General features: G+C 40.4%; 2 protein-coding genes and 1 pseudogene across 3 annotated transcripts; 1 reads left to right on the top strand and 2 right to left on the bottom strand.

The window, feature by feature from the left end:
• Nucleotides 1-27,924: 27,924 nt before the first annotated feature.
• LOC147440723 (uncharacterized) lies at nucleotides 27,925-29,018 on the bottom strand. The gene is made up of 3 exons (XM_086482566.1): nucleotides 28,823-29,018; nucleotides 28,735-28,744; nucleotides 27,925-28,664 (listed from the first exon to the last, which is right to left on the bottom strand). Exons 1-3 carry the CDS (start codon nucleotides 28,950-28,952, stop codon nucleotides 28,511-28,513), a joined length of 294 nt encoding a protein of 97 aa, XP_086338692.1. The 5' UTR covers nucleotides 28,953-29,018; the 3' UTR covers nucleotides 27,925-28,510.
• A 556-nt stretch (nucleotides 29,019-29,574) lies between these two features.
• Nucleotides 29,575-31,802, bottom strand: LOC147440722 (hypothetical protein At1g04090-like). 2 transcript variants are annotated; one of them, XM_086482564.1, is made up of 3 exons: nucleotides 31,617-31,802; nucleotides 31,074-31,123; nucleotides 29,575-30,781 (listed from the first exon to the last, which is right to left on the bottom strand). In XM_086482564.1, exons 1-3 carry the CDS (start codon nucleotides 31,715-31,717, stop codon nucleotides 29,634-29,636), a joined length of 1,299 nt encoding a protein of 432 aa, XP_086338690.1. In that variant the 5' UTR covers nucleotides 31,718-31,802; the 3' UTR covers nucleotides 29,575-29,633. The 2 variants fall into 2 exon arrangements, with proteins under 2 accessions (XP_086338690.1, XP_086338691.1); XM_086482565.1 differs by lacking the exon at nucleotides 31,617-31,802 and adding an exon at nucleotides 31,337-31,446.
• Nucleotides 31,803-64,053: 32,251 nt separating this feature from the next.
• On the top strand, nucleotides 64,054-69,710 carry LOC147440721 (uncharacterized; annotated as a pseudogene).
• Nucleotides 69,711-72,089: the final 2,379 nt, after the last annotated feature.

Below are 72,089 nucleotides of genomic sequence, written 5' to 3'. Positions count from 1 at the left end.
CTTTGATATAACGCGCATGATATGGTAGACATTTTGAAAAGTAGCCACCCTGGACATCGATTCTATGGTTTGTCACACAAGAGGATCACATTGAAGATTGATGCTAGACCCATCAAAATGCGTGGGTATCATATAAATCTTAACTATGCAATGGAGGTGAAAAAGGAGATTGATAGTTTGCTCAAGGCATGGTTTATAGCATTAGCGATTGCGTATTTTCCATTGTGGTGGTTCCCAAAAAGAATGGGAAGTTGATATGTTTTCTGGATGTGGTGGCTTGGGCAATGTTTGCGTTGAGTTGTCTAGACACTGTCTCTGTATAGATAGTTATCCAGAGGTCTTCCATCAACATCTTTCACGCTTCAAGGCTCCATGTGTACGTGCTATTTCAGTAGTTGATGAAGATAGCGATGAGGAGACTGATTGGCAACAATATGAGCCCGGATCACATTGCCCTTGATTGACATCAATATTGGTACTATCTATCGATTTTTCTAGTTTGTGATTTTTATGGAACGACGTGTGACCATGGTGTTTGGGTGCCACTTTTTTGGAATTACTGAAGACATGTTGTTGGTGTTGATCGTCCTTATCAATTCCGCCATGATTTCATATTTATTATGCTGGATAGAAGTTAGTTGAGAGCTTTGGATTTACCAAAGTAATATACCAACACATGCTTTTTTGCGTATGTAATTTCTTCTTCCCGTGAGCATTCGCTGCTGCAAGCAAGAATGGAATGGGGATTTTTTTTGTTTGAATTTTCATGCCGTTATGCTGCTGAAATTTTGATTGCTTGTCAATATAATCATGCTTTTTGTTCATGTTTGAAAACAAAATCATGGTTTCATTTATACAGAAAAGTTAGTCAAGCTTCATAGAAGCAAGTATGGAATGGAAAATTTTTTTGTTTGAATTTTCCCGTCGTTATGCTGCCGAAATTTTGATTGCTTGTGAATATAATCATGCTTTTTTTTCATGTTTAGAAACATAATCATGGTTCCATGTATACACAAAAGTTAGGCAAGCTTCACGGAAGCAAGTATAGAATGGGAAAGCTTAACGAAAGTTAGGCAAGCTTTCACAGAAGCAAGTATGGAATGGGTTTTTTTGTATTTTTCACGTTGTTATGCTGTCAAAATTTTGATTGCTTGTCAGTATTTCTTTACACTGTCGGTCTAAGAATATATATAGTTTTATATATAATATTTATATTATATATATATATAATATCTTTTTATTTATTTATTTATATGTGTGTGTTTATGTACGTAAGCAGTTCTTCAACTCAGTAAAGTGTTTTTAAGTACTTGTTTATACAATATATATAGTTATTTATATGTGTGTGTTTATGTACGTATGCAGTTCTTCAACTCAGTGAAGTGTTCTTAATTACTATTTTATATGCAAGAGTCTATGCGTGTATCATTACTTTGAGGTCTCTGCCCAAACAAGTACAACCATCAATATTTTTTAGATTCCTAGTTTCAAATTGGCTTATTAGGCATTCATCCTTGTTTGCAACAACACCTACATGGATAGGAAACAACATTCTACTAAAAGTAGGGTAAATACTAAAGACATGCTCATCTTTTTCTTGCATTATATAAAAAACTCACATATATTTTCTTTACGTTTGGCTTTCAAACAGCTTGTAGTTACATTTGGCGGTTCAGTTTAGCTACAAGATATCAACAATACCCTAAATTATGACAGATCTTGAAGATGTGTTAGTAGACGAGGCCGATTAAAAGTATCACAGCTACTTCAATAATAATAAGTCAGACAAAGACATATGAATTATTCTCGCCAAGGCACTAAAGAGTGGAACACCATCATATAGTTAAAATAAGAATCATCTAATTAAAATAAGTTGTTTACATGATTAGGTAGGGAATCAAACCTGCACACACACACACACACACACACACACACACACACAATACAACTTGCATCACACTAGTACAATTTATCATGTGCTAGTGCATATTTATTTAACTATATATATTTAGTTCATAATTATTTAAATCTTGCCTCAATATTATACCACATTAGAGCCAGAGATGTCGACCAGATTGATTGTGCGTTTGCAGACAAGAAAATGGTCAATCTCCGCCTATAAAGCGGCCCTTCGAGAGCTGTCTATGTACCCCCATGTCTCCCACTTGCCCAGAGCTTCTTGCATTGTCTCAAAGCAATCATTGAGTTCCTAGTCTCCGGTGTTGCGAGCGCGATTAAGGTGGTTGAACATCCGGATTGCCTTGTTTGTGTCACGCTCTCTCTGTGTAAACATCTTCTTTTCTTCACGGGGTGCGTTGGGGGGGATTTTGTGAAGCTCTTCATGGATTTTTGCAACAACTCATTACCAGTAGTTGCATATCCTATAGGCATTGTATAAGTACAGGAAAAATGAAAAAATCTCTCTTGATTAGCACCTCCGATTCACTTGTGCAACATATGCTACTTGCCTTGTAACATTTATATACGCTAAAGCAGCATGCTCTCAAAAAGCATTGATAGTGATGGAAGAGTGGCATGTGTTAGTGACATGAGGGGTCCCACATAGCATATGCTAACTGCTAAATTGGAGCGTGCAACAATATATGCATGATTTGTCAATATGAATATTATGCCCCTATGAATATTATAATCGTCTACTAGTCCACCACTAACTTTTAAAGTGGGGCGTGCAATAAAATATGCATGATTTGTCACTACGGTTATTATTCCCCTATAAAATTTATAAGCATCTAATAGTGCAATGAGTAGACACCACTAACTGTCTCTAAGGGCTCGGGAAACACTATGATTATTATTCCCCTATGAATACTATAAGCATATAATAGTGCAATGAGTAATCACCAGTAACTGCCTCTCTAAGGGCTCGGAAAACATTATTTGTGGACCCGGCTTTGGAACCTTTTCACACGCATATGAACAGACAAACTCTCTCTCTCTCTCTCTCTCTCTCTCTCTCTCTCACTCACACACACACACACACACACACACACACACACACACACACACACACACACACACACACACACACACACACACGTGAGTAGAAAATGTGCACACAACCTCCTTCTTCACAACAAAACTCCACTTTCATCTCAATTAGAATGTGGGATATTTATAAAATATATACATTAAACCAACACATAAACAATTCTATACCAAGTTACTAAATGAAATAATTTGAACCGGCTTGAGAACCTTCTTGCCCAAACTTTTTTCATTTTGAACCCATCTTTCCTCTCTCCCCCCCTCATCTCCCACTCTCAGACTCTCTCTCTCTCTCTCTCTCTCTCTCTCTCTCTCTCTCTCTCTCTCTCTCTCTCTCTCTCTCTCCCCCGTTGTCGGTACTCTCATACCCCGATCCTATCTCTATTTCACAAGTATGTTTTTCTCTCTCTGTCTAATCCTTCTTCTCTCTCCTTCCCTCGATACTTATTTAACATACCACAACGCCACCTTAGAGAGCATACATATGAGTGAAATACATTCTTCTATAAACTCGAAAAAGCATCACCTTTAGCAAAAAAACACGAATTGATTAACTCACAAATAAAATTAATCTCTTGGAGAAGACGAAGGAGCTCAAGCCACACAATAGAGAGTGTGTTACTTAGTGTGCAATGGAAAGATAGATAGCCCTAGAGTGATGGGCGTATATACAATGCACGGGGGAAAAAACCTCCTAAACAGGGAAAAAATGCCCCGACGGTCCTAGTGTGTTCACACACATCACTACCACATGTATATGGTAACAAATCCCCTTGGAGTGATGCGGTGAACGAGAGTTGGCACATGAGTAAAGGGAAGTGCCATGCCCTGAGGACATGATCAGTCCACAAAGGGGAGTAAGCCCAAAGATTTGCGGAAAGCTTCAAGCTTCTCATGAGACAATGCCTTTGTGAAAAGATCTGCAAGGTTGTCCTGTGTTGGCACATAAGCCAAGCTGATGTCTCTTGCTGAGAGCCTCTCCCTGACATAGTGGTAATGCACCTCAATGTGCTTTGTGCAGGCATGGAAAATTGGGTTCCTCGCAACTACCAATGCGCTCTGACTGTCAGTGTAGATAGTGCTCACAGTGTCCTGTCCAACACCCAAATCATCCATAAGGCGTCTGAGCCATACACACTCAACCGTAGCTGTGAAGACTGCCCTGTACTCAGCCTCACAACTCGAAGTGGCCACAGTAGGTTGCTTCTTTCTCAACCATGATATACATGAACTGCCAAGAATGAAACAAAAACCACTTTTGGACACTCGCGTGTCAAAACAACCAGTCCACTTGACAGCTTGCCAATGCTTAGACCCTGGGCTATGCATAAATCTACTGACTTGTGAGACTGCAAACTGAATATCCAGCCTCGTGTTGCATACATAAATGAGGCACCCAATAGCGGTTTGATAAAGAGTGACATCAGTAGAATCGCCAGCATCATGTAGACTCAACTTCAAACCTGTTTCCATGGGAGTGGCAATAGGTTTGCAATCCTCAAGTCCAAACTTACATAGCAATGTCTCTATGTAACTTTTATGACACAAGGCAATACCACCATCACACTGCTTAAATTGTATGCCCAAGTAATGATGCAACAGCCCCAAATCTTTCATCTTGAAAGTAGAATTCAAATCAGCCTTAAATTCAGCAATATATCTCTCATTTGGTATAGTGATCAGCAAATCATCGACATAAAGAACCACAATGAGAAGTACATCACCCTCACGCTTTACATACAATGTGCTTTCTGTTGGACTGTTACAAAAGCCTTGCTTAACCAAATGAGTGTCAGCTTTCTCATACCAAGCACGAGGAGATTGCTTCAACCCATACAAAGCCTTCTTACATTTGCACACTTTGTCCTCTTGTCCTTTTATGACAAAACCGCGAGGTTGCGTTACATAAACTTCCTCAAATATGTCACTATTCAACAAAGCAGTAACAATGTCTGATTGATGTACATCCCAACCAAAATGAGATCCCAATGCACATGGAAAACGCACAGTAGTCATACAATAAGTGGGAGCAAAAGTCTCTTCATAATCCTTGCCTTTTTGCTGTGCATAACCCTTTGCAACAAGTCGAGCCTTATGGCGATCAATCTCACCATCCGGCTTGCGTTTCAACTTGTAAACCCACTTCGTACCAATGGCCTTTTTGCCAGGAGGAAAATCACATAAAGTCCATGTGTCATTTTCTATGAGTGCAACATATTCTGATTGCATGGTAGCCATCCAATTTTCTGAATTCTGTGCTTCATCAAAAGACAGCGGCTCCTGAACATCATGTAAGCTAGACATAGCCAAAGCATAATAATCTAATGCATAAGATGCACGGCGAGAGCCTGAACAAGTACGACTAGACAAAGGTGCATCCAATTTACTGTCACGCAAAGTGTGCACCAACCATTTTGGCATACCTCTAGCCTGATCATTTTCAGCCCTTTCCTCATCAAGTACATCATGTACATCTACATCAGTAATAGGCTGATCTAGAACATTTTCAGAAACCCCCATAGGCTGTACATTTTCCTCATTGGAACTTACATTCGTATTTCCACCACTGAAAATAAGCAACAACGTGTCATAAATGTCTTGTGAGCTCACATTACTGTCTCTAGTACATGACAGCAAGGGCTGAACAGAATCTTCCACAAACACTACATCCCGAGAAACTAGAATACGTTTTGTTTGCGGATGATACAACCTGTAATCTTTGCTTTCAACACTATAATCAACAAAAATACATTTGATAGCCTTATCATCCAATTTATCTGCGCTGCACTTGTGGCACCAAAGCATATGCCAAACAACCAAAAATACGCATGTGCTCAATAGAAGGCTTTCTATCATGCCATGCTTCATATGGAGTAATAGACTGCAAACATTTCGTAGGACACATGTTAAGTACATAAGTGGCACACATGATGGCCTCAAACCAAAAAGAATGTGGCAAAGCTTGACTTTTGACCATACATCGTGCCATTTCCGTCAGTGACCTATTTTTCCTCTCAGCAACACCATTTTGCTGAGGTGTATAAGGCACTGTACATTGGTGTTTTATCCCACGACTAGCCAGGAATGCATTAAATTCATGAGACATATACTCCCCCCCTCAATCGGAACGGAGAGTGCCCATAGTACATTTCGAGACATTTTCATCCATAGCCAGAAATTGTTTGAAGCACATAAAAACTTCGGACTTCGCTTTAAGGGGAAATACCCATGCATGCCTGGAGTAATCATTTTCAAAAGGCCAAAATGACCCATGCGACCAAACTGATACATTCTTGGTGGATCTAATACAATGCCTGGGTACAAAATAAAATGAGAGAGAGAGAGAGAGAGAGAAGGGGGGAGAGGGGTCCACAAGGGAAGGAAAGGGTTCGGCAGGTGAGGGGGGGGGGGGGGGATTGTGACAGGGGGAGAGTGGAGTGTAGTTTCTTTTTTCTTTTTTAAAGGGAAAGAAAGAAAGTGCAAGGGGTGCTTTGGCCAAAAAAAAAAAAGGTTATCCAAAGCAATAGCGATATCGCTATTGCTTTGGATGAGTTTTTTTTTTTGGCCTAAGCACCTTTGCACTCCCTTTCATTCCCTTTATTAAAAAAAAAAAGAAACTACACTCCACCCTGCCCCTCTCACAGTCTCTCCCCCCTTCCACGCCCCCCTCCCCCCCCCCCCCCCCCCCCCCCCCCCTCTCTCTCTCTCTCTCTCTCTCTCTCTCTCTCTCTCTCTCTCTCTCTCACTGCAAGTTCGCGAGTCAGAGTACCACACACTTCTAGAGTGCTCAGCTTTTGGTCACAATGCAAACTTACTTCCTTCACATTTTCAGCCATGACCTAGACCTACACTCTTTCCTCTCCCATCCATAGTGTGGGCTCTCCATTGCGACTCTCATCACCACAATTTTGGACCATCAAGAATCACTCATCGGCGACAGAAATACTGCATCACATGTAACTTTGGTCCCATATGTCATATTTGGACCATCAAGAATCACTCATCGGCGACACAAATACTACATCACATGTAACTTTGGTCCCATATGTCATATTTGACGTCCAAGGGCGATAATAAAATCTATCTATCTACCTCTCCCTCCCCCGTTGGCCCCTCCCTTCCCTCTCTCTCTCTCTCTCTCTCTCTCTCTCTCTCTCTCTCTCCCCTCTTTCTCTCTCTTTCTCTCTCATTTTCCTTTGTACCCATGCATTGTATCAGATAAACCAAGACTGTATCAGTTTGGTCTCATAGGTCATTTTTGCCTATTGAAAATTCTTAATCTAGCATTTCATTCCATTTTAGTTAATATAACAATTTATTCCATTTCGTTTCATTTCTCTCTAGGGTTGGAGGGACTGGAGGGGTGGTGTGGTGGGATTAAAGAGAGAGAAAGGGAATAGGGGGTGGGGAGAGGGGTGGCAAGTGGAGAGAGAGAGAGAGAGAGAGAGAGAGAGAGAGAGAGGGAGAGCAAGATAGGAGGACATATATATATGTATATATATATACACACACACACACACAGAGGGGGGGGGATCGGAGCTTTGGAAGAGGGAGGGGTGGACATAGAGCAAGAGGTGGGCTGGAGAGAGGGAGAGAGAGAGAGAGAGAGAGAGAGAGAGAGAGAGAGCAGGGGGCAAGAGAGGGAATGGGTTTGAGGGATCATGAGAGGGAGAGAAGGGGAGCGGTGAGAGGGTCTGATTTTAAAAAAAAACACAAAGGCACTAGCAAAATCGCTAATATTGTAGGTTTTTTAGAGAGACAAAGAGAAAGAGAGGAGAATTTTAACGTCATAGAAAAGTAGAGAGAGAGAGAGAGAGAGAGAGAGAGAGAGAGAGAGAGAGAGAGAGAGAGAGAGGGAGGAGGTCCTTGGCTACTCCACTGGAGGGAGGGGCCACAATGGGGAGTGGTGGTAGGAGTAGGAGCGGCACATGGTGGTAGTAAGTTAGCACCACTAACCACCACTGGCAGGCTAGGGTGGTGGGTGGTGATGGTTGCTAAGGGGTGGCAATGGGAGGTAGTGGTGGTGGGATTTTTTTTTAAAAAAAGATCGCTTCGTTGAGATCACTCCTTAATCGTCCCCCTAGGATTTTTGGGTCATATTAAATGCTTTTGTGATCTATTTTATTGCCTTTTGAATATTGTTAACACTAGGTTGGTAACCTAACATGACATAAAAGTGTCCTTTCAGGGTTTTGAAAAAAACCTCCAAAACCATAGTAGATCCACTCATTTTGTAAAATCCTTTCATGAGGTTATAGTTCAAGGACTACTACACATGGAAAAAATAAGAAACTTGTAAAATTTCTCATCTTTTGGTCACACCAAGCCTCCAAAGTTGATGAACCAGTACATTTTCATCAAAACAATCATTTCTTACGTTTTGTTGCATAAAAATAAGATTAGGGATTTTTGTAGGACTTGAGATAAATTCCCTCGTTAACTTCAATGGGTTGGTGATCAGAACATATGATTGCTTCTCGCTCACTATTTTTTGTTTTGCCAAAAGAAATAGGTACAAAAAACTTGAATTTTTACCATTCTGCAAACCTATCATCAAAGTTTCTATAGCCATGCTCAATACAAATAATATATGCATCTTTTCTTAGTTCCGTATTGTCCTTTAGGCTCATAAGGAGCCATGGAGCATGTCAAAAGAATAATACATCTCTTACCAAGGGGAATCTTGGGGACAAAGATGAAGTGCTAAATACAGCAAACATGAAAAAATTGGGTTCAACATTATGAGTTGTAGAATCACATAGAAACTAATCACATAGAAACTATTCAATATCTAGCCAAATTTGATCATTATGACTAGATATGGTTACTACCTACAAAATGTATGTAGTTGTCACAAGAAACTAACAATATTGAAAAAGCTATACTTGATATACTAGAATGTTTCGTTTTCTTCTATAATTGAAAAAATCAACCATCGTTGTCTACTATGCAAAATAGGGTATTAGGTGCCCTAAAACTCAAGGAATATTAGCTTTATGTTACAATATGCGACATAGAAAATCAACAGTGCATTTGGATATCATGAAAGCCACCAAAAAAATCATAGAAGAGCTAAAATTGGCTAAAAAACAGGATTTGACAATTTTTGTAATTTGGTCATAACTTACAACTTTAACATTTGTTTCTCCCTAGAAGCATCAGGACATGTTGAGGACTACTAAAGATAGTTCTCTAGCATTATAGACCTCACAGACATGAATTCTAGAGTGGTATAGTTGCAAAAAGTTGAAAAAGCCAAAAATAGGACCCGTTTTTTCACACATTTTAGGTTGTGAAATGTTGTGCAGGACAAGGTTAAAGATGGAATTGATATTCCAAAAAAATGTCGAGTTTTTTTCAGCTCATGAGACAAATTTCTAGACAGATAGCACCTCAAAATCCATTTTGAAACTCTTGACATAATTCAAGGAAAATGGTCACTTAACAGGACATAAAAGTGTCCAAGGACATAAAAGTGTCCCATTACCAACCTAGTGTTAACAATGAGGCTTTGAATGGCAGTAAGGAAATTCTAGACTTTTCCAAAAAAATCTAAAAGCACTTTTGCATGTTGATGGGACTATTTTGGACTCTATGATACTGACTATATTGGAATCCTATTAATCTAGTTGTGATGAACACACAACTACGTGTCTTGCTACTTTTGATTTACTTGGAGATTTTTTCTTTCATTGATTTTTATTTACTTGGAGATATTTCTTCTCTTTGAACTCAAAAATTCCTCCTAGCTTGACTCTCACGTATGGACAATGGCAAGGTTTGTGGAGTGTTTACCTACTGATGCTTTTGAAATATGTGTGACAAGTTTTAGACTGCTTGCATTGTTGGATGCAACCTGATAGCTTTTCCCTTGTGCCATATAGGTATTATGGAGCCTTTGAGAGTTGCATATTCTGTCCATCCTATGGATCTTGGTTGTATTTCTTCAACTTTTTTCTACATACGGTGCCTTCAAGCGTAGATTTTTGATAGTAATAACATGTCGGTTCACAAAATTGAATGGTTTATGATGAGCGGGTCTTTATCTTGAGATTGTTTTGCAAATGGTCAATCTGACTTAAGGCATAGATTCTGATAGTAATAACATGCCGGTTCACAGAATTGAATGCTTATCATGAGTCAATCCTTATCTTGATTTTTTTTAATTGTCTAGCATGACCTTTTGACCTTGCACATGTGTTGATTGTTTGATTGGCTTGGAGTGTATCCTCGACCTGGCCTCGTGGTCTTGATACCATAATCACTATATCTAGTTTCTATCTTTGCATGTGATTGCTTGGGAATGGTTCTTTCCCTTGATTTTAATGGTTGCTAAATCTGGTTAATTCCTACTTTTGAGCTTGAATAAAATTGCTACACTGGGCTTATTTGTCAACACTCACTTTTGAAGAAAAAAAAAAGGTTTCTCATGGAATACCTAAAAGAACTCTTGCTTTTTTTCCCTCATGTTGACTGAACCATATGATCAGTGATTTCTAAGATTTTCATATTTGATTGTGTTGATACAGTTGGCAATTTTTTCTATTGTGTGAGATACTACTCAGAGGATTTTTGAAACCTAATCAATGATTAGATTCACTATTATCACGCAGTTAGAAAAAGATTCAAACAAAACTTTGCTTTTAAAGTGAAATGTATATCTCCTAGCAATTGTTTTTTTGAAAGAGGGGGAGCAGGTAAAAACCCTCTAGATGAATCAAAACCACTTCTTACACTATTACTTCAATTACTTTTGCACATATAGGACAATAGCTAATCTACTAGTTTTTAAGTAAAACATGGATAACACCTACTATATGTAGCTCAAGCTAACAATTTTTTTGGTTTTTTATATATGGATGCAGGTCAGAATCCTATCTTTTCTTTAGGAGTTTTAGCTTAGCTGCAATCCGACTTTGGATATGAAGTCTTATTTCATCCATGTAAATTGATGTAGTCATGATGTATAGGATAACCAAAATTTTATTTCATTATGATCATATTATACAAAAGTGAGTCGAATAAAGAATCATTTTTTTTGCAAACCACCTTCCTAATTTCTAAAGCCAGTTGTCTTTTGAACAAAGTGTTCTTTTGCGTATAAAGATAATCTTAATGCATCACAACACACACACACAAATAGATTAGAGTTTGGTAAATGAGAAATCATTATCATAGTAGAAAACACCCACCCTCTCATAATAAGCTTTTTGATTACTAATACATTGAATACATTATGCCTTTCAGCAACACATTGTTCATAAGGTGCTCATCAACTTTCCCGTCACTTCTTTTCTCAAGTGGTAAGACTTTGTTGTATCGTTGATAATTGCTCTACCAACACCCTTCAAAATCCATAAGAAAATTGTTGCTTACAACTTATTCGATTGTTTATTCGAATAATGTAAGAAATCGCTAATCATTGTGGCTTTTAAAACTTTTATGTGAATTATGGCCATGTCATTACTCACAAATGTGCCACTAAAGATATCATTGTTTTATGTACACTTCATTGTGTTGTGCAATGTAGTACATTTTCAACTGCACCCCTATTGCTATATTCATCACCTTTAGCCATGATGTTCCATGCAAAATTTGTAGCTTTTCTCAAATTTCATGAAGGAATTTCCTCATTATATGAGTCAAGAACACCATCAATAGCAAACCATTATTTCCTCTTTCGTTGATAGTGTAGTCACCACCACCATCGTAAATTTAAGCCTTCATTTACAAGTTCCTCTACAACTGCTATCAACATGAAACTCTACTACTCTATGGAACCCATGCCATTATCCACATCACCATAATTGGTCTAGAGTCTACTTGGAAGAATGCCTATCAAAGCAAGGTTTGATTTCCCTCCAAAACTTGGGGCATTCACTCCATGTAATACTACTATATTGTGTGCATTCAAGGGGCATTATTAAAATCTATCATTGTGAGTTTTCCATAATTACAACACACCCTTTCCCTATTCAATCTTTTTTTTTGAAGTTCCTTAGATGATACCCCTCTGTGAATAAAAATGATAATTTTTGAATTCAAAATATCCTTTTATTGAACCCACATGATAGGTACATATATCATAGGTGACCTTGAAATCCCCCTGCAAAATCCACCATCTTAAGAAACCTTGGATAGTTGCATGCTTGCCCTATTCATTTGGGTTAGTAAGGGAGTGAAGGAAGCCATATGCATACATCACAAAACACACACACACACACACACACAACAAGAAGTTTTCTAGTTGGGACCTCTCTCTCTTGGCAATGAGTCGTATATATGGAAGCGAGTATAAAAGAGATATATGAGTATCCCTAAGTAAAGTAAAGCACCACACATAGAAAAAATATCTAGCCAGCACTAGAGTAAAAGTGCCTATGTATAGAGAAATCAAAATTATCCAACATGCATGCAAGCCTATAGCAAACTCTCCTATAGTGAATCATGTAAACATGTACAAGGAGGTGATGGATCATCCCCCAAAAGGTAGCCTTGCAAAAATCATGTAATTGTCCCATTGAGAGAGCTTTTGTGAACAAGTTTGCTAGAGTGGCCTACATTGGCACATACACCACATCAATACCTCTTGTATGCAATTACTCACCTTAATATTGTTTGTGCTAGTATAAAATAAATTTTTTCTAACAATTTCCAATGGTGATTGTATCTGTCAATGGAAACAATTGTTGACATCAAGCTACATGCATAAACCTATCAATAGGCATCCGAGCCACACACACAGTATATTGTAACTATGAACAATGCATTGTACTTAGCTTCACAATTGCTTATGTCCACCGTCAATATTGCTTCTTACTCAATAATGAGTCAGGGCATGCATGATTCACCAAGAAGAAAGAAACTATTGTAAGTGGACAATTGTATGTTGTAGCAACCAGCTCAATCATTTTCAGTATGATGGCTAAGAATGTTTACTTTAAAAGAGACCCAAATGCATGTGCCTTTGAGGTATCTAAATGCACACTTCACTGCTTTTCAATGCTTAGCACCAAGGCCATGTAGTAAACCTTCTCAACTAAGAAACAACATACGAAATTTTTGGTTGACTATTGCATGCATACATTACACATCCCAAAGTTTTCTAATAAATAGAAGTGTCAAATGCATCACGAGCATTCTCACGCAAGAGAGAAAATTGTGTCTTCACTAAGGTTGAAATTGACTTGCAACAAACAAGCCAAAACAATGAAGAAATTTCTCAATGCACCTCACTTGATGCTAGCAAGACACCTCTTAATGAATACAAACTGTATACCAAGGTAAGAAATCAAAGAAAAATGATCTATGAAATCAAAAGCTTGTTGAAAATCAACTTGTAGTGTATAAATATTCAACTCACATGACCCAGTCAAAATCATATCATCAACAAAAAGAACAAGCATAGTCAAAACATCCCCATCTTTGCGTACATAAAGTGTATTATCAACTTCATTACATTGAAAACAAAGAGAGAAAAAGTGCTGATAAGTATTTTTATACCATGCATAAGGTGTTTGCTTAAGTCCATACAAAGCCTTCCACATTTGACGTGTGTTATACTCTTCACCTTTAATGGAAAGACTAGCTTGTTTTTCATAAAGCTTTTCATGCAAGTTATCATTCAAAAAGGTTGCTTTTTCATGCAAGTTATCATTCAAAAAGGCAATTATAACATCCAATTGATACACTTTCTGTCATAATAATCAATATCTAATTCTCCTAAATGATTTTATCATGCTAAACTGATCATTTAATATGGGGAAGTGCCAAGGGAGAAAAAGCTAGAATATTGGTTAAGCTAGCAGACCGGCCACATTAGGGATCCAAAGGAGGGAAAATAGGGATCCAAAGGGGGGGCCATCTGCAAAAGAGCCATGTGCAACAATGGGCAAAAAAGACCCTAAGGTTCATCCCATTAAGACTTCCAAAATGCTAAGGTTCCAAAATTCAAAGGTTGTGTCCAAAGGTCAACCATGGGGGGAATTGGATGCTTTGTGTGTGACCCAAAAAGTCTTTACAACTCCCTACATAGGAGGGGGCAAGCCTTGGGAGTAGGGGATGAGAGAGAAAGTCACACACACACACAAGCTCCCTTTACACAAAGGGAATGAGGGACACATGTCAGCTCCCTAGCCCAGATGCCCACAAGGTGTACCCAATTCCTATTGGATGTCCTTGGAGGTGGACCAATGAGAATTAGACTAGAGTAAATCTAGTTTAATTAATTTAAAAACACTTAATAAAAGAACCAATGAGAATTAAGTCCTCTAGAAGACTATTGGACAGTCTCCCAAGGGGTCCAATGAGCATTCAGCAGCCCAATGGCTTGCCTGATTCCTATTGGCCAGGAGGCAAAGGGGTCCAATGAGAGTTTAGTTGAATTATTAAATTACCTAAATCTCTCACAAAAGGGGAAAGGGGGACACATGTCAGAAGGCTATCACTTATGCTGCTTAATTGTCATTGGCTAGCTCTAGGGAGGTCCAATGGGAGGAGAGCAAATAGCAAGGGGGCTCGCCCAAGAGAGAGAGGGGGCTGATTTTTGCAAGGCATTATCACACACACACTCTCACACAGTCCATGTGAGAAGCAAGAAAAAGACTATCTCCTCCCAAGCGTTAATGGAGAGCTCATCACCTACTCCAAGCTTGTGAGATAGAAGCCTAAATCAACACTCTCTTGGCATGTGGATGCAAATCCAACCAAGAGCCAAGCTTCAATGCATGCTCATCTTCTCTACCAAGGTAATTACTAAGCTAAGCTATGTTAATATGAGTGATTATGTGAGGAGATGTACATCTTTCTCGTAAGATACTCCTTCTTCCTCTCAATCTACTCTCATACCCTGCTAGCTCTCACCATCTTCGAAGGTGTGTGAGGTCTTGGGTCTGAGAACGGGGATAATTAATGTTGTGTTTGATTAAGTGTTTTGCTTAGTGCATGAAGCTTCCATCTTCATTGCACTAGCTAGTCTTGAAGGAACACAAAGAATTGTATTGTACAATGTCTCTCTTGATGGGAGAAACCATAATACAAAGCCTTTTGGAGGGGGGACCGGCTCCATGCAAATCCGGTCCTCAACTGTTGTCAATAGCTTAATTTCTCTCTCTTTTGAAAGTATTGTTCATGCTATCTAACTAGGTGTTATGCTTTTTGTTGCTCTCTCCACCCAAGCACTCTTGTAATTCTCATTAGGAATCTATTCTAATGAAATGCCCACTATGTTCATGCTAATTTCCGCTACACACAAGTTTTTAGTCCATTAAATGTTACATTGGTATCAGAGCACAAGGTTTATCTTTTCTTGCTCAAGAAGGGAGGTCCTCAAGTTAGCTATAAATGGTTGGTATTATTAATTGCCCGTGAGTAATTAGAATAGGGATTTTTCAGCCTTGCAGTGCACCTGCCTTCTTGCAGTTAACGGAGCATCACCGTCGAGAGATATGGTCTTAATAGTGGAGTCCTACGGGGATTGCCTATGGCTTAACCTGAGCTATTAGAAGCTTGACAGGATCCGGTGTTGTTTTGGTGTTGAAAGATCCTCTCTTCTATTCCTTGCAATTAATGGTATTCGAGCCACGGGTACAGTAGCTTGAGTGCTTTTTCTAAAGGGGTAAAGAGGAGTAGCAACTAGGGCTTGAAGTGCCAAAGTACACCTAAAAGTTGTTAGAATGGCTGACAATAGTAAAGAGAGTGAAATTAATGTTGATAACTTTGATTTTGATAATGAGCAAGCTACTAATGATGCTCCGATGCTTGTTAACTATCTTGTTTCTAGGCTTCAACAAGCCATGGGCAATCCATCTCTCCAAAGTGAAGTGCAATGGCAGCTCCATGCTCACGGGATTCTCCAAGCTCATCACCATGATGAGAGAACACCTAGGAATCATCCTTGTGAGACTCCCAAAAGAGGTCTCTCTCCGATTCGGGAAGAAGAAGAGAATCCATACGAAGGGCTCAAGAATTTACTTCTTGATGATGCATCTCCTTCCCAAAGGAGAACTCAAGAGCCTCCACCAAAGGAACGAGAAAGAAGTGAGTCTCCCGCCACCTCGGTGGAGATGGTTCCACAAAGACGGCGGGCTAAACGTTCTCCATCACCACCAAAGCGGAGAAGACCATCGCACCCTTCTCCACACCATAATTCAAAGAGGGATGATAAAAAAGCAAGAGAAGGAAAAGGCGAGAAAGAGGACACCCTCTTCTCCATTTTCTTCATCCTCTTCCTCTTATGAAAGTGATGGTGAAGACGACAAAGATCAAGACAAGAAAAAGGTGAGAAAGAGGTCACCCTCTTCTCAACCTTCCTCAAATTCTTCACCTTCTGAAGAAAGTGATGGTGCAACCTTTGAACCATCGAAAAGAAGAGGCCATAGGAAATCATATGCCGCATGGAAGAGGTCATCCAAGCTGAAGAAGTTCAAAGAGGGAGGGACGAGCATCTCTTTCCTTACCTATGATGGCACCTTTGGTGCTACAGACAAAGTCTTGGCCTTTATCCAACAATTTGATGTGGCGTTTGTAGATGAGGACTTCACGAAGTCCTCTAAGCTACGCCATGTAGCTATGCACTTTCAAAAGTCCGCCAGACAATGGTGGTCTAGCCTATGAGCCAACGGTGAAGCTCCACGAACATGGAAATCTTTAAGAGCTTCCATTATGAAGCAATTTTTGGCCACCGATGCCAAAGACAAAGTACTCACCGAATGGTGAAGCTTAAAGCTCTCTCCCTATGAATCCATCCACAAATATGTAGACAAGTTTTGGGACATACAACTCAAAGAAACTGTCTTCAAAAAGTTGGATTTTGGAGAGCAAAAACAACAATTTTGTGCGGGCTTAACCGAAGAAATGGTGGAGTATGTCAACTCCCAAAGGCCACGTACCATATCGGCGGTAATACACTATACTATGGTGGCCTCTCGAATCAATTTCCAAACGGGGGCTAAAAGAAACAATAAGCCCACGGAAAACAAGGGTTCCAACGAGCCTAAGGGGGAGGACAATGTCCAAAAGTCTCCTAAGGGCAACTCCAACAAAGGTTTTACAAAGGTAAAAACAAACTCTCTCCTGAAGAGCTTGAGCGTTATCGCAAGGATAACTGGTGTTTCAAGTGCGGCGAACAAGGGCATGCGTACCACTCTTGTCCCCAAAAGAACAACCGCCAAGATCCTCCTAGAGCTTCCTTGGTTGAAATCCAAGAGGAGAAGACTCACCAAACACACCACAAAAGATCTCCTCTATGTCATGCTTGGTGAAAGGTAAGAGAACATGATGCTTTTATTCTCTTTGACCCTGGTTCTACTCACAATTTTATATCTATAGAGCTGGCCACCAAGCTAGGCATACAAGCCTATGAGATGGGAGATGTCCTACCTGCAGACAGTGCCTTCAAGGGGCAAGAAGCTTCAGTCACTCCCTTAATCGGGAAATTGAGGCTTCATGTCCAAGGCTATGTGGACAAAGAGGACTTCTTTATCTCTCCTCTCAAGCATGAGGATGTAATCCTAGGGGCACCATGGTTTGACCGCCTGGCTGCCAATGTTAAATTTCCTAAAAGGAAAATCTCCTTTAAGTTCAGGGAAAAAGACATGTATATAGATTCTAAGGAAATGGGTAACACTATCCCCATTGTACATACACCAGCTTTCAACAAGTCAATAAAGAGCTCTATTTCCGTGTACATGATTTTTGTTAAAGATTCTCAAAATGAACCTAATGCTTTTAGCAAAAGAAAATAAAAGCAACCAAAAGGAATTAGAGTTATCCAATTTTCTCAAGGGGTTTCAAGATGTTTTTATTGACGACATCCCTTATGAGCTACCTCCTAAACGAGGTAATGATGACCATGCAATTGAACTTCTTCCAGGAAGTTCACCGCCTAACAAACCTCCTTATAGAGTTTCTCAAGCTCAACAAGAGGAGATTATGCGGCAAGTGCATGAGTTAGTTGAGAAGGGCATGGTTAGGCCTAGCTCATCTCCATTTTGCTCACCTGTGCTATTAGTGCAAAAGAAAGACGGCACATATCGTATGTGTGTTGACTATAGAGCACTAAATAGGATCACTATCAAGAATAGGTTTCCCGTTCCACGGGTAAAAGACCTATTTGATAAGCTACAAGGATCGACCTACTTCAGTAGGATTGACCTAAAAAGTGGCTGTCATCAAATAAGGATAGTTGATCAAGACATTGTAAAGACCACATTTCGCACCACATTTGGTCTTTACGAATACATTGTCATGACTTTTGGCTTGACCAATGCACCAGCCACATTCAACCTCTTGATGGAGAAGCTGTTCAGGCCTCATCGAACCTTCACTGGAGTGTTCTTTGATGATTTTATCATATACTCTAATTCATTAGATGAACACAAGCAATACCTCTAGGTAATATTTCAAGTTTTAAGAGAGAATAAACTTTATGTTAATCGAAAGAAAAGGTGACTTTTTCTTGCAAGAGATTTAGTATTTAGGTCACATTATCTCTCAAGATGGCATCCAAATGGATCCATCAATGTTGGAGGTAATAAAAGGATGGCCTAAACCAAAGAATCTTCATGAACTAAGAAGCTTTATAGGTATGTGTGCATACTATAGACGCTTCATAGAAAAGTTCTCACTAATTGCGGGACCATTACATGACCTAACAAAGAAAGGCGTTAGGTATACATGGTCTACTAAGGAGAACAATGCTTTCGAAAAGCTTATCTCTCAACCTGTGCTTACACTACCGGATCTCTCAAAACCATTTGAGGTCCAATGTGATGCTTGTGGTGATTGCCTTGGAGCTGTTTTGCTTCAAGAAGGGAACGCCATAGGCTATGAAAGTCAAAGGCTCGACCCTGGTGAGCAAGCTCTAGGCATATATGAAAAGGAACTCCTTGCAGCTCTACATGCCTTAGACTCATGGAAGCACTATTTATTGGGGACTCCTTTCATTCTGCGAACGGATCACCAAAGTCTTAAGTAATTCATGACGCAGACCAAGCTCTCCGACAAACAAATAAGGTGGGAAAATTTCCTTTCGCAATTTCATTTTCATATTGCTCACATTGTTGGCAAGCATAATCAAGTAGCTGATGCACTCTCAAGACGGCCGAGAGTGAATGTGGTTTCCATAGCAACTCACAATGAGCTATATTCAATGATAGATGAGTATGCTATTGATCCCGATTTTAGAGATGTGATTTCAGCCCTTGCATAAGGGAAGAAAGAAGAACCATCTACTTTACAAGATGGTTATCTTCTCTATGGCAATAGACTATGTGTTACTAACTCACTACGTGAGAAAGTAATGTATGAATCTCATGCTCCACCTTATGCGGGGCATAGAGGGATTCAGTCTACCTTAAAGGGAATTGAAACATATTTCTATTGGCCTACCATGAAAGTGAACATACAAGAGTATGTTTCTAAATGTGTGGTATGCCAAAAGACAAAATTTGATAGAGGGAAGCAACTTGGATTGCTTCAACCCTTGCCAATCCCTAATTCACCATGGGAGAGCATATCCATGGATTTTATCTTTGGATTGCCTAAGTCTATCCATATGGGAATACGGGAATATGGATGATAGTAGACAGATTCAGTAAACAAGTTCATTTTAAACCTGTCAAAAAGACTATCAAAGCCCATCAAATGGCAACCCTCTTCATTTAACAAATTTTCAAGTACCATGGCTTGCCAATGTCCATAGTGTCGGATAGAGATCCTAGAATGACTAGTAATTTCTGGAAGGGTCTCTTTGAGAATTTAGGGACAAGGCTAAACTTCTCTTTGGCCTATCATCCACAAACGGATGGCCAAAGTGAAATAGCTAACCTAACCATTCTCGATCTACTAAAAGCCTATGTAACGGAAGTAGATCAAAGATCCCAATGGGAGAAGTACTTACCCTTAGTGGAGTATGCTTACAATAACACTGTACATACTTCCACGGGAAAAGCACCTTTCGAGGTAATTGAGGGAAGATAAAAAAGTCCCTTGCTACTTAAGGTACGTGGGAAGATCTTCGCTGCAGATGAGTATAGCCGAGACCTACAAGAATCTTTTCAAAAGATTAAGGATGCTATCTCTATCTCACAGCAAAGGCAAAAGGCTGCTGCTGACAAGCACAGAAGATCCAAGCCTTTAAAGAAAATGATTGGGTCTTATGAAAGTTTCCCAAGGCTCGATTAAGGCACACGACGGGCAAGAATCCTATGGGCCCCAAAAGTACTATGCTAAACTAGCAAAAAGGTACTATGGTCCCTTCCAGATTCTTAGGCCAATCAATGAGATGGCCTATCAACTCAAGTTGCCCAATCATTGGCTCATACACAATGCTTTCCATGTGAGCCTATTAAAGCCTTACAAAGGAGAGCCACCTCAAGAACCAACTACTGAAGACCCACCGGAGATCGAGGACCAAGAGGAGGTGCTGCAGCCCGAGTCCATTCTCCAACATGAAGACAAGGTACTAAGAGGCGGTAATACTATCCGACGATATCTTATTAAGTTTAAGAATTGTCCTTTTGAAGATGCTAGATGGATGCAAGGCATACAATTAAAGGATAACCTAAACCTTGTCAATTCTTACAATGCTTCCCAAGAGTAAGCAAATGTACAAAATGTTAAAAATGAACAAAGTCTTTGTCTTATAAGACTCTTTTTTCTTTATTGTGCACAAAAATGAAGTAGTATGCATGCTTAGATCAAGTTTGCGGAGACGACGTCTCCCAAACACCAAGTAGAGCTTGTCACTCTACTATGGAAGACTCATAGGACTAAAGTGCAGACATGCTTGCAGCAGCCTCATGCTCTCAAGCGCCAAATGGACTAGTCATCCATTGTGGAATGATGTCGTAGAGTAACATAGGGATCCTCTACCCGCTAAGAAAAGGACTCATGAATATGCTTTATTATCTTCTCTACACCATAGTCGAGGACGACTATGATTTCAAGAGAGAGGTAATGTCATAATAATCAATATCTAATTCTCCTAAATGATTTTCTTATGTTAAAATGATCATTTAATATGGGGAAGTGCCAAGGGAGAAAAAGCTAGAATATTGGTTAAGCTAGCAGACCGGCCACAGTAGGGATCCAAAGGAGGGAAAATAGGGATCCAAAGGGGGGGCCATCTGCAAAAGAGCCATGTGCAACAATGGGCAAAAAAGACCCTAAGGTTCATCCCATTAAGACTTCCAAAATGCTAAGGTTCCAAAATTCAAAGGTTGTGTCCAAAGGTCAACCATGGGGGGAATTGGATGCTTTGTGTGTGACCCAAAAAGTCTTTACAACTCCCTACATAGGAGGGGGCAAGCCTTGGGAGTAGGGGATGAGAGAGAAAGCCACACACACACACAAGCTCCCTTTACACAAAGGGAATGAGGGACACATGTCAGCTCCCTAGCCCAGATGCCCACAAGGTGTACCCAATTCCTATTGGATGTCCTTGGAGGTGGACCAATGAGAATTAGACTAGAGTAAATCTAGTTTAATTAATTTAAAAACACTTAATAAAAGAACCAATGAGAATTAAGTCCTCTAGAAGACTATTGGACAGTCTCCCAAGGGGTCCAATGAGCATTCAGCAGCCCAATGGCTTGCCTGATTCCTATTGGCCAGGAGGCAAAGGGGTCCAATGAGAGTTTAGTTGAATTATTAAATTACCTAAATCTCTCACAAAAGGGGAAAGGGGGACACATGTCAGAAGGCTATCACTTATGCTGCTTAATTGTCATTGGCTAGCTCTAGGGAGGTCCAATGGGAGGAGAGCAAATAGCAAGGGGGCTCACCCAAGAGAGAGAGGGGGCTGATTTTTGCAAGGAATTATCACACACACACTCTCACACAGTCTATGTGAGAAGCAAGAAAAAGACTATCTCTTCCCAAGCTTTAATGAAGAGCTCATCACCTACTCCAAGCTTGTGAGATAGAAGCCTACATCGACACACTCTTGGCATGTGGATGCAAATCCAACCAAGAGCCAAGCTTCAATGCATGCTCATCTTCTCTACCAAGGTAATTACTAAGCTAAGCTATGTTAATATGAGTGATTATGTGAGGAGATGTACATCTTTCTCGTAAGATACTCCTTCTTCCTCTCAATCTACTCTCATACCCTGCTAGCTCTCACCATCTTCGAAGGTGTGTGAGGTCTTGGGTCTGAGAACGGGGATAATTAATGTTGTGTTTGCTAAGTGTTTTGCTTAGTGCATGAAGCTTTCATCTTCATTGCACTAGCTAGTCTTGAAGGAACAGAAAGAATTGTATTGTACAATGTCTCTCTTGATGGGAGAAACCATAATACAAAGCCTTTTGGAGGGGGGATCGCCTCCATGCAAATCCGGTCCTCAACTGTTGTCAATAGCTTAATTTCTCTCTCTTTTGAAAGTATTGTTCATGTTATCTAACTAGGTGTTATGCTTTTTGTTGCTCTCTCCACCCAAGCACTCTTGTAATTCTCATTAGGAATCTATTCTAATGAAATGCCCACTATGTTCATGCTAATTTCCGCTACACACAAGTTTTTAGGCCATTAAATGTTACACTTTCCAATCATGATTATCAATCAATGCTAAAATAGGATAAATACTAGTCATCGTTAAAGTGGACCGAAAATCTCGCCATACTCAAGACCATCTTGTTGCACATAAACTTTTGCATCAAATATTGCTTTGCAGCAATCCATACTACTCTTAGACTTTAGCTTAACATTCACTATCCATTTGTACTAGTGACATTATTAAATTTGGGTAAGGCATTTGTTTTGCATCTTCACAAGCATCTTCAAAATAAAGTAGCTATAATTTACGTATATTGCAATGAAAGGTACATCCAAAAAATTACCTGATGTAAGGCGGCTCAGATGATCTCGATTTACCAGGAAAAGGAGCAACTAACTTATCTTCATGTAAAGTCTGTTCTAGCCATTTTGTCATTCATTTTGTGTTTGGAGCTTGGCCACATTATTTTCTTTGAACCTCACTATGTTGTTCTACATGATGGTCATAATTTATTTATTCTTTTGATCATATAGAACAATAAGGAGTAGTGAGACATTTCAATCCTCACTAAGAGCTCCACCAACACTTGTGTCTACTCGTCTTCTTCATCTCACTCCACATGCACCATGCACTCTTCAAGTGGTATCATAGCCGAAGTTTGTAGTGCTACTCCTCTCCCGGTGTTTCCCTCTCCGCGACGAGCTTTACATCAGCAATGGATCAATGCAGCTCAGAGCTTCCATGGTTGTGGAGGGAAGTGAGCTCGTCACATAGAAATCACACATCAAGGTGGCAAGGAGCTGAACTCCACAAGCCACAAGGAGTAAGAGATTGAGCACACAGAGAGAGAGAGAGAGAGAGAGAGAGAGAGAGAGAGAGAGAGAGAGAGAGAGAGAGAGAGAGAGAGAGAGAGAGAGAGAGAGAGAAGCAGGTTACTCACTTTAGGCTAGATTGGTTACTAAGGACTTCAAGCAAAGAAAGGCATTGATTTTGATGAGATTTTCTCTCCAATAGTCAAGATGATTACATTGCATCTTGTGCTTGGACTAGTAGGCACTGAGCACATGGAACTTTTTCAAATGGACGTGAAGACGGATCTCCTTCACGGGGCTCTTGATGAGGATGTCTACATGAAACAACTAGAGGGTTTTGAAGTCAAACCTAAGAAGCCTACTAGGGTAGAACTAGTGTGTATATTACATGAGGCATTGCATGGACTCAATCAGGGTTCAAGGAAGTGGTACATGAAGTTTGACAAGTACATGTAGTCCCAAGGTTATGAAAGGAGCCAACAAAATCACTACTTGTATACCAGGAGGTTAAACAATGGTTCCGTCATCATCCTCATACTCTATGTGGGATGATATACTCATTGTTGGGAAGTCTAAAGATGAAATTGCTTTACTAAAGAAATCTCTTAGCATGTAGTCTTCTATGAAGGATTTTGGGAGATGCAAATCACTTTCTTGGTATGCGTATCAAGAGGGATAGAAAACATGGAATACTGGAGTTGTATCAAGAAAGGTATATTCACAAGTCTTGCAACATTCTAAATGCAGTCATATGAAGAACTCCAATGTGGATGATATACTCATTGTTGGGAAGTCTAAAGATGACATTGATTTACTAAAGAAATCTCTTAGCATGCAGTCTTCATGAAGGATTTAGGAGATGCAAATCACTTTCTTGGTATGCGTATCAAGAGGGATAGAAAATATGGAATACTGGAGTTGTAACAAGAAAGGTATATCCACAGGTCTTGAAAATTCTAATATGTAGGGGGGGGGGGGGGGGATACATTGAGTACCCCAATACAGTCATGTGAAGAACTTAGTAAGAATGATGCTCCCAAGTTTAATGTTGAGAAAAAAGAAATGGCCAAGGTGCCATATTCTTTAGTCGTCGGCAGTCTTATGTATACCATGGTAGCCACAAGACTGGACATTGCTTTTACAGTGGGAGTGGTTAGTAAATTTATGGAAATTCCTGGTAGAAAGCAATGGGAAGTGGTGAAGCACATTTTGAAATATTTGAAAGTTACAATAGACAAGTGCTTACATTTTGGGAATAGTGATACATCCATTGTGGGTTACAGGCATGCGGATTATGCAGGTTGTGTGGATAGTCAAAAGTCCACATCTGGCAATGTTTTTCTATTTTCTGGAGCACCCATGTCATGGAGATCATGCCTCCATAATCATACGTCATCTCCACCATAAAGGCAAAGTATGTGCAGTTTTTTATGCTAGCAAGTAAGGTGTGTGGTTAGCTTTCCTAGTGAGAGATCTTGGCATTACTCAAACTACAGTGTTGCATTGTGATAATTCGAGTGCAGTTGTGTTGGCAAAGAATCCCGTGTTTCACTCCAAGTCACTGAGAGCTCCAGTAACACATTGTGGCTGCTCTTCTTCTTCCTCTCACTCCACACACACCATGCACTCTTCAAGAAGTTTATCCATACAAGAGTACGGTGGACCTCCATTGTAAGGCATTGCCCTTAAAAAATTGAAGAGTCTTTCCCTCTTGCAAAAGGAACGTTAAAACTGTTTTATAAAGGTAAAGGCCTCAAATTGACCGTAAGTACCATACAAACTATCAAAATTAAAGATACCTCCTTGTTGCGCCCTTTCCCTTGGCTAAAGTGTCTGAGTGTCAATCTTGATGGTGGATACTTCCTATAGGAGTGCCCAAAGGTGCCATACCACTTTTGCCAATATACTTCTATCCTCCCTTCCTTGTAAAGCTTTAGTCCTTTTGTAAGCATCAATCGATCATAGTGGGTTGGCTGTAGAAGTGTACTTCTTGCAGCTCTAAATGTGGAGGTAAAAGGTACCACCCATCCTTCATTCATACTTGGCTTCCCAAAACATATGGTAAATTTTTCCAATAAATCATTGGTGCAATGTGTGGATCTTGTAAATTTGATCATTGTTTATATATGATGACATGTTGCTCTCTAGTGCAAATGAAATGCATATATCTGATTTTAAATTGGCTTAAAACTAGATTTAAGATCCCATAATGTGCTCATGGAAGTATCATTTCCATACACAATTTAAGCATTATGATGAAGGTATTGCTTTCTATAAAAAAAACTATATTTAGATATTGCTTCTTAGATTTGGCTATTGGGGTAAAGGCAGTATGACTTTCTCAGACCGGAAATACACTAGGCGTCCTGGCGTCCACTCTATTGTACATCTCTTAACACATGATGTGCGTGGAGAAACCTTAAAGAATAAGAGATGTATAATGGAGCAGGCGCTTGGACACCTAATGTATGTCCCGCTCAAGCAAGGCATATTGCCTTTACCCCAACAACCTCTCACTTGAAGGTGAGTGTGCTAATAAACGGTCCTCCTAGCTAACTACTAGTATATACGATATTGTAGCGAGAGACGAGCTCTCAACCTATGCCCACTGGCTCTCTTAAAGTGTATGCATGTAGTTGTATCAAATTTAGCAATTACCAAATATGTGCATTGTTGCTACATCCTCCATGCATATATTGCAGGTATCCTGTAATAACATGCATAGCTCCACCATGTATCATGTCACTGTCAATCATCGTAGAACTAACAATCCAAACTATGAAAGCTCCCACTGGAGCTGCTATGTCAATTCTTGATATTAAAAGGTCATACATGAGAGTCCCAAGCGCTCATGATACCTACGTGACTTTGGCTAATTGGACCATGTCAACCATCTCAATGCTATTTGCATGAGAGACCCAAATGCTGACACTTGGTTGTGTGTGTGACCTTAGCTAATTGGACCATGTCAACCATCTCAATGCTATTTGCATCATATGCATCATCAAGACAGATCACATATGGATGTGTTGACTCCAAGGTGGTCTTTACCTCCCCCATCCATATGGATCGTATCCAAATATCTTAATATAACCACATTAGCCTCTAGCATGAGCATATCAAAGAATTCTAAATCAAACATCTCCATCATCGTATATGATGGCTCATACTACTGTGAATCACTAGAGCAGTGCTGCTCTATCCCCATATCCACGGATTTTTCCTCTACATGCAATGTATGAGCATCCTGGAGCTCATCTACAAAAGAAATGTGTCTCATCTCTCGCTCTCTACATGTCTGCAATTGTAATAAAGACAATATTATTTTGTACATTAGAAACATACAATGGGTATACAATGCCACTTTTCGTATCCCTTGCAAACACTAGCAAACTGTAATGCATCCAAAAAGACTATTCTCCAAGCAATACATGACATCCACTATCTCTAAACTATTTCACTAAGATAAAGCTTATAACATAATGCATATGCATTAGCATAAAAAATGCACCACTAGGCAATGACAAAAAAATATCTCCTACACCAACAATGTCAAATGCTAAAACGTCAACAAGAGGTACATAATTGAATCTCCCACTCGAATAGCTACAAAACCAATCACGACATGGTGTAATATGGAAAGAAGCATCTTCATTTAGTAAACAATTGCAAAGAAAGTGTGCCGCCCAAAAACATAAAGTAGCTGGAGGTAAACTAGAGGTAAATGTGACGGCACCCTTACTAATATACTCATTCACTACAATTGCCTCTCCGACTAGCGTCATCACCAAATCTGCATCATACCTTTGAAGCAACGACGTCTAATGTGCCTTGTATGACCACAATGTCAACATCTCAAATGTCAACGTGAATGAGACTTTTGTCTCTCATGAGTCAACACAATAGACTCGGAAATGTCAAACATATTGAATATAAAAGTGAGTGTCTAAATAACACCGATCTCATATGCATCAAAGTGAGAGAACGACTCAAGTGCCACATCAAAGAGACATCCACATATCCATACATGCCCCAAATCGCATAAAAGTTTGCATCAACGTGATGCTCAATGCCAAAATCCTATCAAGCATGATACACAAAAATTGCATCTAAAGGCGCAACAAACTAGCATAAACAATGCAGCATCCAAAAACGCATCAAGTTCTTTGTGGAGGAGTTTGAAAACTCTTTCCCCACCTCCATGCCAGCTTCTCCTTTCCTCATTGCCCATCTCTGATTCACTAACTTCATTCTTTGGATAAAGTAAATGAATATGGGGCAGTCACAACTACTTCATGCAGAGTGACTCCACCAAGCGAGCGTCTCCCTCTTATCATTTCCTTCCTCACCGCACACGCACACACCTACTCCCGCACCGCACACTCACATTGGTCTTGATGATTGTTAACTTTTTCCTACTCTTTCACAAAGTGGCATCTTCATGATCCTGGAGTTTAACATGGTATTAAACATCTTATCTAATTTTGTTGCATTACTCAAGCATAAATTAAGTTTGTAGTCTCACAAATGAGTAGATTTATGCAATGTGAGGACTAAGCATTGGGAATTACATTTTTCACTACTTTAGTGGCATAAGGTATTTGGGATAGTTGATAACTTTAAAACAGAGACTTTAGAAGTAGTTACAAGGGTGTTTAAAGCTTAGGATGAAGGTGTTTTCTTGTCAAACTGGAAGGTAACAACGGGCAAGGCACCGCATGTAACCAAGGGCTGAGGCAAGCATGAGGTGCAGGTCAAGGCAGTGGCCATGGCCAAGGCAACTAGAATCAAGGCAATCAACAAATGTATAACACATAGCATTTTCAAATGATGTGCATACCTCCTGTTATCCTTTGCAAGGAAACCTAAATCCCACAAGAGTGGCTACCTACAAGAACTCATTTGAAGGGACTTGCCTTTTGGGCAGACATTTGGCATAAACAGCCAGGACGGAGTCAGTCGTTAATAGAAGATGCCCACATTACCATTTCAAGAAAGCTTTCAGGATATAGGTTTGTGTTACAGGGTCAACGATCTGGAACATTCTGCTTCATGACATTGCAATAGCTTGGCTTAGCAAAACAATATTACAATTATGCACTAATGGAAAACATACCAGACCCTAACACCTGGAGCACTTGTAGGTACTCTCGGAAATGGTATAATCAGCACCGAAAAGCATGAGATATTGCCCCTCTATAAAAGGCTTTGCACCCAAATACATGATCGTGTAGCCACAGTCTTCTTAAAACGGTCCGCAGACCACCATATATAACCAACCAACCAATTTAGCATCACTGGAAACAATGATTCCTCTTCATCTCCAATTGAACTATAGCATGTCAATGGCCTATCAGCACATAAAATGCTTATTACTTCAATAATTTACAAACCCATTTTTTGCAAGGTGGAGTGTGCACCTCCTATAGCCTGATTATCCCATAACCAAATCAATTGTCTACTTGAGATCTAACAGTCACAGATGGGGGTCATAAGGTAGGAGATCACAGCCTTCCATAAGCACGACCTTCCCAGGCAGAATAAACGCCTGCAGCCGATGGATGTTGCCCACATCAGCAAGCAGAATGTATGCCATCCTCCTCCAAGCCTTATGCACCAAGTAAGAAAATCCTGACATACTCAGCCCACATAATTTGTGGTGGTTATCCAGCAGTCGACACCAATGATGATGTGCCACCTCAGCCAGCAGAATGCTGTCAGTGCACCAGTTCTTGCCCCCCACCCCACCCCACCCCGGACTATGACGGCCGGGAAAGGATGGCTAGTGTCCCTCCCTACACCACCATGGTATTGAGCACCGTTTATGAACAACAATGTATGAAATGCGCAACATCTACAAGACACATAGACTTGTACATGGATAAATAATATTACAAATATGTAATGATTACTGAAACATTCATGATCAACAATAGACTAGAAATCACATCACCCCCTAATGAGCAGTAAAGTGCCACATGGGGAACGTGCGTAAATTTGCTGGCATGAAAAAGCGTGATAAGAAGAAGAACATCACATATGAAGCATGCATGGAATGCAATCCTGCGAGAACAATAATAAAGTTCCTATGCAGTTGACAATGCCTTCAAGGGAGATCAGACATTGCATGGCCACAAGAAATCCTTAAAAGACCCTTCCCTAACTAGTTGGTATATACCGACTGCGATACCTAGGCTTATACTGATGGACACTTTTTACACATGAGCCTTAGGCAACTGTATAGAGAGAATGTGTTAAGTGAAGGGGCTTCAATAGCCCCAAAAATGACTGATGATAATAAACATTAAATAAGAAACCATCACCATGTTTTTTCATCTCCCATCCATGAAGCCTTTTCCTTTGGTCCAGTAGGCCCCTCCTCCCCCATCACCTCATCTGGAAGCTTGTTTGCTAGAGATCTTAACTTGTGCCTTAAGAAAACGGGAGCTTTTTGTATTGCTTTGTGAATTTCATCTTTTGAATTGTAATCCAATTTGGGCCCCCATTTTCGCATAAACTGCAGCCATGCGGGCTCTTCAGGAGCATTTCCGAATCCAAGGTAATCTGCAGATATGATTTCGAACTTCTGACTGGCATCCAGAAAATACTGACTTTTATCTGCATCATTCCTAAGACCCACTCCATGATCGCCTTGAAGGACAAGTCCGGGATGAGGATAACTTGCGTGGCCTGATCTAGACGCATACACCACAAATTTCTTGCCAGCGTACTCTAGATCAGTCGGATCAATCCACACGCCGCCACTATGCTGCGAAAAAAAGACCTTTGAAAGCTTTCCTGTCAAGTTATCTATCCGTAAAGTGACATGCTCCCAATCAGATACATGCTCCCCCATTTTGCCAAGGTCCAAGTCTATAACCTCAAATTTGGCTCTTGCAGCACCATTGAAAGGATAAAATACCCACAAGGCAATATCTGTGAAGGCTCCAAACATCTGTTTCGCATGAGCATACACCGTCGCAGTAGGTAAATTGCCAATCCTCACCTCATCTGCAGTCCCATCACTGGGAAGATCTATCCAATACTCACCGTCATCAAAGCCACCTGCGGGTAAGTTTGATCCATCCCCTACGATCCATGTTCTTGCAATCTGTCCTTTTGAACAGAGCAAGGCCCCTTTACCAAAAAACCAATGTACTGATGCAGGAAAATATTGTTCTTTAGGGTGAAAGTAGATGATCGGTCCATAAGTTCTGATAAGAGACTTGAGTTGTTGTAGAGATGGCAATCCAGAGAGAGCAAGTGAACTGTCTTGCAAGCGTGGCTCTGAGGTGGCGTCCTCGGTGCCAGAATTGACACTACTGGAAGAGGAGCATAGGAAGTCAAGTTGTTCTGGTTTTAGAGATGGAACTTCAGTGAGAGAAGAACCTGAAGTGCTTTTCAAGCATGGGACTGGGGCAACGTCGTTAGTGTCAGAATCAACACTACAAGGCAAAATTCCTGGACCTGCATAAGTGCAGGCAAGTAAAATAGGAAAAATTAAAGGATTTTGCACTCAAAAAAATTCAGTTTGTGCAAATGTCTTTGCATCTTGATATGAGCTCAGACTAAACCTTTATCTCTCTTTGAATTGGCGTGCCAACACTAGAATCGACATAAAGGTGCTGTTTGAAATGCAAGACAGATAAAACCCCTTTGACCAAATTTGGTAACAGACGAATCGTTGAGAGATGTTTACAAAGACTCTGCTTCATTTGACACTATCAGAGACTATGGAATCATTGACAAGAGTTCTTACCAAATGTGGCAGTGCTTGCAACCGAAATATCAGCTGCGATGCCATTGTTGCTGCAAAAAGATGCAAAGAAACAATATCAGCATTTAAGCATAAAATGCACAATCATGAACACGCTAGAACCTGCAATTTGAGTGCAGAAACATGCTACTTATACTAGAGAAATCTCTCTCTCTCTCTCTCTCTCTCTCTCTCTCTCTCTCACACACACACACACACACACACAAAACCTTCCGTAGTCGGAAAACAAAAAACAGGAAATTTACTTCAAATCCATCATATCTAAGCTCAAATCACTTGAAAATGCAAAGACGGCCTTTCACCAAGCATGTAAACGGTTTGTACATATAGAATGAGAGCAGAGTGCGCTTGGAAGGAAAGAAAAGCTGCCTTGGAAGAAAGATACGAGATTTTACGCAAGTTAAGTGGTAAGGACACAGAGAGAAAATGTGTGTGTGTGTGTGTGTGTGTGTGTGTGTGTGTGTGTGAGAGAGAGAGAGAGAGAGAGAGAGAGAGAGAGAGAGGAAGGGAGAAGGCACCAAGTACCTAATGAGAGGAAGAGAAGCTGACTTCAAGGGCAAGCAGAGGAGAAGAAGCAGAAAACGGCGGCAGAGCCACGCCAGGCGTTCGATGGAGAAGCAGCCCATATCCCGACTCTCTGGCAAATTCTACTTGCCTTTTCATACTCCATCATCCATGGCAATGTAGCTACCGGATCAAGAACAAGGTGGCTGTTTAAATTGGAAGAATGGAATTTAAGGCATCCTAAGGTAAGGGGAGATTATGGAGAGTAAGATTAAATGAGTGCTTGCAATCATATGAATTTTGATTGTGTTTTAATATAAAATTATATAATCTATTTTACATACATAACCATAAATGGTTTATATAATTAAAAAACTCTTATTTAAATAATAAAATAAAAGGTATTTATTGCACATTATCATTTAAAAATTAAAAAGTATTCTTAATGGTTTAAAAAATTTAAAAAGTATTCTTAATGGCTTTAAAAAAACCAAAAGGTATTCCTAATTTAAAGATTTCTCTCGACAACAACAAAAAAAGAATTCATTAGTTTATAGCACATGGCAACATCCAATGACAAAGCATATAGATTTGCAACAATATTAGCTCGAAAGGACGGATACAAGATTGTGTATGTGTGTGTGTGTGTGTGTGAGAGAGAGAGAGAGAGAAAGCAAAGAAAACGCTAAGGAAAAAATGAAAGAGAAGAAAAACACTTATTTATATGGACACAAAAGGTCTTTTGACTTTTCACCTTCATTTGTCTTTTCATTTTCTAAACTCACCCTTCACTTATTTACTTAATATGTTTTGATTTTTTTTTTATTTTTCTGAGATTGGGAAGACCTAATCATTTAAAAATAAAATAAAACATAAATTATATTATTTATTGAACATATAAACTAATGGTTTATATATTAACAAGTGATAAAATCACGAGGCCTTCCAATTTGAAGTAGTAGGGTTGTAACCAATTGAGATAATATAAAAAATTCATAGAAACTTATAACTTTTTTTATGTGTTAAAAAAATTTAGAATAATATTAAATGGAAACGTTGCCATATGGGCTTGATCTCACCCTCTATGTTTCAGGGCTCTCTCTCTCTCTCTCTCTCTCTCTCTCTCTCTCTCTCTCTACAGTTTATGGCGCCCCATTTTCTTTGTGTGTGAGGTGTGCCATAGCCAAAAACTTTTGGTTCGCCCCATGTATACCCTGCACACTACAAGAGGGTCTTGAGTACCACCACCACCCCGTGCTTGCCTCTGTCTCTGCACTCACTGCCACGAGATCACATAGCTACCATTGTCCCCTTCCTTCACTGCCGCTTTCCATCGGTCTTGTCCATCCCTCCCTGCCCCGGTTTCTGTAGACCTTGCTCGACGTAGTGGATGTTGTAGCATCTCTCTCTCTCTCTCTCTCTCTCTCTCTCTCTCTCTCTCTCTCTCTCTCTCTCTTCCCTTTCAAGCACTAGCCTGGCTGACAGGCAAAAGTCAATTGATTCAATTTATTTCCGGCTACATCTCGCATTAATTTGTTCAGATATTGATTGGTATCCGGCCTTCTCGACTAGTGTAATGGAAATGGCCTATGAACTTTGAGAATAGCGGAATTAAGAGAATTAGAGAGAACATTTTTGTGAGACCACTTTGAGAGCATAGAGGGTGAACTTAATTGATGGTAGTAACATAAACATAGTACTTAATTAACTTGGCATGAACAATACTTTTGCGAGAGAGTGCGAGAGAGAGAGAGAGAGAGAGAGAGAGAGAGAGAGAGAGTTTAGAGAACATGACAAAAATTGAGGACTGGATTTATGTGGAGCCACTTTGCACTTCACACAATGAGAGTGTGTGAGAGTGTGTGTGGGAGAGTATACCCCACAAGCAGCCCCCTCTTCTTGCTTTGGTCGACCTCCCCTTGTAGCTCATGCTTGAAGCTCATTGGACCCCTCCATGCCTAGCCAATCACATGCAAGAGGCATATCAAACAACAAAGGTAGCCTTGGGACAAGTGTCACCCTTTCCCCTTTGAGAGAGAGGACTTGATAAATGTGAAAACAATTAATTAAATTAACTAATTTATCATTGGACCCCTTGAGAGACCAACCAATAGGCTTAAGACACACCATGAGGGCAAAATGGGTAGAGGCTTGACATGTGTCCTTGCTGCCTCTTGAGGCTTGGGCTTTCCTTGTGTGTGTGTGTTCTCTCTCATCCCCTAGCTTTAGGGATCGGTCCCCTCTTCAGTAGGGATTGGATTTGCCTTTTTGAACACCTTACCCTCAAGCACCTTAGTCAGGAAGCATGACAAAGCACCTCAACCTTGGGTAGTGTTCCCACAAGCACCTCAAGCATCTTAGTCAGCAAGCACAACAAGCACCTCAAGCACCTTAGTCAGCAAGCACGACAAGCACCTCAAGCACCTTAGTCATCAAGCATGACAAGCACCTCAAGCTTGGGCCAGGTTCCCACCTTAAGCACAGCCCTAGCTTACCTAAGGCCAAAGGACTTTTAACACTAACTATTGAAGGTCTTCAATGAAGCTAACCCTAAGGTCTTTATGCTCCATTTGTTAGCCTTGCTCTTTGATAGATCATCTCTCATTTGGGTCCCTTTACCATTGGCCCCGTATTGAGATAGATCTATGAGCACATGTCTATATTCTAACCCTTGTTCCCATTTACTCTCCCACATGAAATGATCAGCTTAATATGAGAAAATCATTTGGGTTGGTTAGATATGACATTACCTCTCTCTTGAAATCATAGTCGTCCTCGACTATGAGGTAGAAGAGATAAATCGTTAGTCATTAATGTTTCTTAGCGGGTAGAGGATCCCTTTTTACCCTACAACATCATTCCAAGATGGATGACTAATCCATTTGGTGCTTGGGAGACATAGCTGCCACAAGCATGCCTACTCTTTAGTCCATTTTATCCTCCCCAGTAGAGTGACAAATTCTACTTGGTGTTTGAGAGACTTCGTCATTACAAACATGATTCTAAGCATGCATACTATTCAAATTTGTGCACAATAAAAAGAGAACTAGTTTTATAAGACAAAAACATTGGTCATTTGAAATAAATTTGTATGTTTTCTTACTCTAATGTAGCATTGTAAGCATTGACAAGGTTCATACTATCCTTAAGCTTTATTCCTTGCATCCATCTAGCATCTTCAAAAGGATGATTTTTCAACTTAATAAGATACGGTCAGATAATCTTACCATGTCGTAGTACCTTGTCTTCATGCCGAAGGATAGCTTTGGGTTGCATCACCTCTTCTTGGTCTTTGATTTCAGAAGGGTCTTCAAAAATTGGTTCACTCGGTGGCTATCCTTTGTAGGGCTTAAGTAGGTCACCTGAAAAGCAGCCAATGGTTGGGCAGCTTGAATTGATAAGTCGTCTCATTGATTGGCTTCAAGATTTGAAAAGGACCATAGTATGTTTTTGCTAATTTAGCATAATACTTTTGATGGCCCGTAGGATTTTTACCCGTCATTTGCCTCAATCGAGCCTTGGGAAACTTAAGTAAGACCCAATCATTTTCTTTAAATGTTAAGGCCCTTCTTTGCTTGTCAGTAGTAGCTTTTTGCCTTTGTTGAGAGATGGATATAGCCTCCTTAATATTTTGGAAAGATTCTTGTAGGTCACGGCTATACTCATCAGCAGCGAAGATCTTCCCATGTACTTTGAGTAGCAAGGGACTTTTAGGTCTTCCCTCAATGATTTCGAAAGGTGTTTTTCACGTAGAAGTATGGACAGTATTATTGTACACATACTCTACAAGAGGTAAGTACTTTCCCATTGTGAGCGTTGATCTACTACTGTAACATAATTCTTTAGTAGATCGAGTATCGTAAGATTGACTATCTCACTTTGGCCATCCGTTTGTGGATGATAGGCCAAAGATAAATTCAATCTTGTACTTAGATTATCAAAGAGACCTTTCCAAAAAAAACCGGTCATTCTAAGATCTCTATCTCACACGATGGATGTTGGCAACCCATGGTGTTTGAAAATATGAGATATGAAGAGAGTTGCCATTTGGTGTGCCTTAACAGTCTTTTTGATAGGAATAAAGTGTGCTTGCTTGCTAAACCTGTTGACTATTCCCATATTCCCATGGATAGACTTGGGTAATCCAAAGATAAAATCCATTGATATACTCTCCCATGGTCAATTTGGGATAGGCAATGGCTGTAGTAATCCAAGTTGCTTCCCTCTATCATACTTGGTCTTTTGATATACTACACATTTTGAAACATACTCTTATATGTCCACTTTCATGGTGGGCCAATAGAAGTACGTTTCTACTCCTCAAAGAGTAGGCTGAATGCATCTATGCCCCACATAGGGAGGAGCATGGGATTCATACATGACTTTCTCATGAAGGGAGTGGGTAACACATAGCCTAATGCCATGGAGAAGATAACCATCCTGCAAGGTGAATGGGTCCTCTTTCTTCCCCAAAGCAAGGGTTGGCATTATGTCTTTAAAGTCAGATTCAATAGCATACTCATCTATCATAAAAGATGGATCATTGTGAGTTTCTATAGACACCGCATTAACTTTTGGTCATCGTGAAAGTGCATCGGCCACTTGATTGTGCTTACCAGCAATGTGAGCAATAAGAAAATAGAATTGTGAAAGAAAATTTACCCACCTCATTTGTTTGTCGAAAAGCTTGGTTTGCGTCATGAAGTACTTGAGACTTTGGTGGTCTCTTCTTCTTAAAATGAATGGAGTCCGCAATAAATAGTGCTTTAATGTGTCTAGGGCATGTAGAATAGCTAAAAGCTCTTTCTCATAAATGCCCAAGACTTGTTCATCCGTATTGAGCCTTCAACTCTCATATGCTATGGAATGCCCTTCTTGAAGCAAGACTGCTCCAAGGCAATCACCACAAGCATCACATTGGACCTCAAATGGATTTGAGAGATCCGAAAGCATGAGGATTGGTTGGGAGGTAAGCTTCTCTTTGAGCTTGTCAAAAGCATTTTGCTCCTTAGCAGTCCATGAATACTTAGCGTTCTTCTTTGTTAAGTCATGTAATGGTCCTACTATTTGAGAAAATTTTGCAATGAAGCGTCTATAGTATGCATAGATACCAATAAAGCTTCTTAGCTCCTGTAGATTCCTTGGATTAGGCCATGCTTTTATTACTCGTTGACAAAAATTATGTACGCAAAAACTGAGCTCTTTATTGACTTATCAAAAGAAAGAGGATTTACAAGTGGTATAGTACGACCAAACTCACTAGCATTTATATACATGTTCTTTTCCCTGTAGGTGAAGTAGATTCTCCTTTCAGGGAACTTCATGTTGGCAGCCATGCGGTTGAACATGGTGCCCCTTGGATAGCATGCTCATGTTGGAGAGGAGAGATGAAAAAGTCTTCTTTGTCAACATACCTTTGGACATGATGCCTCAACTTCCCAATCAAGGGAGTAATAGAGGCTTGCTGTCCCTTGAAAGCTGTGTCAGCCATTACAATATCCCCGGGGGATTCACTATGGATTTCCATATGGTATCACGTGAGTGTACAAGAGGGGGTTTTTTAGAGGTCAGACATAAGCGTATACTATAGGGGTAGCCCCCCATTATTTCATGCTCATACCGTATGCATAAGGGAGGGGGGGACCTACCCCACCGGGGGGGGATATTAAGTGCTTATGCCAGAAGATACATGCCCTAACAAGCCAATTAAAGAATCTTTTACATGAGGGTGTTGTTCTTGGTATTTCAAAGAGTTAATTTACTCCACTAGCAAACTAAGATAGCTATACCAATGAGAAGATATGGTACCTCCTTGTCCTCTCCCTTAGCTAACATCTTTAAGACTTGTTCAACAAGCTTCTAGATTTGTTGGGGTCGATGCTACCATAAACTTGACTAATCTTCTTCTATATAGCCACTAGGCATCAATATATTGGACATTCAAACCCTCATTAGCCTCTTCAACATCATCATCATCAATGCCACCATCTACATAGCCTTTGTCTCCACATCTGCACCCTCACTTTATTTATTGTTGTCTTCTTGCACATCATCCAAGTCACTCTTCTCTTTTCTTCTTTGTATGCAAACTAAATAGCAACACCAATGGCATGATCAAGAGCTTCTTCTGCACCCAAGATACCAGCTGTACAACCATCATTATTGTCATAATAATCAATATCTAATTCTCCTAAATGATTTTCTCATATTAAACTGATCATTTAATGTGGGGAGGTACCAGGGGAGAAAAAGCTAGAATATTGGTTAAGCTAGCAGACCGGCCACAGTAGGGATCCAAAGGAGGGAAAATAGGGATCCAAAGGGGGGGCCATCTGCAAAAGAGCAATGTGCAACAATGGGCTAAAAAGACCCTAAGGTTCAGCCCATTAAGACTTCCAAAATGCTAAGGTTCCAAAATTCAAAGGTTGTGTCCAAAGGTCAACCCTAGGGAAAATTGGATGCTTTGTGTGTGCCCTAAAAGTCTTTGCACATCCCTACATGGGAGGGGGCGATCCCTGAAGGTAGGGGATGAGAGAGAAAGCCACACACACACACACACACACACAGGCTCCCTTTACACAATGGGAATGAGGGACACATGTCAGCTCCCTAGGCCAGATGCCCACAAGGTGTGCCCAATTCCTATTGGAAGACCTTTGAAGTGGACCAATGAGAATTAAGCTAGAGTAAATGTAGTTTAATTAATTTAAAAACATTTAATAAAAGAAACCAATGAGAATTAAGTCTCCTAGAAGGCTATTGGGCAGTCTCCCAAAGGGTCCAATGAGCATTCAGAAGCCCCATGGCTTGCCTGATTCCTATTGGCCAGGAGGCAAAGGGGTCCAATGAGAGTTTAGTTTAATTATTTAATTACCTAAAGCTCTCACAAAAGGGGAAAGGGGGACACATGTCAGAAGGCTATCACTTATGCTGCTTAATACCTATTGGCTTGACTTGGGGAGGTCCAATGAGGCAAAAGCCAGACCAAATTAGCAGCTAGGGCTCGCCCAAGAGAGAGAGGGGGCTGATTTTTGCTTGGCATTGACACACACACACTCACACTTGACCATGTGTGAAGAAAGAATACTCTATCTCCTCCCAAGCTTTAATGGAGAGCTCATCACCTACTCCAAGCTTGTGAGATAGAAGCCTAAATCAACACTCTCTTGGCATGTGGATGCAAATCCAACCAAGAGCCAAGCTTCAATGCATGCTCATCTTCTCTACCAAGGTAATTACTAAGATAAGCTATGCTAATATGAGTGATTATGTGAGGAGATGTACATCTTTCTCGTAAGATACTCCTTCTTCCTCTCAATCTACTCTCATACCCTGCTAGCTCTCACCATCTTCGAAGGTGTGTGAGGTCTTGGGTCTGAGAACGGGGATAATTCAAGTTGTGTTTGATTAAGTGTTTTGCTTAGTGCATGAAGCTTCCATCTTCATTGCACTAGCTAGTCTTGAAGGAACACAAAGAATTGTATTGTACAATGTCTCTCTTGATGGGAGAAACCATAATACAAAGCCTTTTGGAGGGGGGACCGGCTCCATGAAAATCCGGTCCTCAATTGTTGTCAATAGCTTAATTTCTCTCTCTTTTGAAAGTATTGTTGATGCTATCTAACTAGGTGTTATGCTTTTTGTTGCTCTCTCCACCCAAGCACTCTTGTAATTCTCATTAGGAATCTATTCTAATGAAATGCCCACTATGTTCATGCTCATTTCCGCTACACATAAGTTATTAGGCCATTAAATGTTACATTGGTATCAGAGCTCCTAAGGGGAAGGACAATGTCCAAAAGTCTCCTAAGGGCAACTCCAACAAAGCTAAAGAGAAGGGAGTTTACAAAGGTAAGAATAAACTCTCTCCTGAAGAGCTTGAGCGTTATCGTAAGGATAACCGGTGTTTCAAGTGGGGCGAGCAAGGGCATGCGTACCGCGCTTGTCCCCAAAAGAACAACCGCCAAGATCCTCCTAGAGCTTCCTTGGTTGAAATCCAAGAGGAGGAGACTCACCAAACTCATCACAAAGGATCTCCTCTATGCCATGCTTGGGGAAAGGTAAGAGAACAAGATGCTTTTATTCTCTTTGACCCTGGTTCTACTCACAATTTTATATCTATAGCCTTCAAGGGGCAAGAAGCTTCAGTCACTCCCTTAATTGGGAAATTGAGGCTTCATGTCCAAGGCTATGTGGACAAAGAGGACTTCTTTATCTCTCCTCTCAAGCATGAGGATGTAATCCTAGGGGCACCATGGTTTGACCGCCTGGCTGCCGATGTTAAATTTCCTGAAAGGAGAATCTCCTTTAAGTTCAGGGAAAAAGACATGTATATAAATGCTAAGGAAATGGGTAACACCATCCCCATTGTACATACACCAGCTTTCAACAAGTCAATAAAGAGCTCTATTTCCGTGTACATGATTTTTGTTAAAGATTCTCAAAATGAACCTAATGCTTTAACAAACGAAAATAAAAGCAACCAAAAGGAATTAGAGTTATCCAATTTTCTCAAGGGGTTTCAAGATGTTTTTATTGGCGACATCCCTTGTGAGCTACCTCCTAAACGAGGTAATGATGACCATGCAATTGAACTTCTTCCAGGGAGTTCACCGCCTAATAAACCTCCTTATAGAGTTTCTCAAGCTCAACAAGAGGAGATTATGCGGCAAGTGCATGAGTTAGTTGAGAAGGGTATGGTTAGCCCAAGCTCATCTCCATTTTGCTCACCTGTGCTATTAGTGCAAAAGAAAGACGACACATATCGTATGTGTGTCGACTATAGAGCACTAAATAGGATCACTATCAAGAATAGGTTTCCCGTTCCACGGGTAGAAGACCTATTTGATAAGCTACAAGGATCGACCTACTTCAGTAGGGTTGACCTAAAAAGTGGCTATCATCAAATAAGGATAGTTGATCAAGACATTGTAAAGACCGCATTTCGTACTACATTTGGTCTTTACGAATACATTGTCATGCCTTTTGGCTTGACCAATGCACCAGCCACATTCAACCGCTTGATGGAGAAGCTGTTCAGGCTTCATCGAACCTTCACTGGAGTGTTCTTTGATGATATTATCATCTACTCTAATTCATTGGAGGAACACAAGCAACACCTCCAGGTAATATTTCAAGTTTTAAGAGAGAACAAACTTTATGTTAATCGAAAGAAAAGTGAATTTTTCTTGCAAGAGATTCAGTATTTAGGTCACATTATCTCTCAAGATGGCATCCAAATGGATCCATCCAAGTTAGAGGTAATAAAAGGATGGCCTAAACCAAGGAATCTTCATGAACTAAGAAGCTTTATAGGTATGTGTGCATACTATAGACGCTTCATAGAAAAGTTCTCACAAATTGCGGGACCATTACATGACCTAACAAAGAAAAGTGTTAGGTATACATGGTCTGCTAAGGAGAACAATGCTTTCGAAAAGCTTAAAGAAAAGCTTATCTCTCAACCTCTACTTACACTACCGGATCTCTCAAATCCATTTGAGGTCCAATGTGATGCTTGTGGTGATTGCCTTGGGGCTGTTTTGCTCCAAGAAGGGCACGCCATAGGCTATGAGAGTCGAAGGCTCGACCCTGTTGAGCAAGCTCTAGGCATATACGAAAAAGAACTCCTTGCAGTTCTACATGCCTTAGACTCATGGAAGCACTATTTATCGGGGACTCCTTTCATTCTACGAACGGATCACCAAAGTCTTAAGTACTTCATGACGCAGACCAAGCTCTCCGACAAACAAATGAGGTGGGCAAATTTCCTTTCGCAATTTCATTTTCATATTGCTCACATGCTGGCAAGCATAATCAAGTAGTGATAGCCATTTTTCGGCTCTTTGTAATTGCCATAGTGAGTTATCTCACCCTATCAAATCACTCAAACACTGTGGTTACCCTCACCCTTTCACTGTATATAGGTGCGTGTGAGTTAGGGGACTTTTCCCATATCTCCTTACTGAAATAAAAAACCCTCAATTAGCTAGTCATTGGGTTAGTTGAGCAAATATATATATATATATATATATATATATATATATATATATATATAAGTATATTATGGCCCATGCGTATGTAAATATTTCTTTATATATAGGGCCTAAATAAAAGATTTTTTCATAATTATTTTGGTATTTATTTAAATATTTTTACCTAGGTGTGTGTTATTTATACTCTGTACATTGCCTCACCATTACCACAATTTTTCCTTACCATTTCTCATACTCTTTATTCCATATAGAAATATTTTCATGTAAGCTTCTCTTATATTTGGTGTAACTCCACCCCAACAAAAATCCAAAAAAACTAGTTTTATTTATGTGTATATTTTTTCACTATTTTGATTTTTCCCTTCCTACATCTATTTTGTTTTTTTCTAAAAAATTAGAACACCAAAAATATTTATCTTTTTATGGTAGCCTCATAATGAAAGAGCCTTCTTTTGACCCCTTTATATTTTTTCCACTTATATTATTTATATTTGACATGTACATATTTTTTAGACCCCTCAATATTTGATTTTCTTAGTTGTACTATTCACTTATATCCTAATCTCAACAATATCTTCAATTATAGACCTACCAAATAAGGTCAAGGGTAGGTGGCATGCATACATGCACTATGGAGGGCTCACTCTTGGAGGTATTCAAAAGAATCATCCAAAGAAGGACCCCACAAGGACCTTGCAGTGGAAAAAAACGGTCGGTTTTGCTGAATTTTTAAAGTTCACTTGCTCTCCGAATTTGAAAAGGTGATACAAACAAAAGGTGTAGCTCGTGGGCTGAACTTTTGCCTCAAATTTTTTCATATTTTTTTGAGCTACAAGCTGTGAGCTATGATTTTTTTAGTGGACCCCAGTTTTCCCATGCTATGGAGCCACACTCTCTCTTCCACTTTATCATTTTCCTCTTTCACACACACTTCTCCACTCATCATCCCCATCTCTCTCACCACTCCTCTCTGCACACTACTCACCTTCTCCTCAACCTTGAACAATAAGAGAAACCATGGTGAACTCATACCTCCCACACACAATTCCATTCCAAAATTGACCACCTAGTCTCATTTTTCCTCCTCCAATTTACCCATATCTATCAAAAAAACCACAAAATTCAGCCTCTTCTCTTAAAAGACAGCATCATGGTGGTTGATTACTCAGCTTCAATTACCTTGTCTCTCAAGGAAGGTCAAGAGTGGAGAAAAAATGTACCGTCAAAGCTAGTGGACCGTCAACAGGCGTCAAAATCGGCCCTACTCAAGACACTTGGAGCATCAACCTTGTAAGAAAGCCACCTTTTCTTACCTCTTAAGAGTTTTTTCTTCCTTATTTGTATCCTACATGGATACTCCCATTGTAAATATCCAATTCCATTTGTAAATTAATACTAACTCTACTAACACTAACCCACTATGAAAAGTCCTATCACCTCCATTTCTCTCCTCTCTCTGTCCCCACCAACTTCTTGATAATTCCAAGCAAAAGAAATTAGATAAATTGCTGAAAATCTAACCCAACCATGGTTAGAGGAGTAACCCTAGCCTTCAAAATTGCTATAAAAGGAGGGTGTAGCTAGCACAAAAAGGGGGGAGCCATAAGCAAGAGCACTATGCTATAGCTTGAGAAGCCAAACTCAACCTCTCTAGAATGAGCTCTTGAGTGGAAGCTCATTGTCTTATGCATGTGCATGTGTTGTAATAGGGGATTAGCAAGGGAACTCTATGCCATTGTAAGAGAGAGAGTGATCATTCAATTGAGAGTAGGAAATCTATCATTTCTCCTACTAGTGTAAGCCCAACATTTGCTGAATCAAGGAGGGTGGATTTGGACTAAGCTTGGATACTTTGTCTCCCTTCCAACGTGAAGTAATGGACAACAATGATGCGTAAGTGTCTTGGTGTTTTTTGTTAAGTTCTTGATAGCTTGTCTCTGGTGTTGTCATCAATCTAGCCATAAATCCCACATATTGTAAGAGGGCGACAGGGTGGAGAGGACTCCCCTGGCCTTAAGACAGTGATTGGGGTGGCTTTTCTTGTGATGTGGTGAAATTTACGCAAGCTATGTTGAACAAATACTAATCTCACTTTGATTTGTCATGACAGATTTGTAAGAAGGTATTAATGCAACAAGCACCCCCTCCCCCTTTCTCTCTCTTTCTTACATATATATATTTATGTTTGCTTGATCATTAACGATACACTTCAAAGCAGCCCGAGCACCATCTCTCTCTCTCTCTCTCTCTCTCTCTCTCTCTCTCTCTCTCTCGTGTTTTAGTGTGTGTGAGTGTTCCATTGGCGTTGTGGTTAGTATAAATGCCTTGCTTGTTTGTGGGTTGCTCTAACGATTCTCCTCTTTTGCGTCCTAGTTCGCTCTTAAACTAGGTGGTGCCCCTTGTATAGTTGGGATTTGGCTGGGGGTTTGTTGTTTTGGTTTGTGTTGTGTTGTGCCCCAGCCCCATTGAGCAGCACGGGAGCCTTGAAGGGTGTCTAGAGGTTTCTCTTCTTGTTGCCCGCCCCGGACCGCCTCAAATTGGTGCCCCCACTGAGGACAGGCTTGTGTATGTTTTGTGAAGGCTCAACCTTTAGCATAATCAAGTAGCTTGCATGAATCACGAGAATTTGTATGATCCCTTCATTCCGATTGCAAGGCAAAAGGTACACATAATTGTTAGTACTAAGTTGCAATTTCAGCGAGTAATTCGTAGAATTTTAGGTCCTCTTAGGTTGGTAGAGATAAACGCATCAGTAAATCCTTTTATTTTGCCTCTCATTAGGTACGACCTTAGTTTGGACGTCTATATTTTTGTTTTGTTTTAAGAATTAGGTCATGCATAGACCATGGATAATGGCCCAGGAATAGAGGTTTTTCCCTTTCATTTCACTCCACACATTAGAGTAAACATTGCAATTAGTAGAAAAATCCATTTTCAACAACGTATGGTATTCATGTTTGGTGCCCAAAGAGCAGGAGAAATTCTCGCGTCACCAAACCCTGTCATTCTACCTCGTATTGATTATCATAGGTCATTTGATGTGAATATTTTTATTTTGTTGTAGAATAGATTGCAAGCTAGATACATTATTGTGTAAATATTTTTAAGAAAGAAAAACAAAAACGGGTGTCACTTTGAAATCAATTCAATGGAAAGCCAACGCCAAATGTCTGGGTATCCTCTTTTCTTTGGAGAGCCTGGAGAGGATGCTGAATTATTTTTAGCGAATTTCAAGATGTCTTGCCGTATCAAGAGGATAATAACTGATCAAGAACGTGTAGAAATGTTTGAGGTGGTCCTTAGGAAAGATGCTAGCACTTGGTTTGACTCTTTGCCTGAGGAAGTTAAGGGGAATTACACAGAAGTTTTGAATCGTTTCAAGAAATACTTCTTTGATCCCCAAAACACTCAAAAATTATGGCAAGACATTGTTTCTCATAAGCAAAAAGACTTAGATGACTACTACTTGTACAAGCAAGAGTTTCTACGTCTTTGGGCTCTATGGATACGAAATGTTGCTAACCCTGGTGATGGTGCAGAATTTCTAAAGAAGGAGAGGTTCATAGCCGGACTCTTTCCTGACCTTAAGGTAAAAGTTGAGGCGGGTGCACCTGCTACCTTTGATGCAGCTGAAACTAGGGCTGCTGAGAAATATAGGAAACTCAAGTGCTTAAGGGGAGAGGTTCCAATAGAAGGTCTTAGACCCAAAGGTAAGTCACAAGCATCAACATCTAGGAAGCTTCCTGAGGTAACGACTGAACTGATTGAGAAGTTAAATGAATCTTTAAGCAGCCTGTCAATTCACCTTGCACAAGATGTAGGTCCAAAGGGACAAGCAAAGAAGTCAGAAGAAAGAGAGCCCCGAACTAGGAGAGTCTTGCAATGTTGGAATTGCGGAGAGTCTGGACATGGGATGTATAATTGTCCTTGGCCCCGTGGGGAGCCAGGGAGACCTAACTTGAATTACCCAGTGATGAATGCAGGTGAAGGAACTGGTCAACAACCAAGGCTTCTACAAAGGCCAAATGGACCAAGACCACCTCCACAAGGGGTAGAAGGAGTTCCACCTTTGCCAGATCCAAATGTGCATGTGGTAGAGGTGACAAACTCAAATGAGGTTGACATGGAAGCAAATGGCATTAAGCGTGGCCGAGGAAAAGGTAAAGAGAAAGAGGGTGTCCCATCACAGAGTGACCATGGACAAGGCAAGAAGGCAAAGGAGACCAAGGAAGCTAAGAGGACTCGACGTCGTATCAATCTCCAAGACTTCCCTCTTGGACATGGTATGGCTCCATACAACCTGTTGGAAGACATGCGAGGTAAGGGTCCTGATATCTCATGGCCTCAGTTTCTTGCATTATGCCCACAAGTTAGGAGGGATTTAACAAAGGCAGTTAGCACTAGGAGAAAGGTAAAAGATAGTTTTCCTGTTGTAAAAATTGCACATGCTGAAATGAACGAGGATATTACACCTGTGCTAGATTGTTACATAAAAGGAAGATTGGTTAGGAAAGGTCTAGTGGATGGGGGTGCACAAATTTGCATCATGACAGAAGGGCTCATGCAAAGACTAGGCATGCACATCCATGAGACACCTGAAATCAAAGTGAAAATGGCAAACAATAGCAAGGCTAGGTGCGTAGGCATTTGTAAAAATGTTTTTGTGGAGGCCTTTGGCATTAAGAAGGCAGTGGATTTCTATGTCATGTCTACCAAGGGAAATGGTTACCCATTTATCCTAGGAAGACCATGGCTAATGAAAATGCGAGCTTTGCAGGATTGGGAGAGTGGGAAATTAATTTGCAGGAATGACAATCATAAGAAGGTTGTCTTTGACATGAAGGAGCAACGCCAAGAGGAGCTCCATGAAGAATCATCTCAAAGTGAGACGGAAGAAGGTTGGACCGATAGAATTTTAGAAGAAGAAAGTAGCGGCAGCATTACTGAAGAGGAGTCTTCCATCGAAGTCATGGGGGTAAGGTTTAAGCCAAGCAACCAAGAGACCTCTTGTCAAGGCTTGGAGGAGGTAGGTCCTCAAGAGAACCAAAAGGTGGAAGATGAAGGAATGTTAGAAGGTATGTTGTCTACAACACTTACAAAGGATGAAAGAGAGGAGTTCAAATGTGTGCTAAGGAAATTTCCGAGGCTTTTTGCTAAAGACTACACCGATGTGCGTGGAGTAGATGTTGTTCAACACAAGATTGAGTTGAAGCCAGAGGCCACACCTAAGGCTCAAAAGCTACGAAGGCTAGGAGTCATTAAGGAGCAGGCTCTACTCAAGGAGGTAAGAAAGCTTCTAGCAGCAGGTTTCATTTATCCAGTGGAGAATTCAGAGTGGGTCTCTCCCGTTGTTGTCACTCCTAAGAAAAACGGCAAGTGGAGGGTGTGTGTGGATTATCGTCCACTTAATGAGGCAACAAAAAGAGATCACTTTCCCCTCCCATTTCAGGATGAGATACTAAATGAAGTAGCTGGTCATGAGAAGTACACTGTGTGTGATGGCTACTCAGTCTACTTTCAAATAGGTATCGCATTGGAAGATCAATTGAAAACAACCTTTATCACTCCTTGGGGTTGTTATGCTTTTAGAGTCATGCCATTTGGCCTAACAAATGCTCCTGCAACTTTCCAACGCTTCATGAACATGGTGTTTCAAGCATTCTTTGGAAAGTCCATTAGGGTTTTTATTGATGATTTTTGCATTTATAGCTCAAAATCATTGCATCTACAAAGGGTAGAAGAAGGTTTAAAGAAGCTCTATGACATTAGAGGTCAACTCAACCCCGACAAGTGTCACATAGCTGAGGATGAAGTGATCTTGCTTGGTCACAAGGTTTCCTATAAAGGCATTGAGGTGGATCCTTCAAAGGCAAAGGCTCTTATTGAGCTCCCCTCACCCAAGAATCTCAAAGAGGTCATATCATTCATTCAAAAAGTGAAGTATATGTCACGCTTTATTCACTTAGCTTCGGAGTTGCTTCATCCTTTGCAAAAGTTGACACAACAAGTAGAATTTGCATGGTCTGATGAGCTTGAAGAGTATTTTTGTAACATTAAAGTCATTTTGTCAGAGCTACCAACACTCATGCCTCCTTATTGGGAGTACACATTCTTTGTTAGCTCTAGTGTTGGAAGGGAAACAATTGGTGCTGTGTTGCTACAACAAGATCCCCACAGTACAAGGATGCGACCCATCTACTTTGCTAGTAGGGTCATGAATGCTTTGGAGAGAGACTACACAGAAGCAGAACTCATGATGCTTTCTCTCATGTTTGCGGTGAGAAAGTTTAGATCCTACCTGCTACCAAAACCTTTTGTAATTCTCACTGCAGAGAATTTGTTCCCTTGGGTGTCATCTCAAATGAATCTTAGTACTAGGATCTCAAAGTGGATTATGGAGTTGCAAGAGTTTCAATACTCCTTCAAGGTAGAAGATAGTGTGCGTGCACAATTGGCAGGGATTCTCACTTATAGGGTTCATGAAAAGGAGATTAAGGTGCCTGAAGTAAAGACCCTACCATTACCACCACCAAAAAGTATTCCTAATGCTTTTACCTTGTTCTTTGATGGAGCTTTTCGTCGAGCCACAGGAAAAGCAGGGGGAGGGCTAGTGTTGCTCAACCCAAGTGGAGAGGTGGTCATGAAAGAGAAGGTCATTCTACCAGGTTCAACTAGCAACAATGAAGCAGAATACGACACACTACTTCATGGTTTGAAGATGTGCATTGGCCAAGGGATAAAACGTCTCATGGTATAGGGAGATGCACTTCTCATTGTTAAACAGATTTTAGGCATTTGGTCATGCAAGAATGAAAGCTTAAGGACAAAAGTTCATGCCATTCGTAAGATGTTTAATCAGTTTGAAGAAGTGCAACTATATCATATTCCTAGGAAACAGAATGAAGATGCCTATTTACTTGCACAGCAAGTAGTTACATGTGTTGAGAAAGAAGTGCAGGTCATCATGGTAGCAGCAACTGTCAAGCAACCGAGATACCAGGGATTGGAGTCATTGACTCCCATTATTAGCTACATTTTGGAGGGCGAGTTTCCACAAGACTTCACGAAGGCTCAGAAGAGGAGACTCATGAAGAAGGCAAGCGCATATCTCTTCCTAGAAGGCTCCCTCTATCAAAGAGGGAGGGATCAAGTATGCAGAAGAGTACCAACTATTGAGGAAATTCCAGCCATTCTAAAAGGTTTGCATGAAGAAGCATGTGGTGGTCATTTTGCCCAAGAATTAACTGTGAAGAAGATTTTGCTTGCGGGGTATGTTTGGCCAAGTCTGCATGTGGATGTCCAACATTGGTGTAAAAGTTGTTACAATTGTCAGGTAAATGGGAATAAAAGATTGGTTTATGGTCCAAGGCAAATCGTGCTTGCAAATGGACCGTTTGAAAAGTGGGGCATTGATGCTATGGGTCCTCTGCCTAGGACAAAAAATGGTAAACTCTACATTCTAGTGGCTGTAGACTATATGACTAGGTGGGTGGAAGCACAAAGTGTGGCAAAGGTAAATGAGAGGACAGTGAGCAAATTCGTCTACACTCACATTTGTTGTAGATTTGGCACACCTTTGGAGATTGTTTCTGATAATGGTCCAGGGTTTAGAAAGGGATTGCTCACAGAAGTCTGTGAAGAACTTCACATTCTACATCGTCACAGTACACCCTACTATCCCCAATCAAATGGTTTGGTAGAAAAAGCTAATGGTGTCATTGCAGGCATCATTAGAAAGATGGTGAAAAACAAGACAAAGTTGTGGGATGACTTCTTGGATGGTGCCTTGTGGGCGTATCGAACCACATATAGGGAAGCCACGGAGTTCACACCATTTCACTTGGTCTATGGTCAAGAGGCTTTACAGCCAATTGAACTAAACATTCCAACAATGCGACTTCATGGCAAATCAGCACAAGATGATCAAGAAGCATGGATGGATCGACTTCTTACCTTAGCTGAGCTTGAGTGGAAAAGAGAAGCAGCATATGAGTGCTACAAGAGGAAAGCCACACAAGCGAAAGAAACGCACGACAAGAAACTGAAGGACAAAGGCATCAAGGAAGGAGAGCTTGTGCTAAGGTATGACAATCGACTTGACAATCGTTTTGATGCCAAGTTTGAAACTAGATGGCAAGGGCCATACATAGTCAAGAAGGCTTTCAATTCTAGTTACTATCAGCTTATGGACTTGAATGCTAAAGAGCACTCCAGGAAGGTAAACGGGTATCGCTTGAAGCCCTATTTGAGTCGCCTTCTACCAAAGGATCTACCAAAGATCTGTCCAAAGGCCGCTATCTCATGTAAGTATTGTTACATGAAGCATGAGTGTAACTCCAGCCAAAATTCTGAGGGGCCAAACAATGAAGATCTTGTCAAGGACTCTGAAGCACTCTCTTTGGAAAAGATTCTTTATGATGGTACATGAATATACCATCATCCTGGGGGAGGGCTAATGATAGCCATTTTTCGGCTCTTTGTAATTGCCATAGTGAGTTATCTCACCCTATCAAATCACTCAAACACTGTGGTTACCCTCACCCTTTCACTGTATATAGGTGCGTGTGAGTTAGGGGACTTTTCCCATATCTCCTTACTGAAATAAAAAACCCTCAATTAGCTAGTCATTGGGCTAGTTGAGCAAAAAAAAAATAAAAATAAAAATAAAAAATATAAGTATATTATGGCCCATGCGTATGTAAATATTTCTTTATATATAGGGCTTAAATAAAAGATTTTTTCATAATTATTTTGGTATTTATTTAAATATTTCTACCTAGGTGTGTGTTATTTATGCTCTGTACATTGCCTCACCATTACCACAATTTTTTCTTACCATTTCTCATACTCTTTATTCCATATAGAAATATTTTCATGTAAGCTTCTCTTATATTTGGTGTAACTCCACCCCAACAAAAATCCAAAAAAACTAGTTTTATTTATGTGTATATTTTTTCACTATTTTGATTTTTCCCTTCCTACATCTATTTTGTTTTTTTCTAAAAAATTAGAACACCAAAAATATTTATCTTTTTATGGTAGCCTCATAATGAGAGAGCTTTCTTTTGACCCCTTTATATTTTTTTCACTTATATTATTTATATTTGACATGTACATATTTTTTAGACCCCTCAATATTTGATTTTCTTAGTTGTACTATTCACTTATATCCTAATCTCAACAATATCTTCAATTATAGACCTACCAAATAAGGTCAAGGGTAGGTGGTATGCATACATGCACTATGGAGGGCTCACTCTTGGAGGTATTCAAAAGAATCATCCAAAGAAGGACCCCACAAGGACCTTGCAGTGGAAAAAAACGGTCGGTTTTGCTGAATTTTTAAAGTTCACTTGCTCTCCGAATTTGAAAAGGTGATACAAACAAAAGGTGTAGCTCGTGGGCTGAACTTTTGCCTCAAATTTTTTCATATTTTTTTGAGCTACAAGCTGTGAGCTATGATTTTTTTAGTGGACCCCAGTTTTCCCATGCTATGGAGCCACACTCTCTCTTCCACTTTATCATTTTCCTCTTTCACACACACTTCTCCACTCATCATCCCCATCTCTCTCACCACTCCTCTCTGCACACTACTCACCTTCTCCTCAACCTTGAACAATAAGAGAAACCATGGTGAACTCATACCTCCCACACACAATTCCATTCCAAAATTGACCACCTAGTCTCATTTTTCCTCCTCCAATTTACCCATATCTATCAAAAAAACCACAAAATTCAGCCTCTTCTCTTAAAAGACAGCATCATGGTGGTTGATTACTCAGCTTCAATTACCTTGTCTCTCAAGGAAGGTCAAGAGTGGAGAAAAAATGTACCGTCAAAGCTAGTGGACCGTCAACAGGCGTCAAAATCGGCCCTACTCAAGACACTTGGAGCATCAACCTTGTAAGAAAGCCACCTTTTCTTACCTCTTAAGAGTTTTTTCTTCCTTATTTGTATCCTACATGGATACTCCCATTGTAAATATCCAATTCCATTTGTAAATTAATACTAACTCTACTAACACTAACCCACTATGAAAAGTCCTATCACCTCCATTTCTCTCCTCTCTCTGTCCCCACCAACTTCTTGATAATTCCAAGCAAAAGAAATTAGATAAATTGCTGAAAATCTAACCCAACCATGGTTAGAGGAGTAACCCTAGCCTTCAAAATTGCTATAAAAGGAGGGTGTAGCTAGCACAAAAAGGGGGGAGCCATAAGCAAGAGCACTATGCTATAGCTTGAGAAGCCAAACTCAACCTCTCTAGAATGAGCTCTTGAGTGGAAGCTCATTGTCTTATGCATGTGCATGTGTTGTAATAGGGGATTAGCAAGGGAACTCTATGCCATTGTAAGAGAGAGAGTGATCATTCAATTGAGAGTAGGAAATCTATCATTTCTCCTACTAGTGTAAGCCCAACATTTGCTGAATCAAGGAGGGTGGATTTGGACTAAGCTTGGATACTTTGTCTCCCTTCCAACGTGAAGTAATGGACAACAATGATGCGTAAGTGTCTTGGTGTTTTTTGTTAAGTTCTTGATAGCTTGTCTCTGGTGTTGTCATCAATCTAGCCATAAATCCCACATATTGTAAGAGGGCGACAGGGTGGAGAGGACTCCCCTGGCCTTAAGACAGTGATTGGGGTGGCTTTTCTTGTGATGTGGTGAAATTTACGCAAGCTATGTTGAACAAATACTAATCTCACTTTGATTTGTCATGACAGATTTGTAAGAAGGTATTAATGCAACAAGCACCCCCTCCCCCTTTCTCTCTCTTTCTTACATATATATATTTATGTTTGCTTGATCATTAACGATACACTTCAAAGCAGCCCGAGCACCATCTCTCTCTCTCTCTCTCTCTCTCTCTCTCTCTCTCTCTCTCTCTCTCTCTCTCTCTCTCTCTCTCTCTCGCTCTCGTGTTTTAGTGTGTGTGAGTGTTCCATTGGCGTTGTGGTTAGTGTAAATTCCTTGCTTGTTTGTGGGTTGCTCTAACGATTCTCCTCTTTTGCGTCCTAGTTCGCTCTTAAACTAGGTGGTGCCCCTTGTATAGTTGGGATTTGGTTGGGGGTTTGTTGTTTTGGTTTGTGTTGTGTTGTGCCCCAGCCCCATTGAGCAGCACGGGAGCCTTGAAGGGTGTCTAGAGGTTGCTCTTCTTGTTGCCCGCCCCGGACCGCCTCAGTAGCTGATGCACTCTCAAGACGGCCGAGAGTGAATGCGGTTTCCATAGCAACTCACAATGATCTATCTTCAATGATAGATGAGTATGCTATTGATCCCGATTTTAGAGATGTGATTTCAGCCCTTGCATTAGGGAAGAAAGAAGAACCATTTACTTTACAAGATGGTTATCTTCTCTATGGCAATAGACTATGCGTTACTAACTCACTACGTGAGAAAGTAATGTATGAATCTCATGCTCCACCTTATGCGGGGCATAGAGGGATTCAATCTACCTTAAAGGGAATTGAAACATATTTCTATTGGCCTACCATGAAAATGAACATACAAGAGTATGTTTCCAAATGTGTAGTATGCCAAAAGACAAAATTTGATCGAGGGAAGCAACTTGGATTGCTTCAACCCTTGCCAATCCCTAATTCACCATGGGAGAGCATATCCATGGATTTTATCTTTGGATTGCCTAAGTCTATCCATATGGGAACACCAATGGCATGATCAAGAGCTTCTTCTGGACCCACGATACCAGCTGTACAACCATCATTATTGTCATAATAATCAATATCTAATTCTCCTAAATGATTTTCTCATATTAAACTGATCATTTAATGTGGGGAGCTACCAGGGGAGAAAAAGCTAGAATATTGGTTAAGCTAGCAGACCGGCCACAGTAGGGATCCAAAGGAGGGAAAATAGGGATCCAAAGGGCGGGCCATCTGCAAAAGAGCAATGTGCAACAATGGGCTAAAAAGACCCTAAGGTTCAGCCCATTAAGACTTCCAAAATGCTAAGGTTCCAAAATTCAAAGGTTGTGTCCAAAGGTCAACCCTAGGGAAAATTGGATGCTTTGTGTGTGCCCTAAAAGTCTTTGCACATCCCTACATGGGAGGGGGCGAGCCCTAAAGGTAGGGGATGAGAGAGAAAGCCACACACACACACACACACACAGGCTCCCTTTACACAAAGGGAATGAGGGACACATGTCAGCTCCCTAGGCCAGATGCCCACAAGGTGTGCCCAATTCCTATTGGAAGACCTTTGAAGTGGACCAATGAGAATTAAGCTAGAGTAAATGTAGTTTAATTAATTTAAAAACATTTAATAAAAGAAACCAATGAGAATTAAGTCTTCTAGAAGGCTATTGGGCAGTCTCCCAAAGGGTCCAATGAGCATTCAGAAGCCCCATGGCTTGCCTGATTCCTATTGGCCAAGAGGCAAAGGGGTCCAATGAGAGTTTAGTTTAATTATTTAATTACCTGAAGCTCTCACAAAAGGGGAAAGGGGGACACATGTCAGAAGGCTATCACTTATGCTGCTTTATACCTATTGGCTTGACTTGCGGATGTCCAATGAGGCAAAATCCAGACCAAATTAGCAGCTAGGGCTTGCCCAAGAGAGAGAGGGGGCTGATTTTTGCTTGGCATTGACACACACACACACTCACACTTGACCATGTGTGAAGAAAGAATACTCTATCTCCTCCCAAGCTTTAATGGAGAGCTCATCACCTACTCCAAGCTTGTGAGATAGAAGCCTAAATCAACACTCTCTTGGCATGTGGATGAAAATCCAACCAAGAGCCAAGCTTCAATGCATGCTCATCTTCTCTACCAAGCTAATTACTAAGCTAAGCTATGCTAATATGAGTGATTATGTGAGGAGATGTACATCTTTCTCGTAAGATACTCCTTCTTCCTCTCAATCTACTCTCATACCCTGCTAGCTCTCACCATCTTCGAAGGTGTGTGAGGTCTTGGGTCTGAGAATGGGGATAATTCAAGTTGTGTTTGATTAAGTGTTTTGCTTAGTGCATGAAGCTTCCATCTTCATTGCACTAGCTAGTCTTGAAGGAACACAAAGAATTGTATTGTACAATGTCTCTCTTGATGGGAGAAACCATAATACAAAGCCTTTTGGAGGGGGGACCGGCTCCATGCAAATCCGGTCCTCAACTGTTGTCAATAGCTTAATTTCTCTCTCTTTTGAAAGTATTGTTGATGCTATCTAACTAGGTGTTATGCTTTTTGTTGCTCTCTCCACCCAAGCACTCTTGTAATTCTCATTAGGAATCTATTCTAATGAAATGCCCACTCTTCTCTTTTCTTCTTTGTATGCAAACTAAATAGCAACACCAATGGCATGATCAAGAGCTTCTTCTGCACCCAAGATACCAGCTGTACAACCATCATTATTGTCATAATAATCAATATCTAATTCTCCTAAATGATTTTCTCATATTAAACTGATCATTTAATGTGGGGAGGTACCAGGGGAGAAAAAGCTAGAATATTGGTTAAGCTAGCAGACCGGCCACAGTAGGGATCCAAAGGAGGGAAAATAGGGATCCAAAGGGGGGGCCATCTGCAAAAGAGCAATGTGCAACAATGGGCTAAAAAGACCCTAAGGTTCAGCCCATTAAGACTTCCAAAATGCTAAGGTTCCAAAATTCAAAGGTTGTGTCCAAAGGTCAACCCTAGGGAAAATTGGATGCTTTGTGTGTGCCCTAAAAGTCTTTGCACATCCCTACATGGGAGGGGGCGATCCCTGAAGGTAGGGGATGAGAGAGAAAGCCACACACACACACACACACACACACACAGGCTCCCTTTACACAATGGGAATGAGGGACACATGTCAGCTCCCTAGGCCAGATGCCCACAAGGTGTGCCCAATTCCTATTGGAAGACCTTTGAAGTGGACCAATGAGAATTAAGCTAGAGTAAATGTAGTTTAATTAATTTAAAAACATTTAATAAAAGAAACCAATGAGAATTAAGTCTCCTAGAAGGCTATTGGGCAGTCTCCCAAAGGGTCCAATGAGCATTCAGAAGCCCCATGGCTTGCCTGATTCCTATTGGCCAGGAGGCAAAGGGGTCCAATGAGAGTTTAGTTTAATTATTTAATTACCTAAAGCTCTCACAAAAGGGGAAAGGGGGACACATGTCAGAAGGCTATCACTTATGCTGCTTAATACCTATTGGCTTGACTTGGGGAGGTCCAATGAGGCAAAAGCCAGACCAAATTAGCAGCTAGGGCTCGCCCAAGAGAGAGAGGGGGCTGATTTTTGCTTGGCATTGACACACACACACTCACACTTGACCATGTGTGAAGAAAGAATACTCTATCTCCTCCCAAGCTTTAATGGAGAGCTCATCACCTACTCCAAGCTTGTGAGATAGAAGCCTAAATCAACACTCTCTTGGCATGTGGATGCAAATCCAACCAAGAGCCAAGCTTCAATGCATGCTCATCTTCTCTACCAAGGTAATTACTAAGATAAGCTATGCTAATATGAGTGATTATGTGAGGAGATGTACATCTTTCTCGTAAGATACTCCTTCTTCCTCTCAATCTACTCTCATACCCTGCTAGCTCTCACCATCTTCGAAGGTGTGTGAGGTCTTGGGTCTGAGAACGGGGATAATTCAAGTTGTGTTTGATTAAGTGTTTTGCTTAGTGCATGAAGCTTCCATCTTCATTGCACTAGCTAGTCTTGAAGGAACACAAAGAATTGTATTGTACAATGTCTCTCTTGATGGGAGAAACCATAATACAAAGCCTTTTGGAGGGGGGACCGGCTCCATGAAAATCCGGTCCTCAATTGTTGTCAATAGCTTAATTTCTCTCTCTTTTGAAAGTATTGTTGATGCTATCTAACTAGGTGTTATGCTTTTTGTTGCTCTCTCCACCCAAGCACTCTTGTAATTCTCATTAGGAATCTATTCTAATGAAATGCCCACTATGTTCATGCTCATTTCCGCTACACATAAGTTATTAGGCCATTAAATGTTACATTGGTAATCTATAATAAGTTTCCCAATCTTTGCCTTTACATGCATTGCTTAGTAGCTTTCCAAACTCTTTCTTCTCATCTAGATCCTTCCGTTGTCATTCTTAAAGACAACTAGAATTTTATCAGCTACCCTATGAAGGGATTTAATATTTACGTAATTACGTCAAATTTTGTGTGATCACAAGGTCTTATTGACACATTTACATGATCACAGTAAACACGATCACACAAAAACCGGTTTAGGGTGACTTGCAAACCCACAAAACTCCCGCCCAGCTTTCCTGTTTCCCCTACGGGCCCACCGTGTTTTATTATTTTCCTTGTAGGCCCGTCGGGGAAGCAGAAAATCCCGACGGGCTGTTTACGTTATATATACGCGGGCCCGATCGGGCCCGCTTGGTGTATTACCGCTTTCGCCTTCTGAGAGAGAGAGAGAGAGAGAGAGAGAGAGAGAGAGAGAGAGAGAGAGAGAGAGAGAGAGAGAGAGAGAGAGAGAGAGAGAGAGCGCTTGTGCTACCTTTGTAGGTACGTCGAGAGGAGAGAGGAGAGAGGGAGAGAGGGGGTCATGTGGGAGCGTGCTCTGCGTCGTAGTACGCGGCAGCAGCAGAGCACCTGACCACACGATCTGGGTATGTGTTGTGTCTGTGTATACGTTATGTGGTAGCGTGTCTTTTGTCGTAGTGCGTGCCAGTAATAAGGTACCTTACCACACAATGGGAGTGTGTGTGTAAGCTGCTCTCCGGAACAGTGCTTATCACCGGGGCATCACCTCGGTGACGCGGGGAAGATGGTGTCCTTGTGGTAAGTATTGGCTTACTGTCTGGGTACTACGTCGGTAACGCGGCGAATCTAGTATCCTTATGGTAAGTCAACTTCCCTTCTCCTTTCCCAAAAAACATATGGGCATCGGTCGGTAACGCGGCTAAGAGATGTTCGTATGTAGGCCATTGTTTTTCCTTAGATTCAGGCGGCACTCGGTCGATAACGCGGCTAATAAAGTGTTGTTTGTTAGAAGCATATGTTTTTGCATAAATGTGGCGTTCAAGTCGTTAACCCGGCCGTACAAACGCCATATAATTTGTATGTGCATGTGCAATTAATTTTTTAAGTATTAAGTATATGAAATACTTGGTCGGTAACGCGGCTGTGAAGAGTATTTCATATACAAAATGTATGAATTGTTTGATTTTGTTGTTTTTAACTGTCCATTTGAAATTATATACTAGCTAATCACATTCAAAAGAATACTTTATTCATCAATCATCACTATTTTAAATGTTCTATTTATATAGAATACTTTATTCATCAATCATCACTATTTTAAATGTTCCATTTATATAGAATACTATATTCATCAATCATAGCTATTTTAAATGTGTCATTTATATAGAATACTTTATTTATCAATCATCGCTATTTTAAATGTTCCATTTATATAAATTACATGTAAAAAAAATATTTGCACACAAATTGCATGTTTAATATTTGTTTTTAATCATTTTAAAGGACTCTCAAGAATTATCTCTAGTTTTAATGCTTCATTACATAAATTCTCTGCAAAAATCTAAATACATACAATTTGCATGTTAAATATTCTTTTATATCTTTTTAAAGAGCATCAATTATCATCGCTTTTGGATTGCTACATTCACATAAATGCTATGTAAAAAAGTGTGTGAACACAATTTGCTAGTCCAATTTGTATACTTCCAATGTTTTAAATGTTTTGAAGATTTTAAGTCAGTGTGTGCTTTGTTTGAATTAGTATGTGTGCACGGAGAAAAATATAAGTTACAAAATTCAAGATATGGTGAAATGTTAAAGACCGTTAACATGTATTGTTTGATCTGAATTAAGTTCTTATACACCATTTGTTTGAACTGATTTTTACACGTGTAACACATTGCAATTTTAAGTGAAGATTATGTTCAATTTTTATCAATATTTCCATAACATTTGTTAAAGTCTTCAAGTGGTGGTTAAGAGTTTACCTGAGATAGTGTGAGAGTGGTAGTGTCATTCGCAACCATGAATTTGTATTTGATATGATGTTTTTGTATTGTCCAATGCAAATATGACGCCAGATCAAAAGAAATGTATTATGCGTGCCATTCGTAAAGAATGTACTTTGGCAATCTCATCATGTGTAACTGACCGCATACAGTAGATTAGTGAAAGCGATGTCTACATCAAAGACATCACTAGCGCTACATGGGAGAACATAGAGCACAAGTTGTGACTTGAAGGCCAATACGAGTTGTTGAGTCCAGCTGGAATACGAGAATTTGACCCCCACCATAAAGTCAGGACAGTGTTGGGCAATATGAAAGTATGTTGCAAAGACTTAAAGGAAGATATCCCACCTGCTTGCAACATGTCAAAGTTAGAGCTCTGGGATAAATTGTGGGAAGAACAGAAGGTAAAGATGAAGCGTGTGAAAGCGCAGGACCAAGCAGCTTCACCCAAGAGATTGAAGATGGCACAAGATGCACAAGCAGCTTTGGGAGGTCATGCATAGATCCGATGCCAGCGGCACCGGCACAATCATGCACACTGCTTTAAATGCAAAGTGTACTCATCTTGTCGGCATCCCTCACAAAGCCTTGGTAGAAGGTATGAGAATTGGAGCTGGCTCCTTCGGTGTGTGCACATTGTACAGTATCAAAGGCATCTCATTTTTTCCAGACCACATTACATATGTGGGAAAATGTTACAAGGGAGGGAGTGATGCAAAATTTGACAGCTTTCAGACAGAGCAGGGAATGCAAACGCTTCACCCCTCCATTGTAAGGTGCATTGGGTTTACTACAGAGTCTCCTTGGATCACGATATTCCCATACTATAATGGGGGTACCGTGGGCGACATGATGTGTACTATACATTGACATGTGGTCACTATTATCATTTAGTTTGTCTTATTCGTTTGATGCAAAACAATAGTCGATGCACAATGTGTTCACAAGATATTCCACAAGGAATGTATATTATGTTTGGCATGGAAAACAAATATAAATTCAAGCAAGCACGCCTAGATACCCCTAGCACAATTAGAAATCTGTTTGATGAGCAAGATGCTGCTTCAGGGAAACACAATTGAGATCGACAAACTATGTAATATCGCGACAAACTATGTACTATCGAGAATATGAAGCAAAACACATTTGAATACAAGGTCTTTTACAATGGTTTTTGACATTTGCTCATTCTACTCTCAAGCTATATTGAATCAGTTGAGTTGTTATCTGGTTCTAAATCTGAGTGTTGTGGTTCTCCTTGTAATTCAACCTCCACATCTATTATCAAATTCTCTTCTATTTCGTCTACAGTGCATTGAGATACACCAACATTGAAATCTTCTTCATTTTCTTTTTGACAATCATACAACCAGGTTGGCATTTCCTCCTCGTAGCCAGCACTTTCGATGTGATTTCGTATCTTTTCGTTGCAATACATATACACTAATTTCTCTGCTCTGTCTGCTAATAGTCTGTTGCGAATAGTGTTGTGAACATACTTGTACATACTCCAGTTTCTCTCTGAACTTGAATTTGATGCACATTGTGTGAGTACTTTCATTGCAAGAGGACGTAAGGTAGAGGAATGCTCTCCACCATTCATCATCCACCACTTCCATGCAGGTTGCTCTTTTGCCATTACCTGTACAAAATCATTCGCAAAAGGACCTTCTTTTAATCTAAATGCACTCATTTCTTTGATGCAATCAATTCGGTCCTGAACGTTGAAGTAGAACGTGTTGACCACGTGATAGAAATCGCCTACCACCTCTGTATTGGACATCAAATCTAAATTCCAATAGTATGGATCGAGCATGTAAGCCACGTTATGGAGTGGACTATGAGCTCTCTTCCACCTTGCATGAAAATACTTAGCCAAAATTTTCCGCTGTTTGCCAGAGAATGGTAATCGCCACTCCTTATCTACTACAAATTCTTTCAGCTCTTCAGGATTTTCAAGACTCTGTTGGACTGACCACCATGTCATCCACACTTTGCCCAAGTTTGGTGCCCTTTGATCAAGATTACAGATCGCAAACATAACGGGCATCATTACATGGTATGCATCCATTACACTCCTCCACCAAGAAACCTTGTTTACATTGCCACGTAGACATGTAATTTTATCCTTCACTGTTTCTTTCTGCTCAAGCTGCCATTCATCAAAGGACACGCAACTGAATGTGTCAATCACAGCACATTTATTACGGAGAAGAGTGTGTACAGAATCGAGTTTCAACAGGAAGTTTCAGCATCACTGACATGCGCATCCTATACAAATCGAGCACTCTCTGTCGTTTCAAGATAAATTTCACAACCTGACGTGCTATATCAATTATTTTGGCAAACCATGTGGTTTCTTTGCTAGTGTACCAATCTTTCAGCACCAAGTTCAAGCTGTGCGTATTACAACCATTGGCAAAAATGTGTGGAAAGCACTTCTTTATTAATTTACTGACGTTTTTACAATTCTTTGCGTTGTCCATCACAACTTGAACGACATGTTCAGCACCAATTTCTTTAATTACATCAATCAAGACCTCAAAAATGTATTTTCCACTTTTAATTGCAACAGAACTCTCAATCTTCTTTATAAACGTTTCTCCCCTTGGACAAACCAGCATTACATTGATCAACGGTCTTCTCTGAACATTTGACCAGCCATCACTCACAATCTTACACCCTAAAAGTGAAATATTCCCAAGTATTATTTTGCCAACATGCTCTTTGACTTCGATATAACATTTGTCCAAGAAAAAATTTCTTATCGTGTGATAAGAAGGAGCTGAAAATCCTGGACCAAACTCACCGATTTTCTTCCAAGCAGCCTTCTAATGATTGCCGTCTACCATGACCAAAGCACTTCCAGTAAAGAATATTGCTTTGGCAAGTGCTGTTTGTGCTTCTTCTAGAGAGTGCACTCGAAAGCTTTGATGTAATGATTTTTGACGCATTTGACAAAGTCCACCTTCATTGTGACGTTTAAAAGGAATACTGCCTGGAATTTCCTCTCCTTGCGCAGGTTGCTCTCCAAGGTTAGTTGGCATCACTACAGGATCTGCGGAGTTAATATTTGGCTCTGGGAACTCTTGATTCGAAGGCACGGAGCTATATATCTGTCGTTTCTTGCCACCCTTTTTGGCGAGCTCTTCTCTCAAACGCTTTGCAACTACAGGTGCCTGAGACTGTTCACATTTTCTACAATTGTTTTTAGCGCTACCCAGAAAATGATCCCTAATACGTGGTGCACCGCCAGATTGCGTTGTGTGACAACATTTACATTGCCACTCCATATATCGGTCGCATATGTTGTGAGCATAATCCCACTCTTTGCCAGAAGCTTTTTTATTCTTTGGCTTCTTTGTACCACTTGTGCCCACATTTTGCTCCATTGCTTTTAAATTAAAACTGAAGAGAAAAGAACAAGATGTTACAAACTGAAAACAATTTTTTTATTTTCAATATATATTATAATTTAGGGAAAATTACCAAAATACCTCTCTAATTTGTGAAAATTCCCAAAATACCCTTCAAATTTCAAAAATTCCCAATATACCCCTCATATTTTGTCAAAAATTCCCAAAATGCCCTTCAAATTTTCCAAAATTCCCAAAATACCCCTGGTTGTGAGAGTAAATTTATCCAAAAAATAAAAAACAATTGTAGATTTTCATAAGAGACTGGTTGTCTATGAATACAAGATACTACAACTAGAATTTGAGCTGGTTATGTAGGCTTTGGAGATGAATTGTTTCATTATTTTTAGACATAATTGTCTTTTTTTGGGAGATAATTTGTGACAAATTACATGCTAAGCACTAAAAAACGGATATACATTGTCAAACAAGAATAAAGATTAGGAAATCGTGAACAATCCAGCTAAAATAGATACAAGGGTATTTTGGGAATTTTTGAAATTTGAGGGGTATTTTGGTAATTTTCCCTATAATTTAAAACCATTCAATATGAAAGTAACCATGATGCACAATATGAGATTTTCAATGCACGCTAGTCAATCCACATATCGATCACCTATATTGTGAGCAACCATACACATTGCAATGTAATCTATACATGGTGTAATAACCATAACAATGCTATGAATCTCTCTATGCAATTATTATTATAATGATTATTTATATGTCTACTTTGATTTGCAAACAATAAGACACATCTAATTTCATTTGCTACAAAAACAAACGAAAGCAATAAAATATATAATTGGTCATTTCATGCACTAATAATCTATCGTAATAAATAATGCAATCTCTGTATAAACCAATGCATGAACTAACGCAAATAAATCTTCAATATAATCACCCAATTGGGGACTACTTGTACCCAGTGAATAATTGTAGCCCACCCATGCAACCAATTCAATATATAAAAGCTATTTTAACCCAATCAAGGATTATAGTTGTTATATTGTAAATCAACTCAAATATAAGACTTCAAGGATCTTTATATGCCCGGTACACTAGTAGAGGACATCCGACTTTTGACTATCGACTAAACATTTACATATGCTCATCTTCCAAAACCAATTACAGCCCTCATTTGGACCAATGGCTTCTTCGAAATGAGCATGATTCCCCAAGTTTTCAGTTGTTTTGGTTTCGTACCTTTATGTTGATAAATGAATTAAAAAATTTTAGAAGTGGTTACCGAATTAAGAATCACGTCTGGCCCAAAAAAGGACCTGTGACTCTGTAACCTTAGGTCAAATCACAAGGAGATGACAATACACGACACTCGGATACACTCCCCAAGGATTTGCCTAGCTAAAAGACCGGGGTTAGCACACTATTTACTATATATAATTATGCCCGCCGGGCTTTTTCGTTTTCCCGGCGGGCCCACCAGGAAAACGAAAAAGCCTGGCGGTTCCCGCAGGGAAATTATGAAAGCCCGGAGGGCTAACCGGCTCTATAGGTTTTTCGAGGTCATCATCAAAGTCACATTAACAATTAACGTGATCACGTGATTTTTTTGTGTAAATACTAGAGTTATTTACGTAATCACCCGATCATGATTACGTTAATGAAATCCCTGACCCTATGTAAAATATCTTGGGGTTGATCGCCATATTGTTGTTGTATGAGGTTCAGAAGGGCTTCCCTCTCGTGTATCCCCTGAGTGGGGGGGCCTTAGTCATTGATACGCTTATATATCACCAAGGCTGACAAGTTATAATGGGGGAAGGGATTCTGGCTCCCTCCCCTAGACCCGTGGCGAAAGAAGAATCCTCCGGCCAGTGTTTCCTGCACCAGCCAACTGTGTGAGACACAGGGAGAAAGAAGTTGCTTTGCGTGCAAATAGAAGGGGAGAGAGAAAGAGAGAGAAAGAGAGAGAGAGAGAGAGGCCGTATAAATTAATTTGGATCCCGTTTTCTCTCTATCTCTCTTCGCGCAAGATGTGATTATCTTTCCACAGAACGCAAACCCTAACGTCTCTTTAGCTGTTGTTGGGCGGGCGATGGAACCTACATATAGCTGCAGCAGTACTCCACCTTCTCCTCTGACCTCCACACAGCTATGGACTGCGAGCCCCATCCGGATTCAAGACTCTGCTGCGCATCCCACAAGATCTCTTCTCTCCACTCATTTTTCTGGCAAGGAGGGAAAGGTCGCAAAAATCAAAAGCCTCTTATCTACATATGGGCTTTCGAAGAGTTTGCCATCGCCATCCATATCAGCGTTCTTGGACAAGCAGGAGGAGGAAGCGCTTGATGTTACCATATACATGTGGTAGTGATGTGTGTGAACACACTAGGACTGCCGAGGCATTTTTTCCCTCTTTAGGAGGTTTTTTCCCCCGTGCATTATATATATGCCCATTACTCTAGGGCTATCCATCTTTCCATTTCACACTAAGCAACACACTCTCTATTGTGTGCCTTGAGCTTCCTTCATCTTCTCCAAGTTGTGTGCGTTTCTCTGCAACCCTAATTCCAACAATTGGTATCAGATTAGGTCACATCCTCTCGGGCTTAGTCGCCAGCTGCTCCAGCACACGTCTGCTCACTTTCTCCGATTTCAGTGAGCTTTGGCGAGTGTTCGCAAGTCAACAAATATTTTGGGTGAGCTCGTAGAGGATGATCTGCTCAGAATTTTGATTTGGGCTCATTTCGGCCTCCATTTCCACTACAAGCAGTATTGCACAGGCTATGTCGTCATTTTGTGCAGAATTTCTGTCAGTGCCGTTTTCTACATAACAGGTGCCTTATAGTCTTCTACGGTTTGTGCTATATAGTACAGGTTGTTCCCGCTCCATTTCTCCTATTTTCGGGCAGTTTTGACATCAGGTGCAACATTTACCATGGCTGACAACAACAACACAGATGTGTTCAAGATGTTTGCTGCTGAGGAAAGGTTGGATGGGGACAACTACCCTATGTGGGCTTATATGATGCAACATGTTCTTGTGTCAAAGGGTGTCTGGAACATTGTGTAGGGCATTGATGTATGTCCTGGTTCTGAGGATGTAGGCAATGTTGAGGATGTTGCAGGTCTTGCTGCAAGGATTGCAGATGTTAGAGTTGTTTTGCCTACGGCAGAACAAGCTCGTTGGGATGTTAAGGATGCACAGGCTCATGCATTGATTGCGTTGTCTGTGAAGCGCACCATTATTCCTCACATCCGTTCAGCAAAATCTGCAAAACAAGCTTGGGATATTCTAGCAGGTCTTTATGCAAGTCGTAAATTGCTTGGCTGCGTAAAGAGCTGGGGTCGAAGAATATGCATGAGGAAGATGATATGGACACTTTCCTTGCTAGTTTCAAGGATATCCATGAGCAACTTATTTCTGCAGGTGAAGTTATTTTAGACAGTTCCCTTGTGCAGACTGTTCTTAATGCCTTACCAGATTCTTACCAGACTTTGCTAGTACTTGGAGACTTATGACCCAAGGAAATCCAGAAGTTTTCAAGTTTGATGCATTATGCACATTACTGTTGCAAGAGTCGCTTTCCAGAAAAAACAGGACTAGACAACGTGCAGTTGAACAGGCTTTTATTGCTTCTCAAAGAAAGGGTGTTAACAGCAATGCAGCCACTTCTTATGGTTTTGCTGCGAGTGGCAAAAATTCTGTTCCTAATGCTTCTACTGGCAGCAATTCGTCTGGAAATTATGGTGATAAGGGCAAAAAAAGATGTGTTGCCATTATTGTAAAGCTAATGATCACTTGATCAAGTCGTGTCCTAATTTGAAGGCCAAAGAGGCTAAGAAGAAAGAGGGTGGTTCCACTGCAAATGCTGGTTCCACTACAAATGCAGCCATTGTTGAGTCTTCTGTGAAAGGAGACTGTAATGCTAATGTTGATGCAGAATGGGCTTTTAGCGCAGAGTGCACTTACAATCCTGATGTCCATGATGCATGCTTGTCAGTTGCTACAGATTCACAAGTGTGGTATTTTGACAGTGGTGCTACAAAGCACATTACCTCACATCGTGAATTGTTTACCTCTCTCGAGTCAGTCCCTCATGGGAATTCACTCACTTGTGCCAACAACGCCTATTATCCAGTTCAGGGAGTTGGAAAGATTGTGCTCACTGTTGTGCTAATGGCAGTTCCTTCACACTTGTTGATGCACTTTATGTACCTGGGATCAAGAAGAATCTCTTGTCTGTATCCGCACTTGCTAGACTTGGACTTGTAGTCAACTTTGTGGATGACAAATATACAGTTCATGATCTTAGTTTTGGTGATGAAATTGTTGCATCTGGCCTTTTGTGTCGTGGGCTGTATAGGCTCACTTTGTATGACAAGTGTGGACAAAATTTTGCAAATGTTGTTGTACATTCAAGGGCTATTTCAGATGAAAAACTTTGGCATGCATTTTTTGGTCATCTGAATTTTGCCAGTTTGCTGCGTTTGCAGAAATCTGATATGGTTGCTTCTTTGCCGCCTCTTGAAGCACTTGTCAAACATGTTTGTGAAGGCTGTATTTTGGGTAAGATGCAGCGTTCTAAATTTCCAAAGGATGGTTCAGTTCGGGCCATATGTAGGTTGCAGCTTGTGCATAGTGATGTTTGTAGGCCCATGTAAACTCCATCCTTGGGCAATTACCCATAATTCGTGAGTTTCATTGATGATTACTCCAAGCATGCATGGGTATTTCCACGTAAAGCAAAGTCCGAAGTTTTTATGTGCTTCAAACAATTTCTGGCTATGGCTGAAAATATCTCGAAATGTACTATGGGCACCCTGCGTTCCGATCGAGGGGAGGAGTATATGTCTCATGAATTTAATGCATTTCTGGCTAGTCGTGGGATAAAACACCAATGTACACTGCCTTATACACCTCAGCAAAATGGAGTTGCTGAGAGGAAAAACAGGTCACTGACGGAAATGGCACGATGTATGGTCAAAAGTCAAGCTTTGCTGCATTCTTTTTGGCTTGAGGCCATCATGTGTGCCACTTATGTACTTAACAGGTGTCCTACGAAATCTTTGCAGTCTATTACTCCATATGAAACATGGCATGATAGAAAGCCTTCTATTGAGCACATGCGTGTTTTTGGCTGTTTGGCATATGCTTTGGTTCCACAAGTGCAGCGCAGAAAATTGGATGATAAGGATGTCAAATGTATTTTTGTTGGTTATAGTGCTGAAAGCAAAGGTTACAGGCTGTATCATCCGCAAACAAAACGTATTCTGGTTTCTCGGGATGTAGTGTTTGTGGAAGATTCTGTTCAGCCCTTGCTGTCATGTACTAGAGACAATAATGTAAGCTCATAGGACATTTATGACACTTTGTTGCCTCTTTTCAGTGGTGGAAATACGAATGTAAGTTCCAATGAGGCAAATGTACAGCCTATCGGGGTTTCTCAAAAAATTTTAGATCAGCCTATTACTGATGCAGATGTACATGATGTACTTGATGAGGAAAGGGCTGAAAATGAGCAGGCTAGAGGTATGCCAAAATGGCTGGTGCACACTTTGTGTGACAGTAAATTGGATGCACCTTTGTCTATTCGTACTCGTTCAGGCTCTCGCCATGCATCTTATGCATCAGATTGTTATGCTTTGGCTATGTCTAGCTTACATGATGTTGAGGAGCCTCTGTCTTTTGATGAAGCACAAAATTCAGAAAATTGGATGGCTGCCATGCAATCAGAATATGATGCACTTATAGAAAATGACACATGAACTTTATGTGATTTACTGCGAGATCGATCGCCATAAGGCTCGACTTGTTGCAAAGGGTTATGCACAGCAAAAAGGCATTGATTATGAAGAGACTTTTGCTCCCACTTGTTGTATGACTACTGTACGTTTTCTATGTGCATTGGTAGCTCATTTTGGTTGGGATGTACATCAATCAGACATTGTTACTGCTTTCTTGAATGGTGACATATTTGAGGAAGTTTATGTAACGCAGCCTCGCGGTTTTGTCATAAAAGGACAATAGGACAAAGTGTGCAAATGTAATTAACAAGTCTTTGTATGGGTTGAAGCAATCTCCTCGTGCTTGGTATGAGAAAGCTGACACTCATTTGGTCAAACAAGGCTTTCGTAACAGTTCAACAGAAAGCACATTGTATGTAAAGCGTGAGGGTGATGTACTTCTCATTGTGGTTCTTTATGTTGATGATTTGCTGATCACTGGACCAAATGAAAGACATATTGCTGAATTTAAGGCTGATATGAATGCTACTTTCAAGATGAAATATTTGGGGCTGTTGCATCATTACTTGGGTATACAGTTTAAGCAGTGTGATGGTGGTATTTCCTTGTGTCAGAAAAGTTACATAGAGACATTACTATGTAAGTTTGGACTTGAGGATTGCAAACCTTTTGCCACTCCCATGGAAATAGGTTTGAAGTTGAGTCTACATGATGTTGGCGATCCTGCTGATGTCACTCTTTACCAACTTGTTGTTGGTTGCCTTATTTATGTATGCAACACGAGGCCAGATATTCAGTTTGCAGTCTCACAGGTCAACAAATTCATGCATAGCCCAGGGTCTAAGCATTGGCAGGCTGTCAAGAGGATTTTCCGTTACCTTAGTGGGACTTTACATCTTGGCTTGTTTTATCCCAAGGGGAGATCATTGTCGCCAGACTTACATGCTTTTTCGGACTCAGATTGGGCTGGTTGTTTTGACACGCGAGTGTTCACAAGTGGTTTTTGTTTCATGCTTGGTAGTTCATGTATATCATGTTTGAGCAAGAAGAAACCTACTGTGGCCACTTCGAGTTGTGAGGTTGAGTACAGGGCAATCTTCACAGCTACGGTTGAGTGTGTATGGCTCAGACGCCTTATGGCTGATTTGGGTGTTGGACAGGACACTGCCAATACTATCTACACTGACAGTCAGAGCGCATTGGCAGTTGCGAGGAACCCAATTTTTCATGCTCGCACAAAGCACATTGAGGTGCATTACCACTATGTCAGGGAGAGGCTCTCAGCAGGAGAGATCAGCTTGGCTTTTGTGCCAACACAGGACAACCTTGCAGATCTTTTCACAAAGTCATTGTCTCGTAGAAGCTTGAAGCTTTCCGCAAAGCTTTGGGCTTACTCCCCTTTGTGGAATGATCATGTCCTTAGGGCATGGCACTTCCCTTTACTCATGTGCCAGCTCTCGTTCACCGCATCACTCGAGGGGGGATTTGTTACCATATACATGTGGTAGTGATGTGTGTGAACACACTAGGACCGCCGGGGCATTTTTTCCCTCTTTAGGAGCATTATATATACGCACATCACTCTAGGGCTATCCATCTTTCCATTGCACACTGAGTAACACACTCTCTATTGTGTGCCTTGAGCTTCCTTCATCTTCTCCAAGCTGTGTGCGTTTCTCTGCAACCCTAATTCCAACACTTGAGCCCACGATGCCCCCTTCTACATCCTCCTTCCTTGTGCCTCCCATGGTACCCAGAAAGAGCTTGAAGCATCGTCCTCCTCCAAGGGGGAAGCACAAGCCTCACTGGCTTCTGTTTAGTGAGGGTGATGCAAATTCTGCTTATGAATAAGGTGAAGCAGGCTCCAATTCTTCTCAACTTCCCGGAGGTAGGACAAACAATGGTACTCACACTCCCCCACATCAATCTTTCAACAGTTTTTCAATGTCTCCTTCTTCGACAGCCAATGCTCCTAGAAGGATTGGCATGCGGGATCTTCGTTAGTCACCAGGTTGGAGTTCCCCTTTATCTCTTATTTATGCTTTGCATGCAAAGAGAGAGAGAGAGAGAGAGAGAGAGAGAGAGAGAGAGAGAGAGAGAGAGAGAGAGAGAGAGAGAGAGAGAGAGAGAGAGAGAGAGAGAGAGAGAGAGGCCATACTTTTATTCTCAGATGACAAGGCTGGTGTTGCTCAAGAGGTCTGAATGTTTGCAAATTGCAATCTTTATTCTTAACTATAATACAGGTCTTATTTTGTGGATAGGATAGTCCCCTTCCATCAATGTACTTGACATTTGCCATGCAGACAGACCTCTTTCCTTTCATGGAATTCCTTTGTTATTTAGGTGTAAAGAAATATTTCATGGAGAAGTTTCTCAGGTTTCAATTTTTTTGCCAGGTATATTGTATAGAAGCAAAAAATCGTTGATTGGGGATTGCCTGACCTCCCGTTCTTTTGCATGGAGTTATTATTGATTTGGAGCCATTTGTATAGGTTTACTTGTGTGATGCATCCATGTGCGGTCACTTTTATCATCCAGATTCTGTGACAGAGATGATTTTAAAAGATAAGGATACCAGTGACAAAGCTGTTTTGACAGAGTCCATCAAGGAAGGGAAGGGGTTTGCATGTCCCATGCAAAAATGTTGCAAAGAAGGCAAAGGGGAAGTCAAATAAGAATGGGATCTGCAGTTTGGTGTATGTCACAGATACCCGCGAGCCTGGCATCGTAAATGTTTTCCTTTGTAAGTTTTGTCTAAAATGTTGCGATCACAAAGAAAGAGGCTTGGTTACTTGTTTCTATTGGTGACATTAGTGCTACTTGTATTTGACAGTCCCCTTCCTTTGATGATGGCTCTGATGAGATGAGGAGGAAAATGATGAGCCTAAGAGCGCTTGAGACAATCTTCTACCCAATCATCGGTTTTGTGAAGCATTGGTTAGTGGTTTTTTTCATCTGAAGTCGCTTTTGTTGTGCTCTTTTCTTGCTATTGGTCTCTAGATTCTGGTTCTTTTGTTAAACAAAAGTTATTTGGATCGTTTATTCAATTTTATCTTTAAGAGTTTTGGCTTCGACACTTAAGTTTTAATAACCCAGCTTGATTGCAAGCCTTTATTTTATAGTTCTAATACTCTACTACACATTGTTTACAAAAGTTAGAATGAATAGAAACGTTTGAGTTTGGTACATGATGTGTGTGTGTGTGTTTGTGTGTGTGTGTGTGTGTGTGTGTGTGAGAGAGAGAGAGAGAGAGAGAGAGAGAGAGAGAGAGAGAGAGAGAGAGAGAGATTTTAATAAGAAAGAGATACATTTAGAGAAAAAATTATAAGTTAATACCTTTTGTAATGTGTTTTCATTTAATAAGTGAATTTTTCCATGGTTGTTTATGAGCATACCATTATTTGTTATTTAGAGAACAATCCATTTCATATGTGTGCCTTAAATCCCATGTGGGAAGCCTACTGAGTAGGTGGCTAGTATCATTTGTTTCGAGACTGAGATTTGTATCAGTTTACAAGGGAAATGATGTCCATCTTTTGACAAATTACATTGAATCGATTGGTTTATTTTAATTTAGTATTCATTATATTTGTTGATTTTCATGGTTTGTTCTCTTAACATCTATTGCAAATGAAAACACAATACAATCTACACTTCCTTTCATTTGCAGTTAAACATGTATTTCTGCAAAAGCATGTGCTTCTAAAATTGTTATGTTACTAGTATACATAAAATAGTGAGTCATTACATTCCGTACGAAATCCGTATGAGGGGGATGGCTCATTGCAAGAACGTCTGTATCTTGTCTGTATGTAGGGGGTAGGTTAGCATGTAAGATAACGTACATAGGGGGGTTTCTCTAATTTTGATGCACGCAGGTGACATCCCCCCATTACTAATAGTTAATCCCCCGGGACAATACCTCCCATCTCAAAAGCTTGAATGGCCAACTTCGCATGATATGAAGTTGTGAGTAGAGCCAGGGTCAAACAAGATAAAGGCATCATGCTCCCTTACCTTTCCCCAAGCATAGGAAATAGGTGATCCTTTGCAATGAGCATCCTCTTTTGGAGCTTCGATGGTGGAAGCTCTAGGAGTCTCATTGTAGGTATTTCTCTTGGGGCAAGAATGATAGCCGTGTCCTTGCTCCCCACACTTAAAACATTTATGATCCTTGCAAAAAGCTTCAAGCTCTTCAGGAGAGAGTTTGTTTTTACCTTTGTAAAATCCCTTCTCCTTGGACTGATTGTTGTTGTTGTTGGAATTGCCTTGGGGAATTGGTTTTCCCCTTTGCATCACTTTTGTCTTTCTTTTCAATGAGCTTGACATTCCATCTAGCCCCTTGTTGGAAATTGATGTGCAAAGCAACCATGGTGTGGTGGA

The sequence above is a fragment of the Adiantum capillus-veneris genome, chromosome 15 (assembly GCF_014529385.1).
Source record: "Adiantum capillus-veneris isolate H3 chromosome 15, ASM1452938v2, whole genome shotgun sequence".
Lineage (NCBI taxonomy): Eukaryota > Viridiplantae > Streptophyta > Polypodiopsida > Polypodiales > Pteridaceae > Adiantum > Adiantum capillus-veneris.
This window is presented reverse-complemented; position numbering and strand designations above follow the sequence as displayed.

Bases quoted from the DNA above. Each gene is read 5' to 3' on its own strand.
- LOC147440723 (XM_086482566.1), bottom strand. From the start codon at position 28,952: ATGTCAGGATTTTCTTACTTGGTGCATAAGGCTTGGAGGAGGATGGCA.
- LOC147440722 (XM_086482564.1), bottom strand. From the start codon at position 31,717: ATGGGCTGCTTCTCCATCGAACGCCTGGCGTGGCTCTGCCGCCGTTTT. The intron at 31,124-31,616 runs GTACTTGGTGCC...ATCTTTTTGCAG, and splicing joins GCTTCTCTTCCTCTCATTAG to CAACAATGGCATCGCAGCTG. The intron at 30,782-31,073 runs GTAAGAACTCTT...GCACTTATGCAG, and splicing joins TGCAAGCACTGCCACATTTG to GTCCAGGAATTTTGCCTTGT.